The sequence below is a fragment of the Pogona vitticeps genome, chromosome 8 (genome assembly GCF_051106095.1).
Source record: "Pogona vitticeps strain Pit_001003342236 chromosome 8, PviZW2.1, whole genome shotgun sequence".
NCBI lineage: Eukaryota > Metazoa > Chordata > Lepidosauria > Squamata > Agamidae > Pogona > Pogona vitticeps.
Genome location: NC_135790.1, coordinates 9,506,638 through 9,578,726, shown reverse-complemented (window position 1 = coordinate 9,578,726; position 72,089 = coordinate 9,506,638). Strand labels below are relative to the sequence as shown.

General features: G+C 44.1%; 3 protein-coding genes across 4 annotated transcripts in view; 2 read left to right on the top strand and 1 right to left on the bottom strand.

Annotated features, from left to right (window-relative positions):
* The window catches only part of LOC110075186 (uncharacterized), a 7,602-nt gene extending 1,555 nt beyond the window's left edge, over positions 1–6,047 (top strand). The window contains exons 1-2 of one of the 2 annotated variants that reach the window (XM_072978944.2): positions 386–519; positions 4,314–6,047. In XM_072978944.2, coding sequence (XP_072835045.2) covers positions 4,321–5,265 — 945 coding nt within the window. In that variant the 5' untranslated portion in view covers positions 386–519; positions 4,314–4,320 and the 3' untranslated portion in view covers positions 5,266–6,047. Of the gene's footprint in view, positions 1–385; positions 520–4,313 lie in introns of those variants that run through there. The other variant, XM_078379739.1, reaches the window with a different exon arrangement.
* An 18,768-nt stretch (positions 6,048–24,815) lies between these two features.
* On the top strand, positions 24,816–41,155 carry LOC110075192 (uncharacterized). The gene is made up of 2 exons (XM_072979159.2): positions 24,816–25,607; positions 35,766–41,155. Exon 2 carries the CDS (start codon positions 35,776–35,778, stop codon positions 37,915–37,917), a length of 2,142 nt encoding a protein of 713 aa, XP_072835260.2. The 5' UTR covers positions 24,816–25,607; positions 35,766–35,775; the 3' UTR covers positions 37,918–41,155.
* A 5,235-nt stretch (positions 41,156–46,390) lies between these two features.
* LOC110075183 (major prion protein homolog) lies at positions 46,391–60,017 on the bottom strand. The gene is made up of 2 exons (XM_020786155.3): positions 59,627–60,017; positions 46,391–50,369 (listed from the first exon to the last, which is right to left on the bottom strand). The coding sequence occupies exon 2, from the start codon at positions 50,357–50,359 to the stop codon at positions 49,610–49,612; it is 750 nt and encodes a 249-aa protein (XP_020641814.3). The 5' UTR covers positions 50,360–50,369; positions 59,627–60,017; the 3' UTR covers positions 46,391–49,609.
* Between the last annotated feature and the right edge of the window lie 12,072 nt (positions 60,018–72,089).

Here is a 72,089-nt window from a genome sequence, read left to right as displayed (position 1 = left end):
TATTTATTAGAATTCTCTATCTCTAATCCATTTTGCTTTAGTTAACTAAAAATATATTTTTTAAAGTAGTTAACATTTTTTAAAGTTAGCCAGCTGGGGGCTTTCTGCGCATGTTTCTGCTTATCAGCTGAGAGGGAGGGACAGGTGCAGAGGACCCCCTTAGTGGCTGATAGGCTCACTGACTGAAAATTTTTTAACAATGATTATTATTATTATTATTAGTTAGCTGGCTTGTCAGCCAACGAGGTATGTTTGCATTGTGCACATATCCCTTCTTATCAGCTGAGAAATGGACACATACACAGAGGGGGCCCCAGCCGGCTCACAGACTGGCTAACTAAGTAATATATAATTTGATTTTTACTTTTTTTCTTTTAAGATAGCCAGCCTGTCCATCAGGCCAGTGGCCCCTGCGCATATTCCTGCCTATCCGCTGAGAGGTGGGACATGTGCAGAGGCCACCGGGGCCTGTCAAGGTAGTGGTGGCAGTGGAGGAAGAGGACGCTGGAGCAGGACAAGGTAGGGAGGTGGTGGTGGGCAGTGGGAAGGGGGTGGGGGCAGGTTGTATGTATGTGGGGGCAATGAACCAGGAGGTTCGTAAATCACCAACAAAATCATTTGTTCAGAAAAGTTTGGGTTCTCCAGTTTGGATGAACTTGAACTGATACAAATCACTGAATTAGCGATTTTTCACAAATTTCCTCGTTTGTTGTTTAGTTCGTGCCCATCTCTAGTTGTGATGTTCTGATCTTCTTGAACAAAACAATTTAAAATACTCCATTTAGGGTAATCTGGAAAGGGCTGGAGTTCAGGGAGGAAAGATGGACAGTCTTCATAGGGAGAGAGATGTTTCCACCCTGCAGATCAGAAGCATGAATTTCATAAAGATACCTGTTGACTTGAAAACAGAAATCGACCAGATTTGCTTTTTTGGACTTGATGCTGCAAGGCTGGGATCTTTGGGCAGAGATCCAGAGCCTTTCAATGCAAAATGGCTTCAGACGTTTCTGTATGAGCCTTCATCTCCATGTCCTCTTTCTACTTACAAAAAAAAAAAAAAAAGCTTTTGAAAGAGATGAGGCAGAGCTTTGGAAAAGCTGCTTTTTTCACCAGCTCCAAGAGAAGTTACTTTTTAGGTGACAGTTCCCAGAATCCCTCAGAAATTTTGGAAGCTGTCATACAAACCTTATGAAACACTATGATCAAGTTGATCATGAAGCAGGGCAAAGTTGCAGGTGAATTTTCCTTCAGTTATATGGAAACCCATGAGCAACAGCAGGTTTAAATGCTTAAACAAAAACTACTTTTTGCAGCTATAGAAGGCTACAGTTACTATTGTTTAAACCGTGTAAGAATCATTCAAGCATGTTACAGCTGTGAAAAAGCTGTAGGTATAAACACTTAAGAGTATAGGAAGACTAAACTTAAGTTGCAGATAAAATATTTAAGTCATGCTTTAAAAATGTTTCAACATGAGGAGCATTACAGTAGAAATACATTTAAAGAATCAAAACAAGCAGAGAATATTTTAATTACATTCTTTCAAATGCAGAGATTCATTTATTAATCAGGTCCAAATAAAAAGCAGAGATTGTTCAAGCCCCATGTTGGGCACCAACTTTACAACACTTTAAAGTTCTGTGGGGCTGTTTGCTTAGTATTGATGAATCTTGCAAACACAATTTCACAAAGTAGGTCCCTTATATGCCTTCATATAACAGACAACATTAATAATTATACCAACACCAAAATGCTACAATTCGCAAGGCCTTGGCAACAGCACAAATACAGAAGTTGCTTGCAGAATTTGCAAAGTTCAAGTGTCCTTTTGATTTCAAAGTCAGACACAAATCGAAGATATCTTCTTCAACCAGGTTGGGTATCCAGAACACCAAGTTGGCAAGGGCTTTAGTAGTCCAACTGGCAACAGCAGCTCCACCCCTTTCAGCGCTCCCGTTCTTTCTGAGATTCTAACCTCTTACCCACAGCCCTGCTCTTTCTTAGTCCCACCTCTATAGGCTGAACCAATATCTCATAGGAGTTACAATTATCTCTTAAAATTATCAAAATCCTTATTTCACATTGACCTTGGTTTCCCTGGGATTCTCTGATATATGTAGCTGTGTGCTAACAGTACACTTCATCCTTGAATTGCGCATGTCTGAACAGCACAGTTTTCGTCATGCACATTTTTTTTCAATAAATAAATGAAAAATTAAATATTCCAAGGAATGAATGAATTAACAAATACTGTGCTACTGGCCAGCCAGAAATTCATGAACCTTCAACACTTAAGGCATCAAAGGGGACTACTTGCCCCCAAACACAACATTTTAAAGTCAGCATCTAGATCAAGGGGTCATAAGGGCCTTTACACGCAGTTTTGTATGGAAAGGATTGGAAGAGAACTCTGATAGAGAACACAGAAAATTGTTCTCTCTCTCTCTCTCTCTCTGTTAATCAACAGTTTATGCTTTGTAGGTACATTTTTTTGGGGGGGTGTACAAATGTTGTGCACAGATTTTCAACTACATGGAGGCTTGGTGCCCCTAACCCGAGCATGGATGGAAGCAAGAGCTGGACCATAAAGAAAGCTGACCACCAAAGAATTGATGCTTTTGAATTGTGGTGCTGGAGGAGGTTCTTGAGAGTCCCCTGGACTGCAAGGAGATCAAACCTATCCATTCTGAAGGAAACAACCCTAAGTGCTCACTGAAAGGACAGATCCTGAAGCTGAGGCTCCAGTACTTTGGCCATCTAATGAGAAGAGAGGACTCCCTGGAAAAGACCCTGATGTTGGGAAAGAGTGAAGGCAAGAGGAGAAGGGGATGACAGAGAACAAGATGGTTAGAGAGTGCTAACATAACATAGACATCCTTTAGTCTTGAGAGACTATGATAATATGCTCTGTATGGAGGACTTGGAACAGCATCTAGTGTTTTGATGCTGTACACGAAGCTGAAGTATCCTCTCCAGGGCACGAAGCCTGGGTAAAATAATATGGAGGATAGGCTGTTACCCAACCAGCAAATCCCCCCTCTCCACATCACTGAAATGGTCCAATGGAAAGGCAAGAGCCAATACAACTGGTTTCAGCGACGTCTAACATGAATTTAACCAAACTCTGGGAGGCAGTGGAAGACAGGAGGGCCTGGCGTGCTCTGGTCCATGGGGTCACGAAGAGTTGGACATGACTTAATGACTAAACAACAACAACAAACCCCAGCATTGTTGAAGGGAGAAGTGTATAAACTACCAAGTCAGAAAACTTGCATGTCTGTGAATGTCCAGCTTGATTAAGACTTTCCAGTCATGTGAGCAATTTTTAACATATCTTAAATAAGAACATTCTAAATAAGCCTAAATAGGAGCATCCCTCTGCTTCTGATCTGCCAATGCTCATTGCTCATTAATACCTGCAAAGAAGTTACCAAACTTTGGGATGTTCTCATGAAAAAAGCATCACGTGAATTCTTACTCACTCTTGCCTGTAAGCTACAAAATTTCTTCTTTCTTGATCTTTCTTGAGTGATGCAACATGATTAGCATGCATAACATTTATTCAATATAGGCCAAAATCCAGTTAGAGGAAATTTGTGCATGGAAAGGGAATCCTGCTGTGTTTTCCCCCTCTGCTTCACATAACAGGGTGTATATATATATATTTATTTAATTAGTTATTTAAAATATTTTTATCCTGCCTTTCTCCTTAAAAGGACCCAAGGTGGCTCCCATAATTAAAAATACAATATTTAAAAGTTAAAAGTTAAAAAAGAGTATTTAAAAGTTAAAAAACATAATTATACAAATATTTAAAAAGAAATGGTCACAGAAACAGTTTTGCAAGCAGTGCAAGATCAAGAACATAGAAAAGTTGGGAAACAGTTAAGTGATTCCACTACACAATAGGATTCAGGCCATAGAAAACACTGAGAGAAAACACAGGAAACCAGACAAGGCTGGCCCTCTTATTAGCTAGAGTGAGGAGGCTGCTTGAAACCCATTTTTCATAACAGGAAACTGCTGGTTATTTAATTGGTTATTTTGCTTCCAACGTTCGGGAAAGGTGTTTATGTGATTTTTCTGCACATGTACCCATGCTATGTGGATCCAAGCTGGTATTGACGACTTCGATGTGGATGGATGGGGAGAGATGTGCCATCTGCAGCCCTAAGACTGCAAAATCTTAGAGCAGCCTTGAGTACACAAAAACTGTTTCGGAAAGCCCGCCTTATCTGCTTGTAATTGTGCGCTTTCCAGTTTTTGCCATCTTCTTTTTCTTTAATTTAATTTGATTTAATTTTGTGTTGCAGAATAACTATGAGGGGAAAGTTCATCACCATCTGCTCAGTAGCAGTTCTCTTCATTCTGCTGCAGGCAGATGTCGCTCTCTCCAGAAGAGGAGGGAGTAGATCCAGGTCTAGATCCAGATCCAGATCCAGTTCCACCAATAGGGGAAGCCAGCATGAATCTAGCAAACCTGTCATGAACTCTGGACCATCCGCGGAGGAAACTGGGCATCTTGCCTATGGTGCTTCTGCTTCACATCACAACCAAAAAACCCACATCCATCATAACAACCCTTCCTCTTCACAATACAATCCCAGGTACCCACAAAATGGTACCTATTCCCAATACAATCATGATATTCCATTGAAATTTGACAACTCTTTTCATAGACTTGGCTATCCAGAAAACGCTGGCTTCCCTAACTATGGAGGAGACAGCAGCTGGGACCAATACTATAGTAAGCCATGGAAACCTAAGCCTTCCAAGCACAAGGCCGTGGCATTAGCAGTGGCAGCAGGTACCAACGGTGACTTCCTCTTAGGCCCTGGCATGTCTGCTATGCATTTCTATTTTAATGGCCTCGATGAGGAGAGGTGGTGGCACGAGAACCGCGATAACTACCCTGATCGAGTCTACTTCCCGTGGTACGAACAGCCTGTCCCGGAGGATGTCTTTGTGAGGGACTGTTGGAACATCACCATGAGAGGGTTCGTGGCTCCCAGTGGGACTGAAACAGCTGACGAGATGGAAACCAGGGTTGTGGGACAAGTGGTGCACCAAATGTGTGCAAAGCAGTACCATGTGGTTCTGCAACATTCCATAGGAGACAGCGCCTGGGACACACACAGAATGAGGCCCGGGTCAGGTGCAGCTCTCACCGGAGCTGCAGGCGAAGCTGCTGGCACCTATGGCTTAAGTAGGCACATTCTCACGCCGATGGCACTCTTCTATTTGCCAGCCTTTCTGTGTTATTGATCATTAGACTGTATGTCTGCTTCGTGTTACCCCCCAGGCTGTACTCTTTCATAAACCCATACCCTCTTCCAAAAGCCCAGACCCTACTCCTCTTTGGGGCGGGAGGCTACAGCAGCCAGATCACCATAAGCCTGGAGGGCCCATAACCATGTTGACTGGAGGCAATTTAGCTGTTGTAACCCCACCTCCCCAAGTAGTTGTTTCAAGCTGTCCATTAGCCTCTGCTTTGCTGTTGATCTTGTGGTTATATGCTTGTTGGCCATTTGTTACCTTTTACAGGGAAATGAAGACAGGAGGGCCTGGCAGAAGACAGGAGGGCCTGGCATGCTCTGGTCCATGGGGTCACGAAGAGTTGGACATGACTTAATGACTAAACAACAACAGGGAAATGGTCTGGTAGACATAGGAGGATAAAGTCTGAAAAAGCAAGAAGGCAGCAGGAGAGAACTGTGCATCTGAAAAAGTTTAGGAAGAAGTCTTAGATCAGGGTGAGCAACTTGTAGCCCTCTAGATGTTCCTAGACTGTGTCCTCTTTGACTCATACCCAGCATAGCCAGTGCAAAATAGATTTCATTCAGAAAGCTGCAGGTCTCTGACCTGTGCTGACCTTCCTTCAACCTTAGACTGCTATTTTTAGGGTTGCTGATGTTCTTCCTTCTCATACCTCTCTCTTGTCCCTCCTAGGAGGATACGTCTTCTCTTTGTTCTCTGGAGATGAAAGGGGCCACCATAGCTCCTTGCATGTCCAACTCAATCAGAACTAAGTCTTCTAAGATCTTTCCAATCTCAAGTGTACTTCTCTAATAAACACAAGATTTCATATTTTCTTAGAAAGAACATGATCCCGTTACACAAGTGAAGGTGTCCTTTTAGTAATAATTCCAAGTTTCAAAGTGCTGAATCAACACTTTAGCTTACAGTAGCTCCCGGGCTGCTACTTTTGCTTATGCTTCAACTAAGCAAAAATGCCCCACTGCCGTACTTATGGAGTCCTGGGCCATGGAAGAGGGGAGGGGTGCTTATAGAAGATGGAAGAATGGTAGGCTGTTCCAAGAGTTACAAACTCATCAAGAAGCCTCCATTAATGGCTGATGGACAGTAGGCTTGCCTTATTATAGGAACAGAGCTGCAGCAATGAAAGAGAGCTGCTCATGAAAGAGATGCAGGATGACTCCTTGAGGATGCTTGAAAATGAATGTGCAGCTGCTCACAAGGAAGAGTTGCATGGCCACACTGTCTTCATAGGTTTCTATCCATGGAAGACAACAGCATACCCACTATTCTCTTCTATAAAGCAGATATTCCTAATGCATGCAAGCTGGTAAATAAATAAAACATTATATAAAAGCCGTGGAACCTCTTTCTTCTTCTTCTTCTTCTTCTTCTTCTTCTTCTTCTTCTTCTTCTTCTTCTTCTTCTTCTTCTTCTTCTTCTTCTTCTTCTTCTTCTTCTTCTTCTTCTTCTTCTTCTTCTTCTTCTTCTCCTCCTTCTCCTCCTCCTCCTCCTCCTCCTCCTCCTTCAAAAAACATCCCAGATCTAGCAGGTTTGGGAATGGGTGCTATGTTTACCAATAACTTTGTGGAGAATACATGTTTGCTTCTGTCCTTCTTTAACAGAATGTCTAAGATACCTTTAACACAAGCAAAGCATGACTAAACCCAGGGTGCCATATGCACATACTCGTTGAAAGCCATCATTGACAGCCATTCCATTTCAAATTGTCATGATTTATAAAGGAAGAGGCAAAGGGGTTAATTTTTGTACAGAAGGGAAAAAGCCACTATGAATGGATACCTACCCTTTTGCTAAGCTAACTTAACAGTGCATAAATGTGAAAACTGAATGGAAAGACCAGAAAGCCTAATCTTTGCCAGCCTGTTCTTGCATATTTTCAGTCAAATCTTATTAGCTTTAAAGGCAAATTTGATCATGCTGTGTTCCATGATAAATGCTGATTATGAAAGAAAGCCAAGATCTCTAATTCTGTTTCTTACCTAGCTTGTGAGGGATTTTAGATCCTATGGAAGGAAGTGTGTGGCTAGACAACAGGAAGGGCAATCATCTTATGGTTCTTTACCATGAAGCCCAGACTTCCTGCTTACTTCTCCAGGCCAGCCCACTATATATTTTTCCAAAGATGGAGGACAAGATGGTGCCCATCTTCATTCCGTGTTCAGAAGCTGTCTGGACTGCCAGTTCGATGTTATTTCAACACTAACTGTAGCATAATATTCTTCACCACAACTGAGGGCACGGAGTCATTTATGTCATTTGCGTAAGAATGTTTGGCCCAAGCAAGTGGAAAAAAAAAGGAGCTAACATTTTGCTGCTCATTCCCACAGTTTCTCACAGAGAAAACTCTGGGAATTGGAGAAAATTATCTCAGAGTCTTTTCCAGTTGAACCTCCCTAGTATCCCCTCTTTTGAAAAATAGAGTTTTTGGTACCACTATTGAATATTTTCAAGACAAGGGATGCTCCAGGGGTTCAGGGGGAACTACTTGAGGGGGAGTTGCTGTTGATGAGACATTGCCTGTGTCACTTCAGATGATCACGAAGAGTTCCTCAAATATAAACAGGACTCTGAGACTTAATAACAAGTTAGTCCCCCCTTTTTTACTAATTTGGGCAAGTTCAACATTCTTATGTAATTTTTTTTTCAAGTTGAAAGTTCCAATTACTGTGGTGTGATTCAAATACTATCTTCCATTTCAGTTCACAGTTAGTGATCTCACCAGGGTCATGGATTAATTCTGAATCAATGTCCATGCATGTATATGGTGCAATCTGCATTTCACCGCATAGCCCCCTTCCTTCCTTCCTTCCCTCCCTCCCCCTGTTCCCACCTCCGCCAATCTTTTTTTGTGATTCACTGTCATACTGTTTGGTTACAAAGGGTTGCATGATGTTAGAGAAAATGCAGTAGCTTACCAAAGTTCTTCACAACATACACCAAAACACACATACTGCAGAAACATATGCAGTTTTCTGTATTTTGTCAGAGTTGTTTCTATTTTCTAGAAATGTTCAATTTTTTCCAGTGTAGAGATGATCTAGCACTAAGCTAGTATATCAATGTATCAGTGTAATGATCCAGCACTAGACATCTATTTTTTAAAGAAGTGGGATCACTTGGGGGAGCAGATCACGGGAGAGGATTTTCCTGTGGTCCCTCAACATCATGCCCTATGTGCCCACATTACTACCTCCACAACACCCTGACATGTTGCCCTCATTGTTTTGCAGAAGGAAACAATTGATCACATGGGGGGAAAGTCTCTTCAAATAATTGCAGCTTGAAAAAAGCAGAAACCTGTAGTGGCAGAGAAAAAAATAATACAAGGACCATTTGATTTGAGTTGACCTTTGTGTCACGTTATAACTTTTTAATACCGGATACTTTGCAGTTGTGGCCAGGTATATATTGGGACCACAAAACGAAGCATCCACACCAGAATCAAAGAACATGAGAGACACTGCAGACTAAAACAACCGGAAAAATCGGCAGTAGCTGAACATGCCCTAAAACAAACTGGACATGAAATCCTATTTCAAAATACAGGTACTGAAATACTGGACGACACCAGCAATCATTATATTAGACTACACAGGGAAGCCATTGAAATCTACAAACACCAGCAGAGCTTCAACAAAAAAGAAGAAAGTCTAAAACTCAACAAAGCTTGGCTCCCAGCACTGAAAAAGACAGCCTGCAAAAGGTTAACGAACTCTACCCAGCCACAAGGATCGGTGATACTACACACAAAAGACCAGCTAACGACACCCATCAATCACAGTGACAGATAATCTCTCCTCCTTATCACAACAATATACTCACAACAAAAACACACTGATCACCATAATCACCCATCTCCTGTAAAGGACAAAAGCTGACCCAACAGCTATAAATACTCAACTCCCAAATAAACTTCACCACAGCACAGAGTGCTATTCCTGTCCTCTAGAGATGCCGGCCACAGAGACTGGTGAAACGTTAAGAAGAACAACGTTCAGAACACGGCCAAAGAGCCTGAAAAACCCACAACAACCAACAACTTTTTAAAATACTGAATTCTTCCCTTTCATGACTGGAGCAAGATCTGTGATATTTAGCTGTGTAGTTGCAGCCTAGGATGTTAAGACCAAGCTGAGCGACAGACAATCTACAGATTTCTACTGTAAACTCTTTGTACGTTATAAGACTCTGATAAACTATAAAATCCATCAGCTCCCCAAAGCATTTTCTTTCATGACAAATGAACAGGACAAGGGAGCACACCACCATTAAGGGATTTAATTCTGTTAACAGATCCAGGTGGTGTTAGAAAGAGACCAAAAAGGTCCAGCTTGGGGAGGGATCACAGTAGGGCTGGAGCATATTTCCCCATGAACCATGTGACCAAAGGGGTGGGTTGGGAAATCACATGGTCCAGATTGTGATATTTTCCCCTGCCTGATCATACCCTTCAATAAGGTCACCCAGTGAGTTTAGGATCCAGCCAGCATTCCTATTTATTTGGAAAGATCTTTTCAGATCAAGGCAATTAGAACAAGGTGACATAGTGTTGTGTCCTGTAATTGGAAGCTGTCCTTTTGTGGTTCCTTGCTTGTCCAGTATGGAAATGATGCAAAACATGTTGCTGTCCTAGGAAAGAAGAGTAAACAAGGCCCCTGCTCAGCCCAAGCCAAGGTGTATAATATGCAAAAACAACCAGGTTATATTAGCGCATGAGTCAGAACAGTCCACAAACATCTCTACCCACACCTGCCTAAACATGCAGTAACAAGCTAGTAAAGAGCTAACAATTTTTGACAGCTTCATAACACCCAAAATCTTCTGCCTGGGACAGCTGCCTCATCCTGCTTAATGGCTGGCCAGCTGTGAAGCTGTTTGTTCAGGGACCAAGTGCTAGAAAAAAGTAGTGACTGAAAAGAAAGGCACCAGCAATCAAGATTGACAGGAAATGTAGAAGAAATTGATCTTAATTTCATGGTCAGGAGGTAAACCCATGTTTCACAATGGTTGTTGTAGGTTTTTCAGGCTGTATGGCCATGTTCTGGGGATTGTTCATCCTAATGTTTCACCAGTCTCTGTAGCTGGCATCTTCAGAGGGCAGGAGTTAGAACTCTGGCTGTGTTCTGGTGTAGTGTGTGGAATAGTTGTGTATTTGTAGCTGTGGGATCAGCTTTTTGACCTTTTCAGGAGAGTGGGTGATTCCTGTGCTCAGGGTGTTGTTGTGACAAGGGGGAAAGATGGTCTGTCACTGTGATTGATGGGTGTCGTTAGCTGGTCTTTTGTATGTAGCGATTGCAAAAAGTCAATGTCTAGAAAAAAAACCTGTCATGCAGGGTAACTGTCTAGCGAGGCACCATTGTATGCACATCATAGGACTTTCATGGGGCTGTTTAGCAAAATCATCGTCTAGCGAAAAGCATTTCCCCATTGGAATATGCATTGAAACCTGTTTAATGCATTCCAATGAGGAAGAATTGTCGTTGTCTAGCAAAGATCGGCAATAGGAAAGCCGCTTTGCGAACCGCCGATCAGCTGTTTAAATAGCTGTCTTGTGAGGCTTAGGTCCCCAAAACACCTGTTTTGCGAGCGCGGAGGGAGCTGTCAAAATTGTCGTCTAGCGAAAACCAGTTTGCGAGGCAGGGACCAAACATTGTCCAGCAAAATTCCCCCATAGGAATCACTGTTTTGCAAAAAGTCAATGTCTAGCGAAAAAACTGTCATGCGGGGTAACTGTCTAGCGAGGCACCACTGTATATTCAAATTGCACTGAGAAGGGATCTCCTCCACTGACTGTCATGAGGTGAGAGGACACAGCACAGAATACTGTTTGTGACTGGAAATGCTCTGGAATATCCTGGAGGAAATTGTGGTTGACTGGCTGGAGCACTGAAGAGGAACACTTTGCACAGCAATATTTTGAAAACTGCCTTTCTTGTCATTAGAATCAAGTTCTTTGTGTTACAAAAACTTCCACAACTACATGTGACTTATTTACTGGTCTTTAACCGTAATAAAGTATTCATTCATTCATTCATTCATTCATTCATGCCACTTAAGTATCTATACCTTCATTAGTAGTTTTTCTTGCCCATAAGCTAGTGCTTATTTTGAACTATTGAGAAACAAGGACAGCTAATATTTCTGTAGTACACTTCTGTGACTCTAAAATGAAAGAAATAATTTTTAACAACCAACCAACAATACCCAACAGTACTGTATGACAATCTCTTCCACTTCCAATGAGCAGATACAGATGGAATGTCACCTAGTGGTTCTATAAAAGACTTCCTCTCAACAAACTTTGGAAAAAATGTGTACTTTTGAGAGCTAAAAGCTTTTGTAATCCTGGAAATTACTGCTAAGTGCTATTTGATTCTTTTAAATAAAAGGGTAATTACAGTTTTCAATGTAATTGCAAACTTCACAAGTACTGCACAAACTCTGGATACATTAGCTGTATGCACATTATTGAATGGCCTAGAAAGAGCTGGCAAAAGAAGGTTTGAAATTAAAACAAGTATAAGAGTTGTTTTTGGGAAGGCTGTCGAAAAGGATGATTTCTTTCCAGGAAAGCCACAAACATGGGGGAGGTGCTTCTGTTCTCTCCTTTTGGCTTCCAGGTTTTGCTTTTTTACTCAAGATGGGCATGAATGGGTGATTCCTCTGGCTGAATAGGCTGTTTGGCACTTCCCAGCCCCACCGCCTTCGGTGGGCACCCACTCAGAGGCACTGCCAGGCTTCTCTGCCCCGCCTCCTCTGGGTGCTGGCTCTGAATGGGCACTTGCTGGAGGAGGCAGGGCTGGGAAGTGCCAAGCACCTGTTTGGATAAAGGATGAATCAGTACAAACCTCTGGTTTGGCAATTTGTGCCCATCTCTACTTTTTATCAAAATGTTGCTGGGCTTGTCCTTGGAATTCATGAAGCCAGGCTACAGAAAGAAAGCTGTGTTGTTGTGCAAAGTGAATTTTCTTCCCAGCCTTGGAGGCAAAGCCTTTTTTCTTGCACATTGTCAAGCCTGACCCCCAGCCTCTCTGTAATATTTATTTATTTATTTGATTTATATACTGCCCATCTAGAGGGACGTTGTGGTGCTGCAGGTTAAACCGCAGAAGCCTCTGTGCTGCAAGGTCAGAAGACCAGCAGTCATAAGATCGAATCCATGTGACTGAGTGAGCTCCTGTCACTTGTCCCAGCTCCTTCCAACCTAGCAGTTCAAAAGCTATTTGATTTTTTTAAAATAAAAGATAAGTGCAAGTAGATAAATAGGTACCACCATGATGGAAAGGTCACGGCGTTCCGCGTCTAGTCACGCTGGCCACGTGACCATGGAAGATTGTCTTCGGACAAACGCTGGCTCTATGGGTTGGCAACGGAGATGAGCACCACCCCCTAGAGTTGGACACGACTGGACAAATTGTCAAGGGGAACCTTTACCTTTACCTTACTGCCCATCTAGCCAATTGCTACACTTGGCACTGTACAGCAAAAAATATAAAACTATATAATTAATAGAAACACTAAACAATACCATAAATAGGAAAAAAAGACAAGAAGACAGGCAGCGATAAACATTGCAAATAATAAATTACAATACTGTATTCTTCTCCTCCTTTATACACTGCCCCAGATACTTGGGGAGAACCTCCCTAAAAGTTTCTATGAACAGTTCATTTGAAGGGCGGGCACCTGCCACAACTCCTGTGGGAGAGTGTGCCACAAAAAAGGTGCCACGGCTGAGAAAACCCTAGTTTATAGTTGTTGTTTTTCTGGGCTTCTTGGGGTGTTAGCACCCGCAGGTGTGAGGTCTGTTAGGACTGAGTCAGTCAGGCAGCTGAACTCAGTTGGCAGAAGACGTTCAGACAAAAAAATGAGGTCCCGAACCATTTAGAGCTTTGTAAGAACAAAACCTCAAAAGTGGGATGGAAGCGGGCCAGTAACCAGTGCAAGTGGATCAGAGTTGGGATGATACGGTCGAACGTCCTCAACCCAGCGTGACCAATTTGGCTGCCACATTTTGGATCTTCTGAATGCTTTGTACCAGCTTTAAGGGAAGCCTCACACAGAGGTCATTGCAATAGTCAATTTTTGAGCCTACCAGTGCATAGACCAATGCTGCCAGGATCCTGTTGCCTAGGTGGGGATTCAGCTGGGTGATTCTCTGGAATTGGCGAAAGGCTGAGAACACCACAGTGGACACCTGTCTTTTAATGATCTGTGCCGGGTCTGGAATCTCGTCCAGACTGTGCACCTGATCCTTAATAGGAAGGGTAAACCACCCAGTATTAAAATAGTGGTTTGTGACATGTTTTGAGTAGTACTTAGGCTTGTGGATGTCATTTTAGGACTTGCATCTATAGTGCCAAAATTGTCTCCTAAATAAACCTGCAGATATGTGTCTCGACTATGTCAGCTTCATAGCTCTTACTAATACTGTTTTCAAAATTACCTTGCAATCCTGAAATAAATTATTCTTTATAAAGCACAATTCCTAGAATCCGCCATTAACTATTCTTTCTAGGAATAATCCAAAAAGCTTCTCCTATTTCTGTTAATTATCTCAAATCAATTGGCTTTCAACTAGACATGGGGATGGATTAAAAAATAAATAAATCATGATATTTGTTGAAAATCGCTGATTTGCTAAATATATCAAATTTAATGAAAATCCCTTTGTATTTGTCAATTTCAGAGATCCCAATGAATATGAAGGGACAAATATTTGTCAATTTTTATTTGCCTCCCCCATATGAAGAGAGGCAAGACTGAACAGTTGATTGGCTTGCTCATAAGCAGCCCCCCACCCCACACAGCCCCCCGCACCCCCACAGCCTGTACCCCACCCCTTCCCCTCCCTTCCTTAGCCACTGCTACCATCTGCTGCTGCTTGGCGCCACCACCATTCATCGCCACCCGCTGCCGCTGCCGCTGCCATCCATTGCCACCTGCTTTGGCAGCCTGCCATAAGAGATGCTGGCTGCCCTTTGCAAAGATGGCAGCTGCAGACTCTGTTAGGGCAGGGAAGCTGCAGCTGCCATATTTGTAAAGGGCAGCCACAGGAAGCCATGACGGTGGAGGCCACTGCAGCGAGCAGTGGTGGATGGTGGCAGTGGAGGCTGCTGTGATGCAGACTGCTGCGGATGACAGTGGCAGCGGCATGGACTATGGGCACAGATGATGGCAGCCAAGGTAGGTAGGTGACAGGGGCAGTGGGATGGAGGCAGGGGGGAAGGCTGTGGGGGGTGGGGAGGTCAGGTTTTTTAGACTGACTTGGGCTGTCTTTAAAAAAAGCCCCAATGAACTGATTTATGGTTTGTTGGTTCATGGAGAGGAAATTCATGGTTCGTGGTTCATCAACTCTGACAGACCACAAACCAGGATGAACCGTCACCATTTCAACTTTCAACTGGAACCATACTTACATTTGGCAGGTTAGCAGCATCCCATCTCCTGATATTTTGGGGCCAAAAGCCGGTGCCTTTGTGATGTGATAGGAAAGTTGCCTTTGCAATGTCACAGAGGGCAGAGGCATCAGAATACCTGCAAATTGGTGTGTGTCACTTAGACTCACCATGTGGAAATACAAGAATAAAGGATGACGCACTGGTCAGCATGTGTGCGGTTGAAAGGAACGGGGGAAAAAGGAACACTGCTTTCTAAACCAAGAGTGAGACAAGAGTGAATTCAGGTATCTTGGTAGATCTCTAGGTGAGCTTCAGTGCTTGGGAAATGAACTCCTCAAACTAGTCCAGAGTCACCAGATCAGCAGCATCTTGTTCCTTGAGATTTCAAGGCTAAAGCTTAAAAAAAGAGCAACGAATAACGTTCAAAACCTGAGGCCAGTATCCTGTTCTGGAGCTGCTGGCTTGTTATAGTAGTGCTCTGTGAGATCTCCAGGTCACTGTTATATGGAAAAGAATCTGTTGGGTGCAGATGATGGGCTTGCAAGCTCATGCTTGTGTAAGTACCTTTCCTAAATGTCGGAAAAGTCCCACCACTCATGTAACCAAGAGGATGCTGGCCTGAGTCATGGGCCAGAGCTTCAGACCCGACAACCTTGCCCATAAGTATCAAATTTTACTTTGCATGATTTCATTCCACATTAGCATTTGCTCAGGAACAGCAAGAATGCATGGTGTAATGCCTCATATGAAGGCAAGCGCAAGAATCCACATGTTGCTTTATGCTTTACAACAAATTCTTGCATATAGAATTCACAGATCAACTGACACACCCTGACCATCCATCTTCTAGTGTTAAATTTTGAATAGCAGGTGCTCATCATGACAGCTACTGGTGCTACACATACAGGGAAAATCCAAAAATGCAAGTAGTTGTGTCATTTTGCAACAACAAACTGGTCAAAACCATGTCCGTCTCTATCAAGAGCACATCTTTTGTAAAGGTAGTGGGTCTTAATTTCTCATTCATGACTAAACACATTGCTCGGGGTGGGAGAATTAAAAACTTCCCCCTGGAAGTGAGAGGAGATAAAAGAAGAAGGACAGAGATTTTTAATTTGTTTCTTTATTTCATTTCAGGAAGCAGATGGTTGAGACATATATGCCATTTGGATGCAAGGTTTACAACAAATGGCATATTGGATTGCTACTTGACCCCAAGTGACCCTATTTAGCCAACACCAGCCTACTCCCATGTAGACAGGCTCTAGGGGTGTGATTCGCATGGGGAAGGAGATTCATTTTTGACTACTTGGGGAGCAGTCTGGTGTGATTTATTGTCTGGTGATTCCATGATGTATGGAGAATTGTGCCACGGCTTGACCCCGATCCATGCCCAAGCAGGACTTTTCTGGGGCCAGCCTGGAACAATTCCCTGGCAGAGAGAAGGCTGGCTTTAAGGGAGATCACTCCCTGCAAAGTGGCCCTTTTCGGTGGAGTGAGGTGTATGCCACCTGATCACACTGTAATCTATTTCACTACTCCTTTTGCAAACTGAAATGCTTTATTGATGTTTCTGGGGGATTCTACCTATCAGGGGCTGATCCAGGTATTATAGGTAGATTATCTTTTTCTTTCCACAACTTGGCAGACTTTACTGCTGCTTCAGTCACATACCAAACCACAGATGGTCCTTTTGAGAAGGACTGTCTTCGGAAAAGGATATATGCTTTTACGTTTCAAAAGCATATATGCTGCAGCAGGATCTGGATTCATTCATTGTGATTGGGGCCTTCCTAGACAAAGTGTCCCTTGTCAAGTTTACAAGAAACTCACCACTTTCTCTTAATCTGATCTGAATCTCTGTGCTATAGGATTTGAAGGATCATTACCACTAGGTTCTTTTGATTAGCAAGCAAGATGATGCCATTTCCCTCCCGACTAGAGATGGGCACGAACCACCAGTTCAGTCGTTTGTGCTAGTTGGTTTCATGGCTGAGCAGGTGTTTGGCACTTTGCAGCCCTGCCTTTTCCAGCAGGCACCTACTCCAAGGCAGCACTCCCACTTCCCTGCCCCACCTCCTCTTGGCGCTCCCTTGGAGTGGGTGCTGTAAACAGCCCCGTATCTCCAAAGAGATTTATGGGGGTGCAGGAAATCGGGACGAGTAAGAAAACCAGACAAACCTCTAACTGCTGAGCAGAGCCAATGGAAACTCAGCCAGGTTCTGTCTAAATTTTCTTCCTCAGAGGCCAATCTCCTTATTAAGAAAGCAACACAGACATAACCATGAGATATACTCAGAATGATTTGGCTCTGAAAGTTTGGTAGCAAACCCACGTGGCCAATTAGACATTCAGCTGGTCTGTTCAAGAAACAAAGCTTCTACATAGAAATCAATCATTACTGTTTTATTAAAAAGAATTACTTTAGGAAAGGTATCAGTTGATAGTAAATTAAGTCAGTAGGTACATTTTCATTCAAGACCAACGGAACACACCACTCCCCCACTCCAGCTAAAAAAATAAAGAAATGAAACTATGCTAACTAACAAAAAGCATAAACAATCCATCTCACGTGTCTTGGGTCTTCAAAGGCTGATGCCAGATGAAAACCAGTCCATTACGGGAAAGCACGTGTCTGCCCCTTTCTCAGGCAAACTCCATCTTTTTCTCTCCTCCTCACTCTTCTTCTTCCCAGAATGCCTCCTGGGCCTTGTTGTCCCGCCTAACTTTCTCAGGGAGCTTCAGTTGTTATCATTCTTTGTGGCAGAATTATTTTGACTACGAAACTCTCTGCTCTCTACTCATCTTAGCAACGAGATAACCAGAGAGCGAAGCTTCCCTGGAACAGCATGTAAAACTTTCCTACTACAGAACAGACTTTAAATCAAAATGGATGCTATTGGGACAATCTTAGTACTACATATCCCATTCTAATACACATAAAAACACAAATCATCACATGCCCCCCCTGATTATCGTTAAAATTCAGAGCAGTTAATCTGATCTAATTTTAAGAAATCAAGTAAAAGTAACTAAAAAGTAATTCAAAGTAATTAACTGGTTACATCTCAAAATTCAACTACAGATTAACTATTACAATACTGAAACATAGCACACTGTTGAATACATTGTTTCAACGTTCAGGTTCATAAGAATCTTCACAGTACATTCTAGAAAGACCATCTGCCACTACATTCAATTTTCCAGGAATGTGTTGAACTTCAAAATCAAAATCTTGCAATGCTAGACTCCATCTCAACAATTTTTGGTTGTGAGATTTCATCTTCTGCAACCAAACTAAAGCTCTGTGATCTGTTTGGAGTGTAAACTTACGACCCCATAGGTAAGGTCGAAGTAAATTGAGAGACCAAAATATAGAAAGAGCTTCTTTTTCAGGTACTGCGTAACTTCTCTCTCTATCCAAGAGTTTTCTAGAGAAGTATGAGATAGGGTAAAGGTTCCCATCTTCTCCTTGCTGTAACAAAACAGCTCCCAGTCCTAATTCAGAAGCATCAGTTTGTAAAATGAATGGTTTGTCAAAATCAGGGGATTTCAGTATAGGTGCATCCATAATCTTAGCTTTTAAAGCTTCAAAGGCACCTTGACACTCTGGTGTCCACTTTACCTTGACAGGCTGTCTCTTCCTAGTGAGCTCTGTCAGAGGTGAAGCCAAATGACTGAAATCAGGAATGAATTTTCTGTAGTAGCCAACTAGGCCCAAAAACGAGCGTACCTGTTTCTTAGTTTTTGGAATAGGCCAATCATTAATAGATTGTACTTTAGCTTGCAAAGTCTGAATTTCTCCTTGCCCAATCAAATGACCTAAGTACATGACTTTTCCTTGCATCCACTGACACTTGCTGGCTTTGACTGTCAGTCCTGCTTGTTGAAGTCTGGACAAAACAGTTTCAATATGAGACATGTGAGAATCAAAATCAGAACTGAAAATGGCAACATCATCAAGATAAGCACTTGCAAAAGGTAAACCTTGTAAAAGTTTATCTAACATCCTTTGAAATGACGCACCTGCATTCTTCAAACCAAATGGCAATCTGCGGAACCGGAAAGTTCCCACGTGCGTGATGAAAGCGGTCTTATCTCGCGAATCTTCAGCCAAATCTAGCTGCCAATAAGCATTCTTTAGATCGAGAATGCTGATAAACTTAGCCTTTGAAAGATGTTCAATTAAATCATCCATTCTAGGCAATGGGTATGGATCTGGAACAGTAACACTGTTTAACTTTCTGTAATCAACACAAAATCTTACTTCCTCGAGAATTTCACCCAAAGCGTTACGTTTTGGCACCAGAACCACCGGAGAAGCCCAAGGGGAGAATGACGGTTCAATCACCCCCAAAGATAACATCTTTTGTATCTCTTGTTCAATTTGGATAGCATGATTACCAATTGCTCTATATGGGCTAGACCGTATGGGCTGGGCGTTGTTCTCAGTAGTTATCACATGACTGATCAATTTGGTGTAACCTGGTTTATCTGAAAACACATCTTGGTATTGTTCTAAAATTTGAAACAACCTTTCTTTCTGATCAACGGTACCTGTTAAAACAAGATTATCAGACCATGTACCTGCATCTTGCAATTCAGACAACATATCAATAGGTTCATTTGCAGCATGAAAATATTCAGCATGACATTGAAAAACCATTGCAGATCTATCTTTGTACAGTTTCAAACTATTGACATGGTAAAGAACAGGTTTCTTATTAGAATCCAACATTTTGACAAGATAATTGACATTTCCCAATTTTTGAACAATTTCACCTGGACCTTCCCAGACAACTTCTAGCTTAGAAGGTCTGAGTGGGTTCAGAACAAGTACCAAATCACCCACAGAAAATTCCCTGTGTCTGGATCTCTTGTCGTGGAAGAACTTCTGACTTGCTTGAGCGTCCAACAAATTGTCTCTGGCTAACTCCTGGACAGCCAAGAGTTTCTCTTGAAGTTTTCTAACAAAATCAGCAACTGGCACAGTACTACTTTTAACCACACCTTCCCAATTGGATTTCAGGAAGTCCAATGGTCCTTGTAGATTTCTTCCAAACACCACCTCACTTGGAGAAAAGCCACCTAGTGAAGAATGAGCTGAGCTACGGTAAGCAAACAAAGCAAAAGGCAAAAGCTCATCCCAAATGTTTCCATATTCTTGGGTCAAAGTTTTAATCATCCTAAGCAAAGTTTGTTGACCTCTTTCCACCATACCATGAGATTGAGGATGATGGGCCGTGGAAAAACTGATGGTTATTCCACTTATCTCGCAGATCTTACGCATAAGTTCACTTGTAAAGGCTCCTGCCTGATCACAAATTATTTTGGATGGTACTCCAATACGCGAGCACAAGTCCACGATGATTCTAGCTATGGTGGTAGCTGTCAGGTTGCTAATAGCGTAGGCCTCGATCCACCTACTGGCAGAACAGATGAAAGAAATGATGTATTTCTTCTTAGATTTAGTAGGAACAAAAGGTCCTACACATCCATTTGCAAACACTGGAACACTTGGTCAGGAATTTCCATAATCTGCATTTCGGCCTTTACCTTGTCAGTTTGATGGCCTGTGCGTTGGCAATAGTCACAAGAACTGACATAGTCTTTTACAGTTTTTGAAATACCAGGCCAGTAAAAATGTTGAGAAATCCTCTTTAGGGTTTTTTGTATTCCCTGGTGCCCACTACTAGGATGGTCATGAGCCATTTCTAGTATTCTCAGTCTATATTCAGTAGGCACGACTAACTGTTGAACAGGCTGGGCATCCAAGTTGGATTTGGGGAAATATTCTCTGTACAAAAGTCCATTTTCTCCCCACAGGAAACTAACTTGCTGATGCGCAGGGCGTTCAGCATAGTTGTCTGCTTGTGACCTCAAAGAAGCTAGAGAGGGATCATTAAGTTGCTTCAGTCTAAAGTCCTCTGATCCCTTAGGTACCACCTCCTCCATTTTAGTTTCTGTTGTAGTTGTATTATCAGGTTCGGTCACAAGAGGCTGCTGTTGGGTAAGGTCTCCATCTGAGCTATCCTCAGTGGATTCCTGCTCCCGTTCAGGATCATGCATCTCCCTACTTTGAGAACGCGTAACTACCGACATTGAAGTTGCATTTTGACTCTGCATGTGATCTAAAAAAGCAAGATCATTTCCAAGAAGAAAATCAGGTTTTCCCTCATGGGTTAAAATATGTTTTGCCCCTGACCAAGTCTTATACGAAATTTTGACATAAGCTAAAGGAATGAAACGCTGATCAGTCTCTATAGATCCATAAGTTTTTACTGGACACCTCAGGTTGTTCAAGATTAAGGTGGGGTCTAGAAAACGTTTGCTTATCGAAGAAATGTCGGCACCCGAGTCACGAAAAGCACTTAAAGCCATATCACCTCCAGGTGTGTGAAGAAAAACCACCTCAGAAAATGTGCGGGTTGCCCAGTCCCTTTGCGCAGTTGGTACAATGCAATCAGGATCCATAACAGAAAACCTCTCTCCTGATGCAGTCTCTTTTACAATTTCTGAGGAAATTGAAGCAATTTGTAAGTCCAAAACTCTAGGCACATATTGGTTTACTGCTGCCTGCATTCCACTGGCTTGCGAAGGGGTTACAGTTAGGTTAACTCCTTCCTGACTCTGTGAAGGCACAATGCTTGACTGGTGAGGCACAGAAACTGCATTACTGGCAGCTGGCACTTGCTGAGTTCCTGCTGGCACAGAACTTACATACGCCATCTTGGGTGTGCCTGCTTTAGATCTGCGTGGAGCTGGCACAGGTGTTTTCCTAGCTGGCTCCTTAACTTGGCTAGCTGGCACATTCAACCTTGGGCAATCTCGTCGCAGATGAGAGCCACCACATTCAAAACATTTAAGAGGCGTTTTACTCTGGCTAGGAGCTAGGCTCCTGCGTTGCTCAAATGAACTTGGCCTGGGCTCTTGAGGAAAAGACTTTCTAAATTCAGGCTGACTCTGTCTCTTAGGCGCCACTGGTGCAGTCTTTGGCCTAACAGCAGGTTCATGCGTTTTAAAGGAGAGAATTTCATCAGTTTTTAAAGCAAGGGTTTGCAAGTCTTTGTATCCTCTCTCCAACAAAGTACTCCTTATTTCTGAAGGCACTAAATTAAGAAAATGCTCCATGTATAACACAGTTCTTAAATCCGCAAAAGTACTGGCGCCCAAGGAGCTCAACCACTGATCACCTAGATGTTCTATTTTGTCAGCTAGTGCAGAATAACACTCATTAGGCTGCTTTTTCAGTTTTCTAAAGTTCTGCCTCAGTATTTCCGAAGTGAAACCAAATTTTCTCTTTACCACCTCTTTAAAAGTAGGCCAGTCAGGGTCCTCATCAGATAATTTGGCTACCAAGTTGGCAAGTTGCCCAGAACACTGAGTACGCAATAGCTTAAGGTGCCAGGCCTCCGGTATCTTAAGGTCTCGACACGCCTGTTCATATATCGATAAAAATGATAAGATATCATCGCCATCATGGTAGTAAGGTAGATTGCTTCTATCAACACTGGCTATTGAGTTCTTAAACTCTTCTTTTTCCTTCAGCTCATTAACCAAACGCTCCACCTTTGCCTCTCTGTACTGCTTCGATAATTCATCAGCCATGCTCTGATTACGAATAGTTTGAGTGTGACAAGCAACAAAATCAGCAAACACCATGGCTAACTTATCCACTGGTGATAGACTCTTGTTAGGATCAGGACCCACAGCACCGGCTGCTGCTGCTGCTGCTGCTCCTGCTGTCCCATCAGAAATGCCTCTGCCTGGCACTCCCCTCCCTACTGGAGTGCTGGCACCCGCCATTTCCTCTGCCTGATCCATCTGTTGCAACTTAGTCCAAGTCTGATCTGAATCAGATCTAAGTAGATCCTGGACGTCCTGTGCTGGGAGTTTAGCCATTATATTTCCCTTTTGTAATTCCCTTCTCAGTTGTGAAGAATCATAAGTAATCCTTTGCTTAGCACCACTTGGAGTCAAGACGTCCTGTTCAAGAGCCTCCAAAAGCTCTTGGTGCCAGGGCTTATTATCTGTACTAACCGAAGACAGCTTAGCAGATGCACTACCAATCTTAGCTTTTCTCTGAGTCACAAACAGCTCTCCAGGCAATTCCAAAAATTCTTCTCCTGCTAAGTGTTGATCCATATAAGCTTCAACCAACGCAAACACCGAGCTGACCCAAAAAGTAAAATCTCTCTCTGCCCATGTAGCCGAAACTGTAGGGCGAGAGCAAAGCCATAAAACACTCTGGCAGGAACAGCCCTAAACTGGAGCTTCAGAAGGGCGACCGTTTACTTGCATGAAAATGCCCACTCATTAAACAGCCCAATTAAACAGATTTTAATGTCTGTTAAAACCTAAGCGTTGTTTCTTATCAGACCTCACTGCAGCTAAGTCTTTCCGTAAGATCCTTAGCTGGAAAGAGAAAAGCAATTTGGCTAATTTACAGCCTGTCAGCATGCACGCACTCCCTCAGCCAAGGCTTCCGGAAGAATGCCTGCAGCTTCACTTACAAAGCAAGCACCATAAATCCATAAATCACACTAAAGCACGTGTTTCATCCCACCGCTGCCAACCATGTAAGCAGCCCCGTATCTCCAAAGAGATTTATGGGGGTGCAGGAAATCGGGACGAGTAAGAAAACCAGACAAACCTCTAACTGCTGAGCAGAGCCAATGGAAACTCAGCCAGGTTCTGTCTAAATTTTCTTCCTCAGAGGCCAATCTCCTTATTAAGAAAGCAACACAGACATAACCATGAGATATACTCAGAATGATTTGGCTCTGAAAGTTTGGTAGCAAACCCACGTGGCCAATTAGACATTCAGCTGGTCTGTTCAAGAAACAAAGCTTCTACATAGAAATCAATCATTACTGTTTTATTAAAAAGAATTACTTTAGGAAAGGTATCAGTTGATAGTAAATTAAGTCAGTAGGTACATTTTCATTCAAGACCAACGGAACACACCACTCCCCCACTCCAGCTAAAAAAATAAAGAAATGAAACTATGCTAACTAACAAAAAGCATAAACAATCCATCTCACGTGTCTTGGGTCTTCAAAGGCTGATGCCAGATGAAAACCAGTCCATTACGGGAAAGCACGTGTCTGCCCCTTTCTCAGGCAAACTCCATCTTTTTCTCTCCTCCTCACTCTTCTTCTTCCCAGAATGCCTCCTGGGCCTTGTTGTCCCGCCTAACTTTCTCAGGGAGCTTCAGTTGTTATCATTCTTTGTGGCAGAATTATTTTGACTACGAAACTCTCTGCTCTCTACTCATCTTAGCAACGAGATAACCAGAGAGCGAAGCTTCCCTGGAACAGCATGTAAAACTTTCCTACTACAGAACAGACTTTAAATCAAAATGGATGCTATTGGGACAATCTTAGTACTACATATCCCATTCTAATACACATAAAAACACAAATCATCACAGGTGCCTGCTAGAAAAGGCAGGGCTGCGGAGTATTGAACACATGTTCAGCCATCAAACAAACCAGCACAGATCACCAAAGTGGCAGTTCATGCCCATCTCTACTCCCAACCTCCTCTGCTCTCTCTGAGTTTAAATGCAGTTCTCACTGTGGCTAGTCAGAAAAGCAGTTTTCTGGAAAACAGTAGATAGCTGTGAGCTATCTCTGTTGTGTTGGAAAATATTTTGAAGTACTGAAAATATTTAGAAATACTGAAATACTGGACAACGCCAGCAAACATTACGTTAGACTGCACAGGGAAGCCATTGAAATCCACAATCACCAGCAGAGCTTCAACAAAAAAGAAGAAAGATTAAAACTCAACAAAGCTTGGCTCTCAGGACTGAAAAATACAGCCTGCAAAATGTCAACAAATTCTACCCAGCCACAAGGACCAGGGATCACTACACACAAAAGACCAGCTAACAACAACCACCAATCACAGTGACAGATAATCTCTCCTCCTTATCACAACAATACACCCACAACAAAAACACGCTGATCACCATAATCACCTATCTCCTGAAAAGGACAAAAACTGACCCAACAGCCATAAATACTCAACTCCCAAACAAACTGCACCAGAGCACAGAGTGCTACTCCTGTCCTCTGAAGATGCCAGCCACAGGGACTGGTGAAACGTTAGGAAGAACAACCTTCAGCACTCTCATAATACTGTTTTTTTAAAAGTCCTCTGCCCTTCCACCGAAAAGGAGGAAATGTTCAATTTCCCAACATCATGGAGCTGCTAAACTCTTTCTTAAGCCACTTAACAATATTGGCAAATTGACTTTTGAATGCCAATGGACACCTGTGAGCTCACTTTGCTTCATTTCCAGTGATTGCACACACTGGAAACAAACCAAAACGGAGCAATCTGACCTGCACCAAAAAAAGAGAGAAAAAAGTAGACAGCCCGGGCAGGGACTCAGAATGGTGTGGAGAGAAACGCTCTCTGGACAGTCTGGTTCACTCTGGCAATTATATCCTGTGGTCACTGGAAAATGAAGTGAACCAGCTCTTGTCTGCAGTGGACCAAACAGCAGGACACAATGCACATCTGATTGCACACTCCAGTCTTAAAAAAAATAGATAAGCAAGCAGTCACTTATTAAGTGACATCTGTTAAGTTTATCAGCATAATGTTAAGAGCATAGCTTTTGCCTGTAGCTGGCTGTTGAACTCACTGTTCTCACTCCTGCAGTCTGCTTTCACTCATCCTCTCCCGGAAAGTCTGATTTTCTAATCCATTTCATGTCCTGGTGGACTGGAGCAGGAACTGCCCTCCCAAATGACTGCCAAGAAAAAAAAAACACTGCTTAGACATAGGCACGGCACATGCTCCACCTCCTGCTACACGTTTGAGGAGAGAGAAGGCTTCAGATCAGAAAGAGACCAGCCCTTCGAGAGACGAGAGCCTCAGAGAGAGATTTACCCTGAAATCGTTTAAATAAGGGTAAGTCCATGCCACATTTATTCAATGCAATTAGATTAAGTCGTGTGCTCATTGTGGCTGGGTTAGAGAAATCATTGCTATGCCTTTTGAAATCCGTTTATTTTCAGTCACTTTGAATGAATGCATTGTTTGGCAGGGAGTCCTTTATAAAAGATGGGAAACTGCCTTTCCCATCATATGTCTAGGCTCACAGATGTAAAGCTCGCTAATGATCCCTTAGGATCCAATTCAAGGAGGGGAAGGGGGGCCAGTGGCAAAAGCTGCCAAGAGTCTCGGGGCACCTTAAAACATAATCATCTCCTGAGGGGCATAAATGTTCCTGTTTACAGCTCAATTCATCAGATGCAGAGAACCCCATTAGGCAACTGACAGGAAATAGAATTGCTTGACCATCCACATTTGAGGCTATTTAACTGCGTTACATAATGCAACATAGAAATAAACCTCGGAGTGTTCCTTGAGTGGTACTCTGCTTTAAAAACATCCCTGGCAGTAGCATTCTCCCCCCCCAAAATAGCCTGAATATCATGTTGAAATCTGTGCCTTGTCTCCTGACGCCGTTTGCAGTGTATGCCAAAATTCTAATGCGCAGGGAGTAGCAGTTGTCTGCCTGGGAGAAAATGGGACCTAAGACATTTCTCAAACAAGGAATGACTTTACAGACTTCCCTGCAAAGAGAAACAGCAACAGGAAATGGAGGACAAAACAGAGCAGGAGCTGGTGGGATATAAATAATTCTGAGTAAGAAGCAGGCTCAGGAGAGCCCTTCCCTTTGGTATTTCACAGGCTGTTGGCTTAGTTGCTTCCAAACTAAGAGAAAAAGAGAGAAAATCTCTTCCCTGTTTATATCTCTGGAAATGAAAAGTTGTGTGAAAAATACTGATCCTGGGAAAAGGGGAGAAATTCGGTGCTCTTCGGGAAGTTGGCATTCTGACCCTATTAGATCCACGGTGCTCCGTATTTTAAGGGGCAGAGATTTTGAAACGGACCAGCTACAGATTCTTCTCTCTGTTGCCTCCAAGAGCAGGACTGTTCTGTCCATTATTGTTGAATGTGTGAAAAGCTGGCAACATGGCCCCTTTGCACTGTTTGGCTGGATAACGTCACATTTGAAAGGTGACTGGTTGCCAGATTGTGTTATGTGCGCTGTTCAAAACATTTTGTGCAACTGGTATTCTTGTGTGGTTATACATGGAATCTGTACATATTGTCTAGAATTCTGTAGACTAAATGCGGAGAAGACAGGATATTGTGTAACTCTGTCCCCCACAATCCTGTTGTGTGACCAGTCTTGTAACCATTGTGAGAATGAGCCTGCTGTGGGGAGCTGGGCAGAGGAGGAGATATACTTAAGTGATTTCCCCTCTGCTTCACATCCGCCAGCAAGCCGTTATATTTTTTTAGGTATTTATTCTTGAGAAAATTACCCATTACCCATTGGTCTCATACTACAAGAAGCAGCCTCTATAATTGTCTGGGGAAATCTTGTTTAGGGAGACACTGCGGTGCCATGGATAGAATGGCGACCTAGGAGATCTGAACTCAAATCCTTGCTCAGCCATGGAAACTCACAGGGAGGTGACTCTGGTAAAACTACTACCTCAACATCTTGCCTACCTTAAAAACCCTGTTTAGGTTGCCATGAGGTGGAGAAGACTGAAGGGCACATTAACAAGAACAGAGTCCTGTTTACTTCACATGAATTTCTGCTCCATTCTAAGACAGAGTTACCGTAATAACTGCCTGTGATTATACATTAGTTAACCAGTTGAAGCATCAGTTAGTAACACAGATCCTTGGCATCTGGGAGTGCCGGATCAATGCCAAACTGACCACAAGCATGCTGTGTTGGTCCTCAACAATTTTGTCAGACTAGATTGATGCTCCTAGCCCCATGGTCCTTGTTCTCTCATTGTGAAGTTAGGAAGTAGGTTCACACACACACACACACACAGAGAGAGAGAGAGAGAGAGAGAGAGAGAGAGAGAGAAATTTGGAGCCACTGATTTGTGGGTGAGCCTGGCTTTGTCTCTGATCAGTGACTAGAGATAAAAGATTCCCCTCCCTTCAGAGAGACTTTTAAAATACCTCTGTGGGCATCCGCTGAGCATTTGAAAGCAGAGGGAACATTTCGGTGGTGTTGGGGTCACTGCCAAGAAAGGAAAGACTAACCCTTCCCTCCTAATTTTGCGACTTTTCCCTGGAAAAAGGTTTTTTAAACGCCTCCACTGGTAGGAAAGGAGGTTTTAAAAATCCTAATTTGCACTGTCGGATGTATTCCTGGAGGGAGTCATAGTGGGGGAAGGAAAGAGTGACAGCAATGTTCCTTTTCAGAGGGTTGGCAGCCCTTCTGTTATAAGTATCTAAGAGTAGAAATAAAAACACATTCATTTCCTTCCCTCTACTCTGGAACAATGAAGTCTTATGGGTCTCTCATTTGGAACTGTTTACCAGCCTCCCTTTGACCAAACTCCGGGAAGACAGGAGGGCCTGGCGTGCTCACGTCCAAGGGGTCACAAAGAGTCGGACACGACTGAACGACTAAACAACAACAACAACCAGCCTCCCTCTTAATGGCTTATGTAACAAAGGGTGGGGCTGAAGGTTTCTGGATAGTGGGAAAAGTAAGGGGAGCGATTCTTCCCTCCTGAAGTCACATACTGTACTCAGAGGGATCTGTTAAAACCTTAAGTTACAGGCCTCCATTTTTCTACTTTCTGGATATTTTAATTCCTACCAGGTAATGTTTAATTCTTAACCTCAAGTGCTCAAGCAGATGAATTTCTCAGTACCCTAATTTTTTTAAAAAATATTTTTCTTTCACCTCTACAGTTTATTTATTTATTTATTTGATTTATACCCCGCCTATTGGTCCAAACGGACCACTCTTATAAAGGAGACTCTTGCAGAGTGTGGGCGGCATTCAAGTTGAACAAACAAACAAACAAACAAACAAACAAACAAACAAACAAACAAACAAACAAACTAACTAACTAACTAACTAACTAAATAAATAAATAAATAAATAAATAAATAAATAAATAAATAAAACTGGAAGCTCACAAGTGTTAGGATATTTATGAGGTTTTCCCAAAATGTATATTTTTTTGGAATTTACACACCAACAGACTCCTTGAACATATGGCAACTTACTCAAGTATGTAGAAACAGCTGCTTTTGTTACAAACGGATCAAAAATGCAAGTGCAGCTGATCTGCATGAGGCAGTGTATAAGCCATAGGCAAATATAATCTGCTAATGTTTTCCCCCTGTTTTCTTTTCTCACTCTTAATTCCTCCTTCCTCCTCTCTCTGCAGTACCTTCCTCTCTCTTCTTGCTGCTCTCTTTGCTTAGAAAAAGTCATGTAATGGCTCTCAGCAGACCTGTGTGCATAGAAAGAAGCACTAGGATCCATCTACATTTAGGTTTACACAGTCCTTAACATATAAAGAGTAGGCTTTCTTTCTGATCTCACTATGAGTCCTTGGGCTAATTAATTCTCCTCATTAGGCATGAGTTCTACACTAGACATTTTGCACTTGGTGATGGAAATACCGATCATCCTGCCAGTCTTGGTCTAGTTTCCCTTCTAACCCAACCAGTTCAGAGATGAAGATGTTTAGTGATACAGCATCACTTATGTATTTAAAAGATCATGGAACCTAATAAGCAACAAACCACTAAACAAAAGAAACCATAACAAACCCTTTATCTGTGGTGCTTACAATCTTATGTGAGACATTGGAGGAGACTGTAAATATTGCTGAAGTGGAAAGGAGGTGCATGCACAGAGTTGAGGGAGCACATGTGAGCAATGTCTGTTTCGGCTACATTGATGAACACACATAACAGAAAAGATCGCTTCTGTTCCACCACTCCCTTTGGCTTTTCTCTCATGATCTCTTGGCTTCTCTTTAGACCTTTGCAATTTATCTGCGAACATGATTTGTTTTACAACATGCCACAGGCAACCCTTCACCTGGGGATGATAATCAGGATTTGGAAAAAAAATCAAAGGAAAGAAGATCCAAGGAGTTGATGAATAATGGTTGTTGTGGGTTTTTCGGGCTCTTTGGCCGTGTTCTGAAAGTTGTTCTTCCTAATGTTTTGCTAGTCTCTGTGGCCGGCATCTTCAGAGGACAAGAGTCAGAACTCTGTCTGTGCTCTGGTGCAGTTTGTTTGGATAGTTGAGTATTTATAGCTGTGGGATCAGCTTTTGTCCCTTTTCAGGAGATGGGTGATTGTGGTGAAGAGTGTGTTTTTTGTTATGGGTGTATTGTTGTGATAAGAGGGAGAGATTATCTGTCACTGTGATTGATGGGTGTCGTTAGCTGGTCTTTTGTGTGCAGTGATCACAGAAAATGTAAAGTAATGCACATTGGGAAAAAAAAAATCAAAACTTTAGTTATCGGCTGATGGGTTCTTCTGAGCTGTCCATGATGGATCAGGAAAGAGATCTTGGTGTGCTGGTGGACAGATTGATGAAAGTATCAACCCAGTGTGCGGCGGAAGTGAAGAAGGCCAATTCCATGCTAGGTCTCATTAAAAAGGGAATTGAAAATAAAACAGCCAACATTATAATGCCATTGTACAAAATGCTGGTGAAGACGCACCTGGAGTATTGCGTACAATTCTGATCACTGCACCTCAAAAAAGACATAGTGGAACTGAAAAATGTCCAGAAGAGAGCAACGTAAATGATGACAGGGCTGGGACACCTCCCTTACGAGGAAAGGCTACAGCATTTGGGGCTCTTTGGCCTAGAGAAAAGGTGCCTGAGGGGGGATCATGATTGAGACATATAAAATTATGCAAGGGATGTGAGTCAAAATGGTTTGGGAACCACTGATTTAAGGAAAGGGAAAGAAAGGAAAGGAACACTTCATATTAATGGAACATAAATAGATTACTTTATCTAGGAGGAATGAATGGTTTTGTCTTTCAGGCAACTCAGGAAAGGAAAGAGGCTTTTAGATTAGACCTCCCCACCCCCCAACCATTTTTTTTAAAAAAACACTCCCCATCATGAAACCAAAATAGTAATGTAGAATCATAGGCTTTGTTGTCCTCAATCAAATCGATAATTTGCATATGAAAAGCTGGGCTGTGCTTTCTCCACTGGAATAAGAGGATTATGTAAGAGCATTTGATTGTTTGACCCGTAAGGAAAAACAACAGCACAGATTTCTTTAAAATTTGGTTTCATGCTATTTTTTTAAAAAAAGCCAGGTTAGGGTCATATCTAAATCACATGCATGTCATCATTGGTACTGGGGCTTCATATTACTGTGGAAAATATACTCGTCATGGATTCTGCTGTTTAGCTTGGCACTGAAGACTTTGCTGCCTTTGCTTCCACGATGCCTCCTAGGGCTCTGAGCAGCAAACAAGGGGCAGATTTAGAGTGAAGGAGTGGCTGCTGCCCAAGTAGAAATTTTGTACCCAGTCCAGAAGATTCTAATTGGCGGTTTTGCATGCTTTGGCTGCATTAAAGTTTGTTTGCTTTTTTTCCTTCATGGCTCTTAAGAATCAAAACTTGAAAACTCAATGTTGGCAGAAGACAAAACCACTAGATAAAAGATTTGAAGAATAATGATCAGGAAGCAGCAGATTAAAAAACTCACACAGCACTCAGTACTCAGTTTCGCAGTACTATATATCTTAAGTTGTTGGTGATGTGTAAGTAGCCATTCTAGCCAAAGGAACAAGGCAGGTCTCTCCTGGAAGACAGTTCTGCCATTTCTGGACTTTCTCCAGTTCCCCAGCCAGAGACATATTCAGAGGTTACCCAGATGTAAAAAGCAGAGCCTCTGTCTAGCAGGCCTTAATGAATGGTCAGACTTCCGTGGAAATAAATGGTATTTGAGATATCCTAATCTTCTTAAAAGGGACGTGGTGGCACTGCGGGCTAAACTGCAGAAGCCTTTGTGTGCTGCAGGGTCAGAAGACCAGCAGTCGTAAGATCGAATCCACGCAACGGAGTGAGCTCCCGTCGCTTTGTCCCAACTCCTCGCCAACCTAGCAGTTAGAAAGCATGCAAATGCGAGTAGATAAATAGGGACTACCTTGGTGGGAAGGTAAACAGCATTCGGTGTATAGCGGAAACTGTCTTCGGACAAATGTTGGCTCTATGGCTTGGAAACGGGGATGAGCACCGCCCCCTAGAGTTGGACACGACTGACTAAATGTCAAGGGGAACCTTTATCTTTACCTAATCTTCTTAAAAATGAAGTTATCCCAAAGGTCCCTCTGGTAGAGACGTCTTCCCCTGGAACCTCCTACAAACAGCACATCCTCCCGAAGGGAATACATTTCCCACCCAAAAACTAGAAGTGTCTGGAAGTTCACTTCTGTTTTGTAAAATAGATTAAAATGCTCCCCCCCCAAATACCAACTCTAGTAAAGCCTCCTGGCTTGGTTTAGAAGAACATTGATACTCCTGGACTTTTCAGGTGTCGAGATTCTTCTGCAGCTAGATTTTCTTTCTGGAGAAAAGGCTTTGAGGACCCCAGAGCCATAAAAGACACCTTGAGAGGCCACAGGCAGCCATGCACGTCCTATGCCCGTAGAAAGCCTAAAGATAAACAACCTTTTGAGTTAGGCTTGGAAACGAGTGGGTTGATGAAAGGGTGGCGGGAGGTTCAGAAAAGGGGACACTGTTTGACATTGATCGGCTCTACTTCTGCGCTCTCCCCCTTCCATGCAAAGCAAATTTGTCCGACAGCCTTCGTAAAAGAAGCAGCAAGGGTGTTGTTGCAAGCAGGGCGTGGCCCAGGGTGCTTCGGTCAGCTGCAACTTGAGCACCGCTCGAAACGAAAACAGATCCCTAAGCGGAAAAGTCACACGCCCCAGATAACCGGCTCCAAAAGTCACATGCCCCAGATAACGGCCTCCAGCCCACATGGTAGTTGCCAATGGGTATGTTTCCTGATACTCTTCTACAAATGTCCCAGACACTTTTCTGGCCCCAGCTAGAGTACATTATATTCATATAGTCTAATAATAATAATTATGTGCTGGCAAGTCATTTCTGACCCTTCTAAAGTCTTCTAGGTATAAAGTTTCCCAGATCCTCCTTCTGGTGACACTCTGGACCCATTCATCTTGCCCAAGGTGGCCCAAGTGGCAGGATATGACATCTCTCATCAGCCGCACACATGTGGAGTGATCTGAGTGGGCCTCTCTCCTGACAAGCACAGTGGAGAGTCAAACTCCTGGCTCTGAGATGCTCCAACCCACCAAGCTAGAGCAGCTCTTTCATACCGTCTAGAGATGCAACTCAGTTACATGACCCATGAGCGGATCCACCCTCTCGGGGGCATCCCAATCCTGCTGGATAGTGACAATAGTTGAGGAAGGATAAGAAGAATTTGATTTTATTTTTCTCTTTGGTTGTTCATACACATTTTTGGTCTCAAACTCTTTCAACCCAAATCATTCTCATGTCAGAGAAACCTGAAATGATTTGTTTTTTCCCTGAGCAAGGGCTTTTGAATGTTTAACTCTTCAAAGTCCCAGTTTGAATCACTGTGTATTTTAGACATGTCCATGCTGAGTTAGGGTTGTCAGCTTTTTTTTAAAAAAAGCTTCTGTGCTGTAACATGTATGTGGCAAACAGGAACGATTCCCATGCTGGGAACAGCTTAACTACTGTGGGAATCTTTCCTATCTTCCTATTCCTGGCTGATGCCCAAGTATTCCTAATATTGTGCAATGCAGTGCATCTATCTGAACATTTGATAGATGAAAACAGGGCATATTTCTAACTCACTCATGTCTATCTCATGTGGTGGAGTATTTTTGGAGATAACTCACCCATTTTATATCTTGCTGAAGGCTCAACTCCATTTGCTGTAGCATTTGCTCTCCAGATCCCTTGTGCTACTTTTGCTTCTGTTTCAAAAGGTTTCAAAATGTGGGAAAAAAAGGATTATTATCCATTTTTTAAAAAAAATTCTGCTGGTTTAAGACAGAGTTCATGTTATCTCATGATGGCTCCTTTCTACAAAGGCAGACAGTGGGAAGCTAAGGCATGCCCTGTGATGAGGAATGGTGATATTTAAATATTAAATATGTAATATTTTCAATCAATCAATCAATCAATCAATCAATCAATCAATCAATCAATCAATCAATCAATCAATCAATCAATCAATCAATCAATCAATCAATCAATCACAAATTGTGCTTCTTTATAGCTTCAGGCAGCTACTAGTTTGTTTAGCTGGAATTTTTTTTTGTTCGCTTTTGATTTGATGAGTTTTGGGGGCTCCTGTTTTCATTTTGAGATCCTTTGGGTATCAGTATTTTCATCTCAGTTTTCCTAGGTGTATCTCTGGTGCCAGGACAAATTGAGCCTTACAAAAACTACTGCAAAAAAGCAGGGGCAGGGCAGGAGAGAATCACCTCTTCAAAAAGCAGGCAGGCCAACAGCTGCACCTGTGAGACAAAAAGCGTCCGATTTACTCAGCAGACAGGCCCTTCGTATCAGCAAGAGCCGCATCATCAGATGAGAAAGAGAAACATCAGGCAGATTCATGTCCCCCTCAACTATTCACAGTATTACTATTCACACTTGTTGAAAAACAGCCCTGACAATTGCTTTGTATTTGAGTGAGAAGTGGTTAACTGATGGAAAAAGAAGTCAGTTTTTGGCGTTTTCCCTTGCTTGGTATCATTTTGTGAATGGTCGTGAGCAGAACCGGATATCCTGTAGACCTGGGGTCTCCAACTCCCGGTCCGCAGACCGGGACCGGGCCATGGCCTTGGCAGGACCAGGATATGGAGATAGATCTCCCCCCCCCCCCCGTATGTACTACTCCCACACACGGACACATGCATGGACACCCCCACGTACACACAGGTGCCCTGCCCACCCACCCATGTACACCCCATGTACACACAGGTGCCCTGCCCACCCACGTATGGATGGGTGCCTTGAACACCCGCATACAGGTGCCCCCGCACCTGTGCATGCATGCACAGGTGCTCTACCTATCCATGCATTCACGCATGGGTGCCCCTGCCCACCTGCACACACCCCGTCCACCTGTGCATAGACTCTGCAACCCCAACTGGTCCGTCGTTCGGAAAAGGTTGGGGACCCCTGCTGTAGACCATCTTGACTGCTGCCATTGGTGTTGTCAACATTCAGGCTGCCTTTTGCTATGTAACGCTTTGCATCCTTCTCCCTGCTGGCAAATTGTTATGCAGATTCAATTTCAGGCCATTTTCTGTTCTTTTGAATCGTGGCTACAGAACCACAATAGACCACAATTCATAAACTAGAAGTCTTTTTGAATAATTGAATTTAATAAAAGCTTCCACATGGCATGCTGTAACTTGTAGAAATGAACTTCATGGGAAGTGTTGTAGCGTTCAGCTCTGCTCATACAACAAACTGCAGCAAGAAGAAACCAGCTTTCAGAAGGGTACACAAAAGGGTGTAAAGTCAGGGGGTTTGTCATTGTTTGTCACTGTTTTCACACACACACATGCAGAAAGAGAGAGAGAGAGAGAGAGCCTTATATTATCTGGAGATATTGTTGTTCATATGAGCCATCATCACCACTGATTCATGGTCCCTCACTGGAAGATCCACCATGATGGAGCCAGCCTATTGTCCCTTGTGTGGGGGACAGTTCCTTCATAGAGTTGTTGCTACAGAAAAAGCCCTGTCTTGCCTGCCTATCAACCTAACTTTGCGAGGTAGAGGGACATGCAATGGGGCCTGTGTTGAGGATGTCAGACTCTGAGAACAGAAGTCTTTCAGCTATCCTGACCCCAAGTCATGCAAGTAAGGCTTTACAGGTCAATGTCAGGACCTTGAATTAAGCTGGTACATAGCACGGAAGCCAGTATGGTTGTTTCAAGGCTGATGTTATATGGATTCTAACAGGCATCCTAACATACTGCTGCCTGGGTTCTGAATTTGAAGCTAGCTGTAAGTTCCAAACACTTTTCAAAGGCAGCTCCACAGATGGGGCCTTACAATAGTGGAAATGGGACCTAATTAAGTAATGGCTCATTGTGGCCAGGCATGTCTTCCCTAAGAAGTTTCTTGATTGAAAAATACTGTATGTCTTTTGCACTGTATGATTTATTTGTGTTACATTTTTCATCATTTTTAAACAGATTCTTTACCATTTTGTTTTGCAGAATTATCATTATGGGGAAGTTCCTGCTCATCTGCTCAATAGTAGTTCTCTTGATCCTACTGCAGACTGATATCAATGTGTCCTCCTCCAGATCAGGAAGTAGCAGACCCAGTGGCGGCAGTAACCGAGGGAGCCACCATAAGCCTAGCAGACCATCAAATCGGCCGAGTAAGCCAGTACATCAACCTAGCAGACCTGTACATCAGCCTAGCCGACCTGTACATCAGCCTAGCAAACCTGTACATCAGCCCAGCCGACCTGTAAATCAGCCTAGCAAACCTGTACATCAGCCCAGCAGACCTGTACATCAACCTGCCAAACCTGTAGAAACCCCTATCAAACCTGCAAATAACCCTGTCAAGCCTGTACAGAATGAACCTGTTCAGTCTCCACACCAACCTATAAAGCCTGTACAAAATCCTGCACCACCTCAGCACAATCCCGCCAACCCCCCACCATACAACCCTGCCAACCCCCCACCTCACAACCCTGCCAACCCCCCACCATACAACCCTGCTTACCAGCCCCACAATCCTGCCAACCCCCCACTGCAAAACCCCGCTTACCCACCTCACAACCCTGCCAACCCTCCACCATACAACCCTGCTTACCCACCCCACAACCCTGCCAATCCTCCACCATACAACCCTGCCAACCCCCCACCTCACAACCCTGCCAACCCCCCACCATACAACCCAGCTTACCCTCCCCACAATCCCGCCAACCCTCCACCGTACAACCCTGCCAACCCCCCACCGTACAACCCTGCCAACCCTCCACCATACAACCCTGCCAACCCCCCGCCGTACAACCCTGCCAACCCCCCACCATACAACCCTGCCAACCCCCCGCAGTACAACCCTGCTTACCAGCCCCACAATCCTGCCAACCCACCATTACAGAATCCTGCCTACCCACCACATAATCCAGCCAATGCCCCCCAAAATCCTGCTTATCCCCCTCAACCCAATCCTGCTTACCCTGGACAAAACCCTGGTTATCCCCCTCGCAATCCTGGCTACCCACAGAATCCTATTTATCCACAAAACCCTGGCTTTCAACCCCACAACCCTGCTTACCCACACAACCCTAATGGAGGCCAGTATAAGGTTAAGCCATGGCAACCTAAGCCACCGAAGACCAAGATGAAGCATATCGTAGGTGCAGCTGTCGGAGGGGCTGCTGTAGGTGCTCTTGGTGGCTTCCTTTTAGGCCGCACCATGTCGAATATGAATTTCCATTTTAACAACCGTGATGAGGAAAGGTGGTGGTACGAGAACCGTGACCGTTATTCTAACCGAGTGTACTACCCCAAGTATGAGCAGCCTGTCCCAGAGGATGTCTTTGTGAAGGACTGTTGGAACATCACCGTGAGAGAATTCATCACGCCCACCGGGAACGAAACAGCCGATGAAATGGAAACCAGGGTCGTGACACGAGTCGTTCAGGAAATGTGTATCGAGCAATACCGGAGCTTCTCCAGGCAAGCAGATGGAGGCAGCGTTGGCCATGGTGACCATCGTCCCCAAGAGCGTGACCCATCCAAACCTTTGATGAAGTTTGTGGAAGGAGAAGCTATCACAGACATCGCAGTGGAAGAGGCCAGGGGCTATCTCTTCGGCAGTGCCATGTCAACGATGCATTTTCATTTTAATGACAGCGCTGAGCAACAGTGGTGGGAGGAAAACCGCGGCCGTTTTGCCAGCCACATTTTCCACCCAAACTACAGCCAGCCTGTTCCCAAGGATGTTTTTGTAAGCGACTGTGTGAATGACACAACGGGAGCATACGTAAAATCTACCGGAAACCAAACGGCCAACGAGACTGAGGTGGAAAGCAGAGTCGTGACACGTGTGGTACCTGAAATTTGCAGAGAGCTTTACTGTGGCTACTTGAGGAATGAAGGAGGAGGCAGTTTTGCTGACAGCTGTGAAAGCAGACCCCCAGAGCCTACAGTGCCAGTGAAGCTTGCCATTAAATACATGGAAGGAGTAGGAGCAGCCTTTGAAGGCATGGTCACCAAAGCCAGTGGTGATGGCGTGCACAACAGCGCAGTGTCTAATACGTATATTCATCTTAATGAGGTGTTCCTTCTTGGCAAATCTTCCACACTTTTGATCGTCCTATTGTCCACATTTTTGCTGTTACCCTGAGGCCGGACTTTGTAAGCCTCTACTTTGCTGTTGATCCAGCAGTCATCCAGAAGAAGAAGAGATTTATATACAGTACACCAATAGTTTTGTGGATGGTATGTTCTGGATCTCTTCAGCGATGTCTAAAGGAGCCAGCTATATGTGCTAAGGATGAATCAGCTTAGGCTGCCATACCCCTTATCTCCTTTAGAACCATCACTGATGCTACTGTTCCAAGATAGTTTGCCAGGAAAGGAGCCGAGTGCTTAGATGGTCATGAATGGTTTCCACCCACCTGCAATGAAAGGTTGTCGTTCTTCATAACTGCTTAAGCCTAATGAATAGAACCTTGTAAGTCATACTAGAAATACTGGGAAATATATCCTTTGTTAGTCTGTTTGTTGAGTCACAATCTTCTATAGAACATTACTAGCTTTAAGGGCAAGGCTTAGTATGCAGTGTGCTATGGGAGCAGTTGGACAGCTGCAAAGGCATTCACTTGATTGCACTAGAAAGGGTCACTTTAATAGGAGTGGGTTCCCTTAAAGCAATCCTTCTGTTTGCCAGGGATCCATTCCAGCCCAGCCTTCAAAAGTAAAAGCCTTGCAGCTGGACCAAAAAGTTCCAGCTTAGACACAGACCAGGGTCAGGTTGGAATGCACTTCTCTGTGCATCCTGTGATTGCCGGGGAACAAGTTACACCAGACTGCTCCGCAAGTGGTCGAAATGGCAATCTATTACCCTGTGTGATCACACCATTGCATTATACAAACAGCTGCTTTTCAGAGAAAGGAAGGGTTGCCAGACGTATCTAGCCCAGCTAAGAGTGCTGTGTGATGCCAAGGCAGAGAAACAAAGCAGAAATCTTGTGTACTTCTTTCTATCCAAACTCTGCCCAGTGCAACATCTCTGCACCCGTCTTTGTAGCTGTGCGTGCAGCTAGTTCTGTTTTGGTAGCACATGAAAATGTGGAAGTTCTATTTTGGGAAGTACAGGGAGAACACATTTTATGTTATAAGTTGCCTTAGGAGAATGCTTTATTCATCGGGGGTGGGGAGGGGAATCAGAACATTCAGCAAAAAGAGAAGAGGAAGAATAAGCTGCATCTTATACAACACAGTGTGTGATGACTCTTTGATATTCTTTTTTTGGTGAAGCTTTAGAGGGAAGATCACAGTAGCCTGATGCAACTAGGCAAAAACAATTCTAACTTGGTGGGATGGGGGATGGGATGAGATGAGGCAATGGGCTATGTTTTGTCACATTTCCTTTGGCATGACATAGCATCAGCTGCCTCTTGCGTGTTCCCTGTCTGGTGATATTCAAAATAGAGAATCATAATAGCCGAATGCAACTACTATCATTCCTATTTTGAGATGAGATAGGGCACCGGATGATATCTGTCCATACAAAATTATGCCACACTTTCATGCCTTCAGAAATGTGGCTACAATGTGGAGAACACTGTGGGTCACGTGCAGCTGGCTGCCATGACACTCATAGTGATTGCGTGGAGTGACACAGGGCACAGGAGCCATCCAAAGCCTTATGGAAATGGACAGTATGGACACCAAATAATTGATGGACAGATAGACAGACTAATGTGATCTATGGTAGCCTTAAATTTTCATAGGCTTTTGCCAATGTTGGCTCACAAACCCAGTAGTTGCCTGTATGACTTACTGTTTGTCCTTAAATGTCACACAATGCTTTCTCTCTTACAGAGCAATGTCAAAGTCAGTTATGCGCTGAGGGAGGAAATCAGGGTGAACAGTTCTCCTTAATCAACATAATGGTGTCAGTCTGCGAGGTACATTGAGAAATCCGCATCTATGTCCTTATTCAGGGAGAAGTTAAGGAGCTACTTTTATGTGCTTGGCTAGTCCTCAAAAATATAAAAATGTAAGAAGACGCATGTTGAACCAGGTCAAAGGCCTGTCTCGTCTAACATTCTGTTACACAACTGCCTATAGAAACCCCGGAAGCAGGATATGAACACAATCACAACCTTTTTTGAGCCATGACCCCTTTTATAACAGCCAAGTAACTTGTGACCCCCACACTGATATTGGTACATACTTAATCTGTATAGTCACTATTAACTGCCTCAGCTGCCGTGGATTTGGCAATTCTTTTTAAAAGCCATGCATGTTACTGGCCACCACTGAACTTGGTCCTCTGATGTAGACATCTCTCTCTCTCTTTCCTGGGTCTAAACTTATTGTCTTGTTTTTAAAACCACTTTTGTCGATAATTCCAAGAAGCTAGCTGGAGGGACAGCAAGAGAAAAAAAGCACTTATAAGAAGGATAGCTTGTTTTCTTTATTATAAGATGAAGCACTAAAAGAATGCTAACGGGATGAGTGCCTCTGTTTGGTGTGCCTTCCATGCCTTATGCCATACACTGTAAACAGTAAATTTTGGGGTAGCTAGAAGTAATTTTTTAATGTGTGTTGAAAAGTTGTTTTCTCTGATCAGTTCTAGTACTCAAAACAAATTTGTAGGCACATAATTTTTTTAAAATGTTGAAGCTCTGTTCTGGGCACTCAGACTGTAGGTCAATCCAGTGATCCGCTATAAGTAACATAAATAGAAGAGTCGTTAGAAACCTGGAAGCAAAACCAGATAGGAAGGAAAATCCCACCCTTGAACAGATATTTCAAGTTAATTTCACCCCACATTCACGAAAAGAACATAAATATAAATGGATGCACATTTTTAAAGAGTACTGTATCTTCTTTCCTGCTTGGAACTGCTTGATGCATGTCCCATGAAGTGCCTAATGATTATGCTGTCAGTGTTTGCTTTCTGTGATGTTGGTATTTGTCACAATATGCCCCCCCCCCGATTATGGTTCCAGACTTGGGGAAGGGGAGGGAACTAAGGCTGTGTTTGAATTTGGTGTACTCAAATCGGCGTGCTGCATTAGAGTTGCAGGATCTGATCCCCTGCTGGTTTTCTAAGGCTCCTGTTGGAGTGGGGAATAGATAACCACACCCCTATGGCTAGAAGATTAAGGTTTTTGCTTTTGTGGAAATCCAACATGGAAGCAGGAACCTTTCCTCTTGAGTCTCAGTGCTGACGGTAGAAAAAAGATGAAAACAGTGGGAGTTGGGTGAGGGACCTCCTCTGAACATGTTTGCAATATAGGATTGAAGTGTGTTAGTTTCTTATTTGTTCTGGCTGTTGGATTTGCTTTCCCCAGAAATTATCCATCATTATTCCATAAAAGTCCCAAATAAAGCTGTATCCTGCTTAACATTTGAGCCATATTTGTCTTTCTTACTTTCAAATACTGATGGGGAAGTTACATTATGATGTTATAGGACTGGAGCTACTCATCATCCTTAATCAGAATGGTGAAAGATGATGGGAAACTGCAGTTCAAGATCTCAAAAGATACAGGTTGACCACACCTACTTTTGGTTCTGTCCTACAAAATTAGTCAAGGATTGAAATTTTAGCAAAAATTCCAGATTTTTGAGACTGAAACATTTTTTCCTTGGGTTTAAGGTACCTCTCTTCTGCTTTGTAAATATAGTTCTAGTGTTCATGAGGAGACACCTCCTAAATCATCATTTTTTTTTTGTTATGTTAGAGAAAGGATGTGAAAAAGTGAGAGTCAAGTTAAGAGAACGCTTGATTTCATAATAGCTGGTGTGTGTGTGAAGCATTCATTCTTAACAGATTAATAATATTAAATTCTCCAACACCCCCCACCCCCCACTTGGAATGATAATCTTTGATTGGCTGGGAATTTAATTAACTAAAAGGCTTTCACTTTAATAAGTCGTCTTAAGGGCTTTGCATGGTGTTTATTCAGATTCCATATTCTTGGGAAATTGCAGCTTTCCATATTCTAAGCAATGTGTTCTTCAGACAACAGCTGAAATCCTGTTGTTTAATATAGGAAGTCGCAACCAGAGGAGGCCCATTCAGTCCATGGAATTACAGAAAAGGTGACTCACTAAATTCCCAGTGATTCAGTGGGCCTACTCTCATCATGAGCTATTGCACTAAATAACAGGATTCCAGCCAATATATGTAAGAAACAGTATCCTGTGAATGAAAATATTCCTTGTTTAGAGACTACAGTTCCCTGAACAATTCAGCCAGAATGGCCAGTGCTGGAAAAGTAGCTTGGGAAAAGCAGCCTTGAAAGCTGGCAAGTCATGGACCTGAGTCCCATATTTGCTTGATTGCTGAGTTAGGTAGTCTGTGTGAGTACAAATATAATGCAACTAATTCTAGCAAAAGTTCTTTCCTGGGAAAAGAGGAGGAATAGTTGCTGAATGCCTTTTGACTGGTACTGCCAGTTTAACATCCTAAAAAGAGGGAGCTAGAAGAACTACTGGATCGTTCAGTGGTTTAGGTACCTGCCTTTGGAGCCAGAGGTAGGGAATTTGATTCCCCCCCACCCCCCATGCCTCCATGACAGGGGCTGGACTCTTCCCTGAAGAAAGAGAGCTGTTGGTTGCTCCAAAGAGATTTTCTTTTGCCCGAGGGAACCCAGAAGGGAAACATTGCAGTCCATCTTGTCTGTTTCCTCCTGCTTCTTGGTTCCATCTGTGAACTTTAAGCAAAGGAATATTTTCTGCAACCAAACAGGGCTTTCCTACTGAGACAACAGCATGGATAGTTCTGATGGTTCAAGAAACACACATCGTTTCTCACACATTTTGCCACCTCCTTCCATTGCTTTTCATGCCCCACGCCATAGAAATACCTCTTTTCCGAAACGCATTCAGTTTTACTTTTTTCGACTTTTGCTTTCTGTGCCTTATAGTGCGAGTGGATAACTTGTGAGCTTCCAGATGTTGCCGATTTTTCTCTTTCATTTTGTGTTTCTGTGAAGGGGTTGCCAGTAGTGCCCCAGGTGGGCCACTTGCCTTCACTCACAACTCCTCCGAAATATGGGTGGAAAAGCCATTCTGGGCTCTTGAGAAGAGTGGGAGGAAAGCGGCATAGGGTGATAAGAAGCACCTGGTAGGATGAAGGCAGAGCCTGTTGACCAAGGTTTAAGAAGTGCAAGGAGGTAAGGTAGGCTTGGGATCTTCAGGGCCTGTGACACTTGCTCAGGGGTCAATGGAGGAGAAGGAGGCCTGGGCTCAGTATTGGAAGAGCTGGAAGCCATCTTTTGTGTCATTGTTAGCTGACCTAGGAGTGAGAGGACAACCCCTGGCAGGGATCAGTGAGCAATGGGTCCTGTGATGCCCACCACAACCCAGATGAAGTTCCAACTGCACAGACGCCATTGTGAGAGGAGGAGGGTGGTCAAAGAGCAGGACAGCAGCCAGGGCTTGTTCCCAGCTGCCTCTACCAGTAAAGGCCTCTAAGCCTGGCCCCAGACTGGTTCTGTCTAGCCTTGGGACTCCACATGCCTCAATGAGAAGAGCTGAAGCCAGACAGAATGGTTTCCAGGGGGGACTAGTGCTGAGTTCCCTGGGCTGTGGGAGGGCAGTGACAGGGAACTGCCACCTTGGGTCTTTTTGGAGAGAAAGGCGGGGTGAAAATATTTCATATACATAAGTAAACTGCCGTCAAAAGCACCTTGCAAAGTAAAGAAAACTCAATTCAGCACAAGGTTGGCCTTAATGGTTCCCTGCTTTTGATCCCCACACCTTTCTGATATAGACCAGGTTGAAAGACTGACCAGCTTAAGGTCACCTGGTGAGTTTCATCACTCGTTAGGGAACAGAGCCTGTGCTTCTCAGGTCCCATTTAAACAGTGTTACATCATACTAGTGCCCCTATGTTCTGTGACAGTTATGCTGTCCTATTTTCACACAGCAAGTTCCTGTGAGCCACGAGTTAGCCCCCTACAAAGGCCATCTTGGCCAGAGGGAAAAAGGAATGGTTGTTGTGGGTTTTTCGGGCTCTTTGGCTGTGTCCTGAAGGTTGTTCTTCCTGACGTTTCGCCAGTCTCTGTGGCCATGGGCGTCTTCAGAGGACAGCAACCTGTGCTCTGGTGTAGTTGGCTTGGGAGTGGAGATGGAGGGAATGCCCAAGGCCAGGGTGAGTTGGGAAACTGGGGAGCCAAGAGCCAAAGTCAAAGGAAGAAGAATAGAGTCTCTCCCTAAAGCAAGGCCTTTCGATGCCAGCAATGCAGTGAAGGAATAGGCAGAGGCATAATTGAGATGCAGGCTGGGTCCCGTTGAATGGAGTGCGGCTCTAACTAAAGAGCTCCTGAAATGTGGGAGCAGAGGAGCAAGGCCGGCCAGGAACGGACGTCAATTCTCAGCAGTGCTTGGCGGTTTGGACTCTTCATTTTCCTCAGTGTGAGGACCCTCTCTTACACCAGTCGCTGTTAATCAGCTACTCATGACAGCTGCAATGTTTTTGAGGCAGACCGGTAACTTCATCTCGGTTTGGCTTGGATCCCACCCTGGGGCAGCTGGCCGAGATCCCTCTTGGAGGCTGCCTTTCTGTCTGAAGAGACAGAATCCTCTCCGCTTCTCCCAGCAGGGCAGGCAGTACCCCCGGTGTTTTGCTGCTTGGACCATCCGCTATGAGGCCAAGCTCATCCACAGAACCCTCCAAGAGAGCTTTGTACTCCTTAGAGGAGGAGGAACCCACAGAGGGAAGTCAGAACAGCACCTTTGGGGAGACGGGGCTGAGAGATGCTTACTGGCCTAAGGGCATCCAATTCATAGAATGGTGTACTCAAAATTTCTGTCTAAACCCAATCTTCTTCCCTAGGAAGGGGGGAAAAATGATTATTCCAAGTGAAAAGGAAGATGAGCAGTCACACATACTGAGTTTCAGCCAAAGTTTAATTATCCTTGAAGTAGACATACTGGAATCAATGGGAACTGAATTTCTAGAGGGAAAGCCAAATGCAGCCCTAGAAAACATATGCCAAATAAAATTGGTCCATCTTTTAAGGTGCCATAAGCTTCCCCGACCCAGTGTAGCTGCAATGGTTTTCGAATTTTATGGACACGTGAAACTGTCCCATATGAAGCTATCTCACTTGTAGTCTTGCTGGTTGGATTTTTCTGGGATTTACATTCAAAAAACTTCACTTTTCCCACCTCTGGGAAGGGATGGGAATGGCTAGCTCTACACAAGAGGGGACCCTGTCTCTAATGGGTCCCACATCAGCGGTGACCCGCTGGGAACAAGGTATTCCTAACCCTAGTGGTGAGCAGTAACAAAACACTAGAGCATTGTGGGAAATATATGGCAGCTTGTAGATCCAGGGTGATTATCAGTGCTGGTGGCCTCTTCTGAGCTTCCCACCTAAGAGTATCTGCCAGTGGACCTTTCCCCAGGATCGTTTCCAGAGGATTTTGGCAGCCTTTCTCTCTTTAACTGAAATGCCAGGGTTTGACCTAGAGCTTGGAATAGTTACCTTTTAAAACTAAAACTCCCAGGACCTAGCCAATTTGACTGGGAGGGCTCTGATGGTTTGTCTTAAAAAAAGAGAGCAACTTTTCTAAACTTTGGTGCTTTGTCACTAAACTAGAAATCCTCTTGGTCTCCAAGAAAAGGCTTAGGGTGTGACTAGATGAGGGACCTTGGAGTGATCTACGTCACATTTAAAAGGCTCTTGTCTTCAGTGCAATCTGCTTTATCTCACACTTGAGTAATCCTTCCATTCATATGGCAAACATTTCTCTTCCCATGAGATGGATCCAAACAACACTTCCGATCACTCCAATTCCTCTCCTTTTCGATTACCGACACTCACTTCTTTCCTATCCTTTTGTCACAGCTATTATTCTGCAGGCCATGGTGATTTCCTCTTTTTTGGTTTAGTTTAGTAAGTGGCATAGCACTACCGCAATATATCAACCTAGCATGGATACTCTCTTATCTCTGAAATAGCACTGTGTCACTTAGAAGAATATTTTAAAAATGTGTGTGTTACTGAGATGTCTACATTGGCTCGGGCATGTTGTGAGAATGGCTGATGGTCAGATTCCAAAAGATTTCCTGTATGAAAAATTAGTGCAGGGAAATCATCCCAGAGGGAGACCACAGCTGCGATACAAGGATATCTGCAAACAAGATCTGAAGGCCTTAGGAATGGACCTCAACAGAGGGGAAACCTTGACATCTGAGCGCTCAGCCTGGAGGCAGGCAGTGCATCACGGCCTCTCCTAATTTGAAGAGACCCTTGTCCAGCAGGCCGAGGCAAAGAGGAAGTCCCGAAATCAGCAAATTCAGGTAGCTGGACAGGGGGCAGATTGGATTTGTCTTCCGTGTGGAAGGGATGGTCACTCTCAAATTGGCCTTCTCAGCCACACTAGATGCTGTTCCAAGTCCTCCATATAGAGCACGTTACCATAGGCTCTCGAGACTGAAGGATGCCTAATCTGAAAAAATTGTGAGAAGAGGAAAATAGAGAGGGTTTCTCTGCTGTCTTTTCTACTGTCACAACCCACTGCATACATCACAGGGTTGTCACTGAAGGGAACACTGTCCACAGTTCTATCTGGGAGTGAATTAAGCAAGTACACAGACTGAAGAAACTCACACAAACAAAATGTCTATTTGCCATGTTTTATTATTACTAGATATCAAACACTTATTTTTTTTAAAAAAAGCATTTAAAAACGAAAATTAAGCACATGCAATATTACAAAGTTACAAAATGTCCTCGGGACAATGCGTGTATTGCTTTGAAGACTCCCACTTTTCTCCCCTCTGTCATTTTTCTTCGAGTTGTACCAAAGTATCAGTGTTTAAAGGTGGCTCTGTACAGTTATAATCTAGCAAAATATACAGCATGTATTTGATATACGTAGGAGGATAACTGCAAATTCTTTACATTTTAACTCCACTTAGAAATCTATACTTTTATACAAACACAACATCTTTAGCGAGTCAACAAAAATATAGAACGGCAAAAAAAGGTTCCCTTTACAAATACTACAGGCCATAAGTGGTAGAACAGACAGAATTAGTACAATCCAAAGTGTTGTCTGTGATTAGCATACCTGCCTTAAGGTTAAATATGGCATTTTTGAAACCAGCTATATTACTGACACACATAGATCTCCCTGGATATTGATGTGATCCTAAGAACTCAATGCTAAGGCTCCTTGTATAAATCAAAATGGAGACAATTTAAGCACACCAGTTCTTTTAGTCACTAGACTAGGCTTGTGCATGCTGAAAAGCACAAAAGGCGCCATTCACATCACATATGTGCAAGGAAAAGGGTGTGGCATGAAGAGGATGTGGGTGGCAGCTGAAGGACCAATCTTATCATATCCTCTCCTATGGGATTAGAAAATTTGTGCTTGAGAAACTTCCAGCACAGTCACTGGCCAAAGCGACCACTGGATTCTGGAACTTGGAGCCCAGAAAATGGCAGCTGCCAAGCAATAAAATGTCACACGGACCCTTGGAAGTAAATCCTCACGCCCTCCAGATCTCTGTTTAGGATCGCAGTTCTCACTCCTCACATTATCATCCCAAAAGCAGTTAAGCATCAGTTCGCCAACCACCTACGCTTGCATTCTTGGAACACGAAATGTTCCAAAACACTTCATGTGCTTTTAGGACATCACTGTTAGGGTCAATGTAGACATTCATATATAGACAGTATGGGAGCCATTATCCTTTTGGCATAGGCTTTCTGTCATGCACTGGCACGCCATTCAATTGCCAACCCATACAGAGTCTGTTCTGAATTTCAAAGCAATCTAATCTACTCAGATGCTACTTCAAATTCAGCACAAGAAGACTGTCTAGACTCAACCCCCTCCATCACTGATTCTCTCACAGCCTGAAGAGCAAAGAATCCTTTTCATATGATGGCACTCCATGAAACCTCCATTAGGACAAGACCATCTCCTCTATAGACTCTTCTGCTGTGGTGTGTGTGTGAGGCTAAGTACCCCCTTATTTGTGACCTGGATTAAGTAATTATTGAATAGGGTGTCTTCGTATGTCTTCTTTGCATACTCTGTGAGTTTGCATAGAATGCTTACTCACAGAAGTAACCCCAGCAGGTGCTGTGGAGCTGGTTCTGCAGTTGAGCAGAGCTAGTAAAACAGCCCCAACTTTATTTCCATATAAAGGTTGTTCTGCACAAATTCAGACACTGAACCTATCAACAGAAATTAAGAGGTCCCCAAGAAACAATGAGCCAGAATTTGCCTGCTATATAGTTATTAATAAAGACATGAGATAATGATAGACATGAATCTAGAAAACTACAATAGAAGCCTTCTTCAGAAAATGTCTGCTCGTGTGCAAATATATTACATTTTTATATATTTCACATTTCCATGCTAGTAAACAGCACTGCTATTCTTGGCAATCTATGAAACTCTTAAGTACTTTTGTGATTACTAACAGCATTTTAACAGATCCACTTTCCTTAAGTGTTTCCAGTATGAATAAATTATTGATCCACAATAGTAAAACTCTATTCGAGTTCTTTTTCACCTAAAGGAGACAAGAGATTTTGGTTTCATCAGAAGCAAATGACAGACAATTCATAAAATCAAGGAGGTTTTTCACCTTGATGAAATCCCCTGACATAAGACCAATACTCCCATCAGTATAGACAACTACCCCTGGAAAGATCTAGATGCAATGGGTTACACTAACTAAACATTAAGGGCTCAATGGCTGTGTAGGTCCTTTTGTTACTAAACAGACAAAATCTGCATGCATTGGGTGTCTCACTCTTTGCTACTTAAGATCTAGGAGACCTGCAGCAAGTACAGGCAGCTCATGAACACTTGGCTTTTCCTACACAACAACTTGGTCATCTAAAGAACTAAACCAAGACTACAAGTCAACTGTCTGGGGGGTCTACGGGCCCTTTATTTCTCCAAATTCCAGCCACTGCTTGTCATCTCAGTTTTAGGCTAAAATGACTCTGCTTCTGGAATCTTATCAAACTGGAAACCTCAGAGAAGATTCATGCCTTGTGTAACACGGGAGGGGTATATGTTTCCTTTAATTAGTGAACTTCCCATTTTTTGGTCACAGCTGCACTCTTGAGGCAGTTATACAAGCTACAACAGGTCCTCTAATTTTTTTTCCAAAGTAATTCCAAAAGTGGCATCATACGCTTCCTCCTCCATGATGAGATGCAGATGTTCCCACTGCAAGGTAGCCAATGGAGTACTCTCCAGATGTTTACAACTACAACTCCCATAAACCCTGAAATGTACACATGTGTCATTTGCATTTCCTGCCTCCCTCTCCCATATCTTCCATTACACTGGAACTCATGCTTGGGGAAGCTAATATATAGTCTGAAAAATCTGCCTTTTACATCTAGCCCCTCTGGAAGGATATGAAATAGCATTATAAAACTGTTATCTGGGCAGTCAATACAATGGGAGTAGGATTTGTATGTTTCATCCCTCTCTCTCTCTGTGTGTGCATATATATATGTCTCTCTCTCTCTCTCTCTCTCTCTCTAGACACATACACACACACACACACAATTATGTATGATTATCTATGAAACATGATGAGATTAGCGTGATGGTTAGGGCTTTCCCCCTTTAGAACAAAATAATCTCTTGTCCTCCTTCTCTACAAATAATTTTTATCACTTAAAACAGAATCAAAAGACGGCTACAAAAAGGAATATATTAACGTGGCTAGAGAGTTCAGCAGATGTAACAGCTCTTGTAAATAAGCAAGCATGTACTCTCCCTGCCATACGGCTTCATTCAGATCCCACGCCTTCTCATCACTGCGAGAGCAACCTGGAGAAGGCTGAAGGAGTACCTTCTCAGTGTATCAGGAAACAAATGGCCAACACGATGATCAAAAGCATGGAAGGGTTGGCAAGGAACAGGGCAACCCCTGATATCAGCCGGTATTGCTCCGTGCACATTTCATGTACCACTTTTGGCACAACTTTTTTTTCCATCTCATCGAAGGTTTGGTTTCCCGTGGACTCAATGTACTGCGTCACTGTGATATTCACACAGTCTCTCACAAATACTTCTCTTCCAACAGGCTGGTCGTACTTTGGATAATACACTTGGTCGGAATAGCGATTACGGTTTTCGTACCACCACCTCTCCTCCGAGCGGTCGCGAAATCCAAAGTTCATATTGGCCATTGAGCTGCCTAAGAGGTAGCCACCAAGGGCTCCCACCGCAGCTCCTCCGACAGCTGCTCCGGCCATGTGCTTCAGATTGGTTTTGGGTGGCTTAGGCTTCCATGGCTTGGCACCATAACCTCCCCCGTAGCCGCCTCCGTAGCCACCTCCGTAGCCGCCTCCGTAGCCACCTCCATAACCAGGTTGTGGGTAACCAGATTGGGGGTACCCAGGTTGTCTTGGTGGATAGCCAGGTTGCTGGGGATAGCCGGGGCGCTGGCCTGGAGGATATCCAGGTTGCTGGGGATAGCCAGGACGTTGCCCTGTATTCCAGCCACCCCCGCTGGGTTTGGGCTTCCTTTTGGAAAGAGTCACATCAGTCTGCAGCAAAATCAAGAAAATGGCTAGCCAGCACACCGCGACGCACTTCCCCATGATGGTTAATCTGAAAACCAAAATGAAAAAGGAATCCTGTTACGTAAAGAACATCCTGAAATCTATGACGTGCAATACAGTGCAACAGTTCTTCCCCCAACTTGTATGCAGCAAACACAGCATAAACAACAAATTAAACAATGGCATAACACAACTGCAAATTAAAATGAACTATAACAATTCTCATCAGACTAGTCACTCAGCCTCTGCACAATGATTGTACAGAATAGATGCATTTTGTAATTACAAACTTTGGTTTAGGTTATTGCCTATCTGTGCTCCCTCCCTCCCCAAGCTGTGCACACGAAAAGCAAAAAAGGCTCAAGAGGAAATATTTCTCTGCCCATGGAAGACTCCCATAGGAATCTTCATCACCCTGGGCATTACAGACCTGTGGGTGGCTTAAGGACCTAAATACGCCTTCATGAAATGACGTCTTTTTAAATGCCTGTAACATATACCTCACCTAAGCAGATTGCCACATAAACCTTTCAAACTCTATTCACATATTCCCAGCACTGGCTTTGAACTGTTACATAACTGAGTGGGATTCTGGCAGAGAAATTAGCTCTGCTTGCAGATCGACAGCACATAGTGTACAGCTGAACACAAAGAAACCCGTCAATGCAGTTCAAAGGGCTAGAAACATCTTTTAAAACATAGCTGGGTAGAATCCTTAATTTCCAGGAAAGGACTGCTAGGTTTCTCAGTCACACTGTCTACCAAAGCTGGACAGTAACCATGAAGAGTAAATATAGCTCCATGACACGCTGTCTTTTGGAACGGATGAAAAAAAAGCAAAATGTCATAACAAAGCTGTGGCAGGAGGCTGTTGGGCTGTGTGTCTATTTTTTCTTTTCTTTTTAGTAACAAAGCTTCTCTTTAATTGTCATTCTGTGCAAATATATAAACAAAGGCATATACACAAAGAGCCACACTGGATGATCCTTAGGGACTCTCTGGAAAGCCTGCCAGCTACAGTGACTCCAAAAGCAGCTTTCATGTCGTGTTCTCCAGCTATTGACATAAAGAGGAACGTTTCTCCCGATACTGGAGATCTATCAGAACATGCATTTAATCAGCCGTTAATTTATCTGAAGAGGGCAGTGGCCTGAAAGACTGCAGTAGGCAGCCCCGGTCCTGGAGATAATACTGCATTTGTGTGTTTGCACATATGTATATATACACAGACAGACACTGTGTATTGCACACATGTATATATTGCATATATGTGCATATATGTGCATATACACAAACAGACACTGGGTGGTAAATGAGCGATATACACATATACATATCAACAGTACACTATGTGTATGCATATTTACATTTAAGATTTAACCATTTCCCCCCAGTATTCTTGCTTTCAGTAAAGGATCATGATTTTTCTTTTTATGTTACCTGTCATGTTGGAGCCACACTTAGTCAAACTTAAAGGACACCTGTGTAATTTAATAAGCCCACAATACACAAGAGTCAGGAGGCTTAACGCTCCTCTTCCCACCCATCACAGTCCTGATCAGATCCCCATACAGAAGCATACCGTTTGGTTTTAAAAATACATTCTTATCGAAAGGGCAGTATCTGCATTTCAGACCTTTGGCAGTGTTGCGTATAGCTTTGCCTGTGCAATGTTGAGCCCAAGCTAAACTCAGCCTTTCTAGATCATGCTAGAAATGTGTGCTTATTTCAAACATTTAAAGACAAGCATCCAAATAGCTTATAGATTAAAATGAGAATATACAGTATATGCCAAGAAGAAACAAGACTAAAAGATAATAAAGCTAAACTATGGCCAGAATCCTATTGGTTCCTTATACAGGCATAAGTTCAGTGTCCAAACTGCAGGGGGAAATTACTGCTAGTCAACAACCTGCGGCTTGAATCCATAACCATGCACCAATTCATGCAACTGGTGCAAGGGCAGGGATACATAAGCTGTAGCCACTGTAAGTGAGGAAAGAATAATCAGAAAATATTTCTTTTGAACAATTATTTCCAGAAACTTCCACCCTGAAAGAGCAGTGGTTGCCATGCTGGCTAATGGGATTCTGAGGGTTGCAGAGAAAATGGTTATTTCTCCAAAATCTGAAAGAAAGAAAAATTGGAGGATTCTAGGGATGTGTCAGAGGCCATCAATCCACAGGATCCAAAGTCCCTCATTTCCTCAGCATGTTCCACCCAAAACTGTCCCAGTTCTGGAAGTGGCTTTGTTAATTCCTTTCCACAGTGACGTGGTGGCACTGCGGGCTAAACCACAGAAGCCTTTGTGTGCTGCAGGGTCAGAAGACCAGCAGTCGTAAGATCGAATCCATGTGACGGAGTGAGCTCCCATCGCTTTGTCCAGCTCCTCGCCAACCGAGCAGTTCGAAAACATGTAAATGCGAGTAGATAAATAGGTACCAACTCGGGGGGAAGGTAACGGCGCTCCGTGTCTAGTCCTGCTGGCCACGTGGCCATGGAAACTGTCTTTGGACAAACGCTGGCTCTACGGCTTGGAGACGGGGATGAGCCTACCGCCCCCTAGAGTCGAACACAACTGGCTAAAATGTCAAGGGGAACCTTTACCTTTACCTTCCACAGTGGTCAAACCGAGAAGGGCACAACAAGTGGAAAGGAAAGGGAAATAAAAGAAAAAGTGGTGCCCCTGATTTGTCATCCCAGCTGCAAAGAAAATGGAGGCAGGCCCTTGGGTATGGTGGTGTCAGGAATTAATTAATCTTTAAAATAATAAATCAGTCACAGTAAATCTCAAACAGAGCTGTTCACCAAAGCAGGCAGAAATTTATTGAAGATGTGATCACAATTGGTGCAGTGCCCCTCAAACTGAATCTCAAGCAAAAGGAATGGTATACAGAAAGAACTGTGAACTTCAGTCACTTACTTAGTTCTTCTTTCCACTGTCATTTATCCCTTCTATTTTCTGGAAATCCCGTAGACCAGCCGTTCCCAGCCTTGGGTCTCCGGATGTTCTTGGACTAAAACTTCCATAAATTTTCACCACTAGCTGTGCTGGTTAGGATTTATGGGAGTTGTCGTCCCAGAACATCTGGGGCCCCAAGGTTGGGAACCACTGCCTGAGAAACTACATTTCGTGGTTTGGATTAATTTCTGGACAATTTCATCTTTTCAACATCTGTTGTAGTGATTAACTTCCGGACTACTTTAACAGCTCTGTAGATTCTGTCTCAAAAATTTCAACTTTGTACAGGAGACCAAATTACAAATCCTATGTGCCTGTCATCCATACATTACTTAATTAATATGGTTTATAAAAAATTTTTCTCATAGTGGTATAACAGAATTTTCTTTCCATCACAAAGCTGGTCTGGACATATTGAAAATGCAGAAAACACTGAGTTGGTGTAAACAGTTATTCAAAGTATATATAGAAGTGAGCTTGTCATTGGCAGGATTCAAAGCATAAATGAGTTCCTGAACCCTCTTTCAACCAAAAGGTTATGTAGCCAAAATCTATTGATGAGCTTTTCAGTTCAAAGCTTGGTTTTAATTATTCATGTTACTAGTATAGAACAGCAGATTGAATACTGTGAGTTATGTACGCCTTCCTATACAAATGTTTCCCATTGATTTATAGTGAACAATCTGCAGAGCAAAAACAAGGAACCAAATACTGTAGTTCCTTTTCAGCCAGACAGAGAAAAGAATTACCATTGGACTGTAATTCCCAGAATTCCACACAATCCCATTACTGCTGGCTCTGGAATCCTGGGAGCTGTAGTTCAAAATGGCACCTATTCTCATTTCTACTTTTTGGAGGTCCTACATCTATGTTAGACTGAAGACTGATACATATTTAGTCAGAAGGCAGAGATCAGGGAATAGAAAATGAGAAATCAAGATGCACAAGAGAGAGCCAGATGGTAATGGACTTAATGGTCAGGAAGATTAAACAGAGATATGTTTCCACTAATCAGCTCTATCAGATAATTAAATTGGGTTTTTAATTAAATGCCCAGATTTTATAAGACCAATCAATTCAGGGGTCTATCCTCAATGCAATTATCTTGGAGTGCATCCTATTTAATCTACTAAGAAGTACTTCTGGGTATTCATGTACACTGATAAGTATTGAGCCTTTCCCAGAAAAAAATGAGCTAGGAAGCCATAAATTACAGGCTGTATTGGCCAATTTGTCTGTATTCAATGGTGCAAAAATCAACTGCCTATGATTTTAACTTATCTTTCATGTTCAGGTCCAAAGTGAACATGGCAGCACCTCCAGAAAAGTTCAATGTGGAAGAGCATAGGACCATAATCAAGTTCCTGTTTCTCCAAGGGAAAGGTGCAAAGCAGATCCATGATGAAATGTCACAAACTATGGGTGGCAGTGGCCCTAACAGTTAAATGTTGGGTTCTCAATTTTAAAACTGACCATTTCAGTGTTGAAAGTGAGAAACCCAATGGAAGGCCTGTTTCTGTGCCTGCAAATGTGAAAGCCATCCATGACATGATCATGGAGGACTGCTGAATATCAGCCAAAAGTATTGCTATATATCTGAGAATATCACGTGAGAGAGTTGGTGCCATTATCCACAACAACTTGGAAATGAGAAAGCTGGCAGCAAAGTGGATCCCCAAACTTTTGACAACCGAACAAAAGAGGAAACGTGTGGAGTCATCGGTGGTTGTTTTGGAACATTTTTCAAGAAATGAATCAGATTTCCTGGGCAAACTGGTAATTGGTGATGAGACATGTATCTACTGTTATGATGCCGAGACAAAGGAACTGTCTAAGGAATGGAGGTACAGTGGTTCCCCCAGGCCAAAGAAGCTCCAATTGCAAAGATCGGTGCAGAAGCAAATGGCAACAGTTTTTTTGGGATAAGAAGGGAGTTCTGCTGGTGGACTACCTCCAACAGGGTTCAACCATCAATGCAAAATATTAGTGCGCTTTATTGAAGACGTTGAGGCAAAACATCAAGGAAAAACGTCGAGGAAAGCTCTCCAAAGGTGTCATCCTGTTGCATGACAACGACTCATCACATGGTTGTTGTGGGTTTTTCGGGCTTCTTGGCCGTGTTCTGAAGGTGGTTCTTCCTTCACATACTCATCACATACTGCAGGTGAAACAATGGCAAACCTGACCTCCTTAGGCTTTCACATGATACCCGATCCACCCTGTTCTCCCGACCTGGCTCCTTCTGACTATTATCTGTTCCCCAAACTCAAAAAACACCTAAAGGGACAATGATTTGGGAGTGTTCTGGAAGCAACTAATGCCGTAAATGAGTGGTTACACCAGCAGTCGGAAGAATTTTATTTGTAGGGACTTAAGAAGCTGCAGGACGACAGATGTCGCAAGTGCATTGGCTTCCTGGGGGAATATGTAGAATAGTGTGGCAGTTACAGCATCCTAGCTCAATTTTTTTCTGGGAAAGGCTCAATACTTACCAGCACCCCCTCGTATATAGAGTGGCACCAGAATAGCAATAATGATCATGCTTTCCCCCAAAGCTCATCAGACAGATCATAACAGTACATCTTATTTGCTAAGAACCAACTAATTGTCCAAGTGTGGATCCTCAGGTAGGACAACATCAACCCCGTGCATGAACATTGGTGAAGAGAGGTGGGTGGTGAATAGCAAAGCATTCACAAAATCTAGAATGCACCGCCCTTGGCACAGTTGTGACACTAGGCTGTTTCTGCGAAGTCAGCGATGGACAACTTCTCATGGCCTGTAGTGACTACAATTCCCCTCTGCCCCCCCAAATTAATTACATATAGCCATTATCCACTGTGAAAGAACCACTCTATTTGAAAAATGCATAGAAACAGCTCCGATGGTCTGAAAGCCCATGCTTTTGAATCAGAGGAATATATCACTTGATGGACCTTCTCCATTAATGCATTGATCTTGTTTTTAAATGCAGTACATCAGCGATAGAAGAAGAGTGTTTTAACAAAGGATGAGGGTGTATAATAGGGGAAGGTTTGTGAAAGGATGCTGAATGTAAGGCAAAGCAGCTGGCTTGGAACGTCATATCTTTTTAACCCTGCAGCTGCCGCCTAGGGAATAAAGGTGGCGTCTTTGACCTAGAGAGATGAAGAAATACTCAGAAAGCAAACACTCTGCACATGCATTTTATACCTTGTGTGGTTTGGGCTGATCCCAAGTTTCCACTAAACCAACCTGAACTGTTTTGTGCTACCTTTATTGCTTACTGAGTCATCGTCACCTGCAGGAAATACCCAAATGGTAGATCATGCTTTCAATTCCTCCTATACGCAATCTGTGGGCACAGCAAAAAAACACCCAGCAGCTATTATTACCTTTAATAGTGTTGAAACTTGTTCTATAATTCTGAAAAGGAGGACAAGGTGTTTTTTTCCTGTGAAGAAAGGATATATTTTTTTCCTGTGGAAATAATGTCTAAAAATACAGAGATCATTGAAAATTTATCCAAGAAGAGTCAGTCATCGTAAGCGTTAATAACTGCATGACATGTTGTCCAGAGAAGGGACCGTATGGGAAGGCTCTGTGGTTGTGGATATAGTTTTCATTTACAGGATCCCAGGTTCAGTTGTTGATTCTAAAAGAGGGATGGGGTATATGGCACAGTGGTTAAACTGCAGTATTGCAGTTCAGACTCTCCTGATGACCTGAGTTTGATGCTCGACTCAGGTAGTTCGGCTTAAAGTAGAATCAACCTTCCATTCTTCAGAGGTTGGGAAATTGAGTATGCAGATTGTAGGGTGCGCGTGCGCAATGTGTAGCCTGCATAATTAATTTGTAAACCGTCCAGAGAATGCTTTAAGCACAGTGAGGCAATATATTGTATAAGCAGCAGACTTTGTACTCTATCCTTCCAGATGTGCCGTTAGACCACAGCTCCCAGAATCCCAAATTCCCGGGAAATGCTGCTTAGGGCTGATGGGAGATACAGCCCAGTACTAGCTGAAGGACCACAACTGCCCACATTTGAGCTAAAATAATGGGAAAAGCTAGCTGGAGAGAAACTGCCAGTCAGGTGTGAACAGGAGTGTCCTAAATGGGCCAATAGTGTGACAGTATAAGGCAGCTCTTGAGAGTCCCGTGGACTGCAAAGAGAACAAACCTATCCATTTTGAAGGAAATCAACCCTGAGTGCTCACTGGAAGGACAGATCCTGAAGCTGAGGCTCCAATACTTTGGCCATCTCATGAGAAGACTCTCTGGAAAAGACCCTGATGTTGGGGATGTGTGAAGGCAAGAGGAGAAGGGGACGACAGAGGACAGGATGGTTGAACAGTGTCATCGAAGCAACCAACATGACTTTGACCCAACTCCGGGAGGTGGTGGAGGACAGGAGGGCCTGGCGTGCTCTGGTCCCTGGGGTCATGACTTAATGACTAAATAACAACAACAAATAAGGCAGCGTCATGTTTTGCTACGGGTGGGTCGGTGGGGAACCGTAGCGCAGTCCCATCTTGAATTCTTGATCTCTTCAGTTAAAAGGATCATGTCAGAGACTGGAGTGGGAGAAGAGAACAGGTTGGATAGCTCATTGAGTTCAATGTGGCTGGGATTCCCCACTGTGCCTCCTTTAGAACAGGGCCGGTCTGGGTGGCCTCGGATACGCTGCACACTCCTAGGGCACCCTCAGAAGAAAGGAATGCTCAACCCCTTCTGAGCAGTCACTCCTTAGAGAATCCAGGAAAGAACTGGAAAGGGTCCCCGTGAGTCAGAACTGACTTGGCAGCACACAGACCTGACCGGCCTCCCAGAGTAAACAATGGCAAGGGCGGCTGCAGAGAAGGAACATGGGACCAAACCACCCCTCATCTTGGCTGCCAGGAGCAGGCGGGCACACCCGAGAGAGCATCTCACCAGTCAAGGAAGAGAATACTACTGGGCTCAATGGATCAATAAGGTGACTTCACAGAAGAATAGCTGGCTGCGCTGGATCGGATCAAAGCCTTGTTCATGGCAGCCTTTGGTTTCCACCGCCAGCAAGGAGCTGTCCACGAGGCAGCGCAAAGCAGGAAGGGCACCTGTGCAGTGCCCTCAAACCTACCCTTCAGCATCAACCAGCATTCAAAGGCTATCGTGTCGCCTCGCTCTTTTTCGTCCCGAAACTGCCGCAGAGCGCACAGTGCAGCACAGCAGAGTCGTTAAAGGGCAATACGAGGATTAAGGAGGACTTGGGTTCAAATGCTGCCAGGAAATGCAATGGATCAGTTCAGGCCAGTTCCATTCTCGGTGGCCGTGTGTGTGTGTGTGTGTGTGTGTGTGTGTGTGTGTGTGTGTGTGTGTGTGTGTGTGTGTGTGTGTGTGTGTGTGTGTGTGTGTGTGTGTGTGTGTGTTGTGAGCAGAACCCCGACAAGGGGCAGCAGGGAACCAAATGCTCCTCTGAGGAAGCGCAGGAGAGAAATATATATATAAAAGCACATGTAGAACAAGCAAAAAAGAAATCTCCTGCGTGAGGGGCATCCTCATGAGCGGTGATGAGCCCATCCTCGGTGTCCAAAAACAACAACAACGCTTTCTCCTGCTCTCATTGCGGATGGCAGGGACCCCCACGAGTGGCAGGGACAGTTTCCCCACAATATTCGGATCAAAGAAGGCTTTCCTTCCATCCACCTTTGGCGAGCAGGCGAGGGAGCGAATAAGAGATGAGAAGGAGCTGCTTCTCCCGACCGAGGAGCCATCTTAGGCTTAGAGAGGATCGCACCTTCAAACCTCCAGGAGATCCGAGGCTTTGACAGGCGGCCGCCCCCCCGCCCCCGGCTCCTTCCCTCGCCTCGACAGCCCCGCTTTCCTGCCCACCACCCGCCGCCCTCCCTCGCCCCCTCGCCTTGCGGCCGGGCAGCCTCTCCCGGAGCGCGTATTTTTAGCCGCCTTAAAGAATAAGAGCATTGAGTCCCGGCGAGCCGAGGTCGGATCCAGCGCGGTGGGGGATGTGGGCTGGTTTCTAACACAGCGATTTCCCACCGGGGACTGATCCTGCTCCCCCCCCCAATTTCTCGGCTGCCCAAGCTTCCCTCCAACCGCCCCCCCCAAAAAACAACAACAACCCCTGTCCCCACGTCTCCCGTCAAGTCTTCGATGACCAGCTGGGTCAACAGATCTAACCGCCCCGGAGACCCTTCCCCGGCCCCTCAGCACCCCCACATTCTCCCCCTCTTGCCCCAGGGCTCCTCACCAGCTCGTGCCCCCCCCATTCTTCGGGGACCAGATGCCCTCCGCTATTCTCCATCCTCGCCACCCCCTCTGCTCTGCCCCGGATCCGGGGCTCCAGACGGATGGCTGTCGCTACCCACCTTCGGGGTTTTCTCGCCCAGGAGTCGTGAGGACGCGGGCACCGGCAGGTACACGGATCGCAGCACACGCGCGAACGCGCGCCCCCCAAGGCCTTTGGCGCGGCTCTGCCAGGCTCCGGCGCGGGAGGAAGGCAGCCAAGCCGGCGAGGCGGGCAGCGGGAGGAGCGTCCAAGCCGGGGAGGGACCGAGGAGGGCTCCGAGCGCCACCTTCCCCGCTCCCCGCACGGCTACTGGACTGGCTGCAAGGCGGGCGTAACGGCCGCGTATGGGTCTCGGGGGCGGGGGGGGCAGGCGGGGGGGCGCCCTCGTCACGGCCGTCCGAATGCGAACCGGCCTCTCCTCCGACCCGGGAAGGCGGCGCGCGAGCGGTGTCGCCGCATTCCAGGAGCGGATGGGCGCGCGCGCGCGCGCGTGCTTTTTCAACATCATCTTTCGTTGCCCCCGCAACATCCCTGCTCAGACAGCGAAGATGCTGAGTGCGTGTGGCCGGCCTAACGGCCCAGAGCAAGGTGCGCGTCGGAAGGGCAGATGGGCCCTGGGATCTTAAAATATTTGATGCCGTTTCTATCTATCTATCTATCTATCTATCTATCTATCTATCTATCTATCTATCTATCTATCTATCTATCTATCTATCTATCTATCTATCTATCTATCTATCTATCTATCTATCTATCTATCTATCTATCTATCTTGCAGTCTTCCCAGGATGTGGAAGTTATTTTCAGTGAACCCATTTCTCAAAATCTCTGATAGTGGCCATATAGGTTGAAGGCTTCGTCAACTATGGGAGATTATCTACTGTTAGCTTTCATTGATGTGGCAGTTATTAAAGATAAGCATAATCATCATCACCTTGGAACTGCAGAGCTGAAAGGGACCCTATGCCTCATCCTTGTCAAGGAGGGACGGGGGGGGGGGAATTGAACTCCCAACCTCTGGCTCCATAGCCAGATGCCAAAATCACTGAGCTATCCAAGTCCTTGATTTCCAACCAGAAATTGGCATGATGACATCTCTTCCCAGCACCTGTAATACATTATCCCCACACCTTGTTCTGCTACTCTCCTAGTTGCAGTCATATATTTTGAGTCACTCTGTCATTAATTTATATCTATTTATATATTTCCTTGCTACCATCCTACATCATGAGCTACTGTTGTTGTGAGCAGGAAATGAACAGTGGTGCACTGGATTTAGGGCTTGCAGGATTGCAACACCGGCTGGCTTCCCTCTTTTTTAATTGGAGGGGCAGTGATGTCACCTGCCACACACCCCAGGCATCACTGTTTCCTCTGACCTTATTTCTGTGGCCTGGCTCAGCATGAGTGAACCAAATAAATACAGAGAGATGCGATTCTCACTGTTGCCATGACACATACACAGACTTTCCCAGCAACCGGATACAGTATTTATCATGAAAGCTGCCAACTTGATGGCAGATAACCATAACAACACTCACGTTGTAGTGCAAAACAAGTGCTTGATCTAGAACGAGCAAAGAAGGTCTACTAGTTATACAGAAGAAGGAAAGTGATAGAACTGGTTCGTTGATGTAGAGCAACACGTCTGTCTCAATTTCTTTTATCCCTCCACCCCTGGGGTTTGGTTGATGGGATGAGTGATGAGCACCTGAACTTCAAAGTTTAGTGTTACACCTCTGTAATAGATCATTTTTATTACATGTGATGGAGAGAAAAGTAGATGATATGGTGACGTGATCATTCCCAGTTGCATATATAGTATTATCCTGAGCTAAATCTCTCTATTAACTCGGGAATCACAAACACCCAGTGTCCCTTTTGTTGTTTATTATAGTAGTGAGAATGCAATGGATGAATTCAGGCCAGTTCCATTCTCAGTGGCCGGGCCGGGAGGAGGCATTGCTTTGCCATTGTGGCATGCAATGGCTGAAATCCAGTAGCAAATTGTAGCTATGTAGCTAGAATAGCCTCATTGACTCAATGGAACTCATAGGGAGTTGACTCACCCAATCCCCACTGATCCAACGGGACTACTTTAGTGGTGACATATGACTGGATTTCAGCCAATGTGTAAGAATGCGAACAGGTAAGAGTGGGTGATAGCTTTTATGCAAAAATGTTTTTTGATGTACTGCCAACAGATCAGCTTTCTCTGGAATAAGGCTTTCTAAATGCAATAATAGATACTGCTGTGATATGAGAGATATTAGAAGTGATTACTGCATGAGTGAATTGGTTTAACTGTCATGAGGATGATGCAGTGAAGAACGTGATGCACTTCGTAAAGCCAGGGAGAAATCCCATAGGTATCAGTCAGGATTATTACCAAATAAACATTCTTATATTGGAGGCATCTCCAGGAAAACTCGCTTGGGAGACTAAAGGGAAGGGAAGGTGCAGGCCGTAACTAGGGAGCATTTTTTTCTTACTATTAAACATTTGTTTGCTTCCTTGCTTGATGTGTATCCCCACTATATTGCCAAAAAAGAAATAGCAGTATTTTCTGCAACTGGACACTGAGAGTATGTATGGGAGGGAGGACCATGTTTTTAGGGGCTGCCCACTATCTCTCTCTATCTCCTGGAATCACTCTTTGCCAAGATAAAGGTGGGAAAAAGCTGGCATTGCTGACAAATAGTAGATGAGCATGGCTGCATGAAGATTCAGTTATGTTGGTTGTTGTGGGTTTTTTGGGCTCTCTGGCCGTGTTCTGAAGTTTGTTCTTCCTAACGTTTCGCCAGTCCCTGTGGCCAGCATCTTCAGAGGATAGCACTCCGTGCTCTGCTAAGAATGCTGTCCTCTGAAGATGCCGGCCACAGAGACTGGCATGCAGTCTTCTTCCACTGCATGTTTACTTGTATGGCTATTAAAGAGACTGCTGTTTCTTGATTTCATTTTCCTATCTGTAAAACTGGCATGGTAGCTTAATCCACAGGGTTGTTATATGGAATTGTGGCATCCAGCCTCGTACCCCTTTTGCTTGACCTTCAAGCCTCAGAGCACACGAAGGCAAACACTCTCCTCTTTAACACTGCTGCCACCAGGTGATCCCTAAATCACCATAACCTCAGAAAGATTCAGGTCCACTCTTCAAGTTCTTTTAAATAAAACTTTGGTTTATTGATTACAGAGATTCATAAATAGCTTCAGTAGCTAATCACACCTAAATTTCCCAAACTACACACTCTATTACACTCACTGAGTCTTACTGACTTAATCTCTACTGCCTGACTTTTACATTTCTCTTACTGACTACACACTGACTGCAATATTGACTCAGGCTCTGCCTCTTATAGCATCTCTCTTGGCTCCGCCTCTCAGCAACATTAATATGCATGAACCCTTATTACATAACACACATGAACCATTACGTAATATAACATGAACTATAGATCTAGTAAATAGAGAACACTACAGGAAGAAATGACTTTGTCGAGACCTCCATTATGACTTCAAGGCTTAGTTTTCAAAAATCCCACTGATAAGACTTGCTGGGAAATAATGTTAGGAAAGTTTGAAGGCAGAAGGAAAAGAGGAAGATGAAATATAAGATGGATTTACTCCATAAAGGAAGCTACCACCTTGAGTTTACAAGACCTGAGCAGGACTGTTGAGGACAGGACACTTTGGAGGCCACTCTTTCCTAGGATCACCATAAGTCAGAGCTGATTTGATGGCACATAACAATAAAGGAGCTTACTCCATAAAATTGGTGCGTGGATAAAATGGCTTAATCACTACCTCCATTGTGCCTCCAAGGCTTAGGGTGTGGTTATACTGACAATCAGAACTACTTTTGAATCAGGTTTTGCAGAATCGAAATTCATTTGAAAAATTCTGACAACAAGATGCACGGTGAAGCCCACATTTTGGGTGTGTGTGCTGCAAAGCAAGCTTTTTTTTTTTTTTTTAAAGAGATTGGTGGGGATTTTTAATTTAACACATTTGTGAAATTGATTCTTTATGAATCACTTTGGGCAATGTGAACACCCCTATCATATTAAATATTGTACTGCCTTTGTGGGTGGTCATGGGTTTCAGAAGTGATGTCATTATTTCGCTATGTCACTTAATTTTTTTAAAAAAGAGAGAGATGCACGCATTCCAAAGGATGCTTGAAAGCCAAAGAAATACTGTACTATATTGAAAACAATTAGGAAAAAAGAAGGATTGCAATCCTTGGCGATGCACTGAGATCAGCGACAACGGAAACTGCAAACATGCTGGTTAGTGAAACGATTTAAAATCTCATATGTAGTTTCCTGAAATGGTTATAAGGCCCTAGTGTGTATGGGAGTAAATAATTTTGAAAGTGAACACACACAATGATACAAAAAGCATATGTAACCACACCTTCAGCTGAGAAAAAAAATCCAGCGACACTCAGAATCATTTCTATTGAACTGTGCAGCCAAATGAAAGGGGAAGATTTTCATGGGAAAGGAAGCTTCCCCTCTTCATTCAATAATAATCACCCCCACTCTTATAGCTACATGTTTCTTTCTTAAGCAATGTTTCTTTCTTAAGCAAGGTAGTCGAGAGGGTGGTGGCCGATCAGCTCCAGGCGTTCCTGGATGAAACAGATGCCCTGGATCCATTCCAGTCGGGCTTCAGGCCGCGCCATGGGACAGAAACGGCATTGGTCGCCCTGTGTGATGACTTATTGAGGGAGGCCGACAGGGGCAAAGTGTCTCTGTTGGTCCTCCTCGATATCTCAGCGGCCTTTGATACCATTGACCACGGTATCCTCCTGGGGAGGCTCGCCGAGTTGGGGATAGGTGGCCGGGCTCTTGCTTGGCTCCGTTCCTTCTTGGAGGACCATCCCCAGAGAGTGCAGCTTGGGGAGAATGTTTCGGCCCCGTGGTGCCTCAATTGTGGGGTCCCACAGGGGTCGATCATCTCCCCAATGCTGTTTAACATCTACATGAGGCCGCTGGGAGGGGTCATCAGGAGGTGTGGAGCGCAGTGCCATCAATATGCGGATGACACACAGCTCTACATCTCCTTTTTTCCAACTACAGGAGATGCCGTTCTGTCCCTTCAGCGTTGCCTGGAGGCTGTACAGGAATGGATGCAGGAGAACGGGCTGAGGCTGAACCCGGACAAGACGGAGGTACTGAGGGTGGGCGCCCCCACACCTGGGGATATGGGAAACTCCCTCATTTTTGGGGGGGTGACCCTGCCCGCCAGGGATGGGGTCCGTAGCTTGGGTGTCCATCTTGACCCGGTGCTCACCATGGAGACCCAGGTGGCGTCCGTGGTCCGTTCCGCTTTCTTCCATCTCAGGCGGATAGCCCAGCTGCGGCCCTACCTTGATGTGGGGTCTCTCACCACTCTGGTGCATGCGCTTGTAGTCTCGAGATTAGACCACTGTAATGCGCTCTACGTGGGGCTACCTTTGAGATTGCTGCGGAAACTACAGGTGGTGCAGAATGCGGCGGCCAGACTACTCAGTGGGCTGAGAAGATACCAACATATCTCCCCCACCCTGGCCGCACTGCATTGGCTGCCCATCCGATTCCGCATCGATTTCAAAGTGTTAACGCTTACTTATAAAGCCCTAAACGGTTTAGGACCTCGATACTTGGCGGAACGCCTTCTCCCACCAAGATCTACCCGTGTCACTTGCGCGAGCCAGGAGATAAGGCTGAGGAGCCTAATGCCGAGAGAGGCCCGAAAGGAAAAGACCAGAAACCGGGCCTTCTCGGCGGTGGCTCCTCGCCTTTGGAACAACTTGCCCCCTGAGATTCGCGCGGCTCCCTCGCTGGGCATTTTTAAGAAACAACTGAAAACATTGATGTATAGGCAGGCCTTCCCAACAGAAAACCCTTGACAATCTTTTTCTTATTCTGTTCTTTATTTTTATTTACGTTTCTGCTGTAATGTCTTAAAATTACATTGTTGTTTTTATTGTAAGCCGCCTAGAGTGATCTAATAAGATCAGATAGGCGGGATAGAAATAAAATAAATAAATAAATAAATAAAATAAATACAATTCATTAAAAAAAGAGAGAGGGGAGGACTTGGCTGTTTGGCTCTTTTTTCCATTACATCTCTGGCCAATGTGAAAAACGAGCTGAGTAGATAGCTTAGTGAGTTAGGCAGAGGTTGAGAATTCAGTTCCCCACTGTGTATCCGAGAAGAGCCAGCCTATATGGTCTTGGGTAAACAGCACAGTCCATGTTGCTTCCCAAAAAAGGATATTTTGGACCACTTCCAAGGATTCTCTACCAGGGAAACCCTGTAAAAGGGTCTCCACAAGTCAGAATTGACTTGATGGCCCACAATTGTTATTAGTGCAATAATAGTATTTTGGAATTGATGGCCAGCAGTTATTTAGTGGAACGGATGCTGCAACCAAATCCCTATGGAACAGTAAGAGCGAAATGGATTTCCTCTTTGAAAATTAAGTTGGCAAAATAAGTTGATGAACGTAGATCGCCTTACTTTGCTCCTATACAGAGTTGCCAGAAGGGTGCCCACAAAAACTCTGGACCAAATCACAGATCATACCACCGAACCATACAGAGCATGCCAACATTGTGTGGTTTTGGAAGCTAAACAGGGTCAGGTGTGGTTATTTGTTGGATGGGGACACAGGTCCTTTTAGGGGGGAGAGTCTGCAACTCAGTGGTAGAACATACACTTTGCATTCAGAAGGTCCCAGTTTCCAGACCTAACATCTCTAGGAAAAGCATCTTGTCCAAAACTGTGGAAATAAATGGCTTGCCGTAGTATAAAGCAGTATCCTGTATTCCTGACACAGTTTGGTATAATTTTTTTTTTAAATTTACATTAATATTTAATTTTTTCTACAAGAAGGACCAGATGGCGTGTGAGCAATGGTGTGATTTGATTTAGGCATAATTAAGTAAGAAGATTGCCGGAAGAAATACAGTATCAGCAACCTCAGATATGCAGATGATCCCACTCTGATGGCAGAAAGTGAGGAGGACTTAAAGAACCTCTTAATAAGGGTTCACCGTTCACCGTTGTTCTTGTCTCCTGGTGATTCCCTTGGTGGGGTATAAACGCAGCTGCAACAGATGAAGTATGTTGGTTCCCTGACCCCGGTTGTTTTATGCGACAAAAGGTCTTGGGTCTTCTCTGGTAAAGGTAAAGATTCCCCTTGACATTTTCAGTCCAGTCGTGTCCGACTCTAGGGGGCGGCGCTCATCCAGCTTTTCAAGCCATAGAGCCAGCGCCTGTCCATTGTCACGTGGCCAGCATGACTAGGGAACGCCATTTCACCTTCCCACCAAGATGGTACCTATTTATCTACTCGCATTTACATGCTTTCGAACTGCTAGGTTGGCGAGGAGCTGGGACAAGCAACAGGAGCTCACTCCATTGTGTGGATTCGATCCCTGGCCTTCCCTGCCACCTGTTTCAGTCCCCAAACTGTTAGAATACTTTACCTGGTAATGGTGTTATGCCTCTGACTCTTTTCCCTCTTTGGAGTTGTCATCAATTGCCAGCCCTGCTCGTGATTTTGGTGGAGAGACATAAATGCAACATAAGCAGCAAGTTAGAATGAACTTCCCCACCCTGGATCTCTTGCTCGAGGAAACGTCTTCTGCGTTTTTTTTTTGTCTCTCTTTTTTGGTTATGCTGACAGTGAGCCTCTGCTGCTTTCTGGATTCTTTTCTCTTGAGGACAACATGGCTGTACCTCAGAGAGGGGCAAAAAGTCTCTGCTGGACCAGATATTTATAAAGGTGATGAACTGCATCACAAAGTGGGATGACAAAGTTTGGTCAAGGTATTGTTACCCGGCAGGCCAAACATGGGAGGCCTGCCTTGTTTTCCTTACTGGTAGCAAATTGGAGACAAGGACACAAGTATACAGAAAGCACTTGTCTTTGCTTTGGAACCATCGTTTTTAAAATTCTTTGGACTATTGGGTCCAAAGCCTGGAAGGCAGCCCATCTAGGAGAAGGAAAACTCCAATTTCAAAACTCCACTGCCTTGTGGCTATATCCACTTATAGAAAAGGCTTCAGGAGTTAACCTCAAGGCAAAATCTGGAGCCGGAGTCCCGGAGGAGTCCCGGAGGCTACTCTCTGCCTCAGTAGCAGGCCAGTTTTGTAGACCCCTGGTGTGTCAGCAATGCCTATGCTGAGTGGTTAACATGGCACAGACTGGAGCATAGCATTGGGCTAAGAGTTTCTGCCCACCAAAATACTTGTGGTAACTTCAAGGAAAAATATTTGCAGAGAAGTAAACATGCGGGACTGTGTTTCTCAGGATTATGTTCCTTAGGTTTTTTTTTAACCATTTGCTTCACAATCTCTCCAGATGTTTTTGGACTGCAACTCTCATAATCCCTTACTACTGTCCATCCAGATTGGACATGATGGGTGTTGTCTGTGAAAAACCTCTGGAGGGCCACAGCTGATTTAGCTCCTTGGCAGAAGAGGGCATGATAAGAAAGAGAAGGTGATGGGAAGAGAAAAGGAGGGAGGCATACACTTCTGCCCTGCTCACCACAGGCACTCAGAATGTGGTTCTTGTTCTTAACGCTCACGTGTCTTTCACCGCACTTCCCCAAAGACAGGCTGCCCACTTGTAGAGAAAGATAACTTTCTTTCTTGAACAGAAAGTAGGGTGGAACTCTGGGAAGCCCCACAATATTGTTGGCACTGGGGAAAAACATGAGGGGATGTTCCTCTACGACAAGGGTGAGATACAAGGGCCAGTTGTACAATGCTGGCCCTTGAATAATGTACCTTAATGCAGTACTGGTCTAGTTTGTTTTTCATGTCCACACAAAGAATAAAACAGGTGAGATGAAACTGCAAACGCTTACAAACAACAACAACAACAACAACAACAACAACAACAACAACAACAACAACAACAACAACAACAACTCTGACTTCAAACCTCCACTGCCTTGTGGCTATATCCACTGATGGAAAAGGCTTCAGGAGTAAACCTTGAGGCAAAATCCAGAGCCGGAGTCCCGGAGGCAGTTCGTGTTGTTCTGGCAACTCCTGTGACGTTGCTGGAATCAGTTGTATTGGCTCTTGCCTTTCCATTGGACTATTTCAGCGATGTGGAGAGGGGGGATCTGCTGCTTGGGTAAAAGCCTATCCTCCATATTATTTTACCCAGGCTTCGTGCCCTGGAGAGGATACTCCAGCTTCACATACAGCGTCAAAACACTAGACGCTGTTCCAAGTCATCCATACAGAGCATGTTACCGTAGTCTCTTGAGACTGAAGGATGCCAATGAAGGATGAATAAGGGTGAAAGAGGAGAGTGCAAAAAATGGTCTGAAGCTCAACATAAAAAAAAACCCTAAGATCATGACCCCTGATCCCATCACCTCCTGGCAAGTAGAAGGGGAAGATATGGAGGCAGTGATAGAGTTTACATTCTTGGGCTCCATGATCACTGCAGATAGTGACAGCAGCCACGAAATTAAAAGACACCTGCTTCTTGGGAGGAAAGCAATGACAAACCTAGACGGCATCTTAAAAATCAGAGACATCACCTTGCCGACAAAGCTCCGCATAGTCAAAGCTATGGTTTTTCTAGTAGTGATGTATGGAAGTGAGAGCTGGACCATAAAGAACGCTGAGTGCTGAAGAATTGAGGCTTTTGAATTGTGGTGCTGGAGGAGATTCTTGAGAGTCCCCTGGACTGCAAAGAGAACAAACCTATCCATTCTAAAGGAAACCAAGCCTGAGTCCCCAAACTGTTAGAATACTGGAAGGACAGATCCTGAAGCTGAGGCTTTAATACTTTGGCCATCTCATGAGAAGAGAAGACTCCCTGGAAAAGACCCTGATGTTAGGAAAGTGTGAAGGCAAGAGGAGAAGGGGATGACAGAGGATGGGATGGTTGGACAGTGTCATTGAAGCAACCAACATGAATTTGACCAAACTCCAGGAGGCAGTGGAAGAAAGGAGGGCCTGGTGTGCTCTGGTCCATGGGGTCACGAAGTGTCAGATATGACTTAACGACTAAACAACAACAAGTTAGAATCAAAAGTTCAAAATGAGAAGTAAAAGTATTTTTTAGTAAACTGAGCATAAAAAGCATCAGAGTGGCCAGAAAGAAGGGAAAGGAAGAAGCTGATAATGGTAAAAACTGGGAGGGGGGCGGTACAGTGTGAAAGAGTTAGAGGGCACCAGGTGAATTAACTACATTTGTGCAAATTGTTCCTCTCTCCAGTGGGAACTAAGGGGACTTAAAAAAACAGGACTGTGTTTTCTGAAAGTGTGTGTTTTGGTTTATGATGACGACTGTCAGTGCTAATTGGGATGGGTGGCTGGGCGGGAGGGTGAGAGGAGGTGCACATGGGAGCAGGTTGGCCTGGCTGAGATTCTGGAGAGCAGTTTAGAGAAGCTGAGAATTTCATGGCATTAAGGCTCTTCATTGGTGGGCGTGGGAAAAAGGGAAGAGAAATGTAGATCAGCCACAAAGCTTCATGGAACAAGTTCTTTGAGCCATGCTTTAGGGCAACATTCTTCAGCATTGCCCTTGACAGCCAGGCATCTTGCAACCTTGACTGCAAATCCCATCATCCTCACCCAGCAGTTGAATGGTAGGATCTGGAAAAGGACAGGCTGGGTAAGGCAATCTGAATTATGGACTACAACTCTCACCGTCCCCAGTCAGCATGCAATAGGTCTATATGCAGCCTTCCCCAGCCTGCTAGAATATGCTAACTCTCACTTCCCTCAGCCAGGACTGGGGAAGATTACAGGACTGAGAAACCATCATCATTTGATCTCATGGGAAGGAGCAGCAGAACTTCACTATCTCCTCAGAAGAGGAGTGTTCCTTCACCTTTGAACCTGTGAAGAAGTGGAAGCACTCTAAAAGCCCTGGGGACTGCTCGTACATCATCTGGAGTGGTAAATGATCTTAAAAGCATTTACACATCTTTTACTGTAAAACAGATGTCCAATTATAATTATCAAAGCAAAGAGGCTAACCACAGAAATCTCTCCAGGGTACTCATGGAGATACTGATAATGTATTTGCTGTAACAAAGAAGATAACAGTTTTGAGATCAGAATCATACAAAAATAGAATAATGAAATTAGAAGGGCCCCATAAGGCCACGGGGTCCAAACCCCTGCTCAGTGCAAGAATACAGTTCAAAGGATATCTACCAGATGGTTGTCTAAATTTCTCTTGAATGCCTCCAGTGTTGGAACACTCCCCACCTCTTGAGGTAGTTGGTTCCACTGTCGTACTGCTCTAACAGTTAAGGAAGATTCTCCTGATATTCAATTGAAATCTGGCTTCCTTTCTGGCAGAAAGTGAGGAGGAATTAAAGAAACTCATAATGAGGGTGAAAGAAGAGAGCACAGAAATGGTGTGGAGCTCAACATTAAAAAAAACTATGATCTTTTCACTTCTTATATGTCTCCTTTTTTGTATTCAGATCCTCTCTGAGTTATTTGTGACGCCACATTGGCCCTTCTCACTGTCTCCCACTGTTCTTGTTGGAATTATTTGTAGTTGTGCCTTTAAAATTTCCCTTTCTAAAAACTCCCTCCCTTCCTGGAATCCATCTTGTTAGGATCTCCTGCCATGGGACCTTTCATCCTCATAAAGTCACAGACCTTGGCTATTGAATGGAGGACATTTCCAAATAAAATTAAAAATTAAAATAAATAAAATGAAAATAAGATTTTTAAAATATATATGAGGGACTAGGGGGTGGAGTGTTAGGTTTGTGAGCAGTCCGTTGTGGAAATATTTATCTATCTATCTTTACAGTAGGAAGAAAATGAGTGATATACTGAAGCAGTGGTTCCCAACCTTTGATATCCCAGGTGTTTGTGAACTGCAATTCCCAGAAGCTTTCTTTACCAGCTGTGCTGGCAGGAGTTTCTGGGAACTGCAGTCCAAGAATACTTGGATTATCTAAGTTTGGGAGCCATTGTACTAAAGGAAAGTACTGGGATTAATCATGAAATTGGCTATGTTTAAGGAATTCAGTTTATTTTGCAGCTCCATTAAAAACACAAGTTTTCACCAGAGAACTTCAGAAGCAAGAATGGCCGGCGCGCGCGAGGGGCGCTTTCGCGCCATTGAGCGCCGCGCATTGTTTGCTCCCGCGGCCCCGGCGATGACGTGGGCAACCGGAGGCCTCGCGATATTTGGGGCGAGAGCCCAGTTTATTTAAGGGAGCGGCAAGCTCAACCGGGGCCCCTTTCGCTTTTGGCTGGCAGAGGGAGAGCATCGCTGGAGCTTAGGTTTGGGGGAGTGGCGGCTTTGAGCTCCCTCCCCGAGGGTCATAGGGGCGGTTGTGTGCGCAGGGAGTGTGGTTGTGCGTGAGTGTGTGTGTGAGTGTGTGGGGGTGTGAGCGTGGCGTGAGTGTGTGTAAGGGGTAGAGCGAGAAGGAGGCGACGGGGAGCCGTTTCGGGTGGTTCCCCCCCGCCTGGGTTGCTTCGCCGGTGGTTGATCGGCTGGCCTCCCCTCCGTCACCGTTAGGGTGGCGGAGGAAAGCCGATCA

Bases quoted from the DNA above. Each gene is read 5' to 3' on its own strand.
- LOC110075192 (XM_072979159.2), top strand. From the start codon at position 35,776: ATGGGGAAGTTCCTGCTCATCTGCTCAATAGTAGTTCTCTTGATCCTA.
- LOC110075183 (XM_020786155.3), bottom strand. From the start codon at position 50,359: ATGGGGAAGTGCGTCGCGGTGTGCTGGCTAGCCATTTTCTTGATTTTG.